The sequence below is a fragment of the Hylobates moloch genome, unplaced genomic scaffold, assembly GCF_009828535.3.
Source record: "Hylobates moloch isolate HMO894 unplaced genomic scaffold, HMol_V3 SCAFFOLD_5, whole genome shotgun sequence".
In the NCBI taxonomy this organism is placed as follows: domain Eukaryota; kingdom Metazoa; phylum Chordata; class Mammalia; order Primates; family Hylobatidae; genus Hylobates; species Hylobates moloch.
The window spans coordinates 143,571,172-143,643,260 of NW_026652280.1; the positions used below are offsets into that span (position 1 = coordinate 143,571,172).

Here is a 72,089-nt window from a genome sequence, read left to right on the forward strand (position 1 = left end):
AGCTAAGTGCCAGTCACTGCATTTTACATACACTATTTGATTGAATCATCACATGAAGATGTATTTTATATCTGTAAATGTGTTTTTTTGGTTTTGTTTTGAGACAAGGTCTTGCTCTGTCACCCAGGCTGGAGTGCAGTAGCATGAATATGGCTCACTGAAGCTTCAACCTCCTGGGCTCAAGCAATCCTCCTGCCTCAGCCTCCCAAAGTGTTGGGATTACAGGTGTCAGCCACTATACCCAACCTCTGTGTTTTTAATTTTCTTGTCCTAGGCCCCACGGCTTTCCTCATTCTGTTTGATAATATTGATACTCAGAATTGTCTATCTTATCAATAATGGATTAGAAAAATATGTATCTATACAAACTCCTGCCACACAAGCTTTTTTTAATTGCTAAGTTTTAACAATCCTTAAAGCCTCTGCACTAACTGCTATCTTGCTGCCTGGACTCTTACCCCTGTGTATGGCCGGCTTCCTCATATTTATGTCTTGGCTTCATGGAGACCTTCTTGGGGTTCCAAGGAACAATCCATGGAGGCTCTATTTCTGGTCCTTTTCAAGTTCCTCCAAAGCACTTGCTGAGATTTCCTTGTTTGGTTATTGTCCTAGAATTATACTTAGTCATGTAAGTTTAGTTCACTGAAGTATCCCCAGGACCTGTTTCTTGAAGGAAAAACGTACATATACCCAGAATACTAATAGAGGTTTAACTCATTGTGGTGGCATTAAGGATAATCAGTACTTTAATATTTAAAACTCTTGCAGTATTACTGTTTAATTATATTTAATGCTGTTCATTAAGTTGAATGTTTTCTTGAAATATTGCAATACAGCTTTCTAACTTCTCCTTTCATTTCATTTATGACCTGTTCCTCAGCCCATTGTCTAAAAATGGTCACCTTTAGAAATCTTTTCCCAACATTCCCTCTTCATCAAATAATTCATGATTTTATTTACCAGGGGTCCAAAACTGCCTGCAAGAATGAACATTTCCAGTGACACAGCATTTGGACATTGCCTTATACCATGGTCAATTCACAATGTGTCTGGCCACTGAGCTGCATGCCCATGAGTCCCAGGAGCCTCTCTTGAGCTCCTGGCTGATATTCAGCTGCATCTTGGGTTCCATGGGTCCAAATTTGAATTGTTTTCACTAAGGTAGAAAAACAGAAACACTTGGGGATCTTGGGAAAAAGATAACAGGGTCTATTTTGACAAAATTAATGAAAATATTGATTATCATGGCCATGACTTATTTAAACATGGTCTTTGGAACAATTTTTGTAGCTCTTTAGGGAAAATGACAGCATTAGAGTAAATGTTATTGCTGTTTTCACTATATTTACTTGCCTAATATTTGACTAGTATTAATCCAGGTTTTATTTTATTCATGACCTTCTTTCCCCATAACCTTGGTGAATCAAAAGCTCCTTTTGCTTATTCTATTATGCTATACTCTCCTCCTTTCTCCAATATTTAGTATACTATTCTTCATTTCTAAACTTGAGAAAGTAAAATTTTTACAATTACATTTACACCAAGACTAAATATTCTTTGATTTGGTTTATCATCAGACATTCATTTTAATGCTTGACTTATTTTTTCCTACTAACTCTTGTTTATTCACCTTGCCCTTATTTCTATTACTCTAAAAATACTTTATTTTCTGTACAAACCCAAGGTGTTCCAGACCTCTTCTTCTTCTTTGTCATTAATTGCCAAGATGAGTCATGTCTCCAAAAAAACTTATTGAGGATTTTTCCACAAGTGTCAATATAAGGCCAAATAAGTTTAGAAATTTTCTAAGAGTAATCAGCTCTTATGTGGTAGAACTTGTTTTTCCATCAAAGTATCTGATTCTAAAGCACATGGTCTTCCAACTTTGTTACACTGCCACAGGGTAATTAAGAGACAAAAATTTGGCCACTTGCCTCTATGAGCCAATTTATAAGAGGTTTAAAATATTAATTTGGTGCTAAGATAACATTGGGAACATACTGAGATGGAGAAAATTCTATTTCACAAAGAAACTGTCAATGGTTGCAATTGTTGGAAGAAATATTTGAAAAGCCACTTTCAGTGCTTTCAAGAATAGGATATGCACATGCGGGACCATGGTTAAATCGTGTGGGTCAAGGGAGCAGGTTTCACCATTAGTCCTCCTTTGCTACATCCTTCACAAAGAATTCAGCCACTGCACTAAATTGGTGGTGAGTAAATATTTAAGAAATGTCAGTTTGAATGAGTAGAAAGTGATTAGCTTATTGGCAGTGCCGTCTCTCTCAGTCTGCCCTATACTGCACTGTACTTTGTAGATCATGAGAAATTCTCATGTGAGAAAAATGCATCCATGTCTATACTCCTGTTAAAGCATTTCCCCCACAAAGTACAGAACTATCTTCAATATGTTTAAAGTTTCAGTGGAATGGAAATCATGATATAAGCATGTATGTGTTAGCAAATACAGATGCAAAATTAAAGACCATATCTCAGTCACAAGAGGAACATGTAAAGCAAACAAAATGTGGAAACGTTTTGGCTAAATTGAAAGGTTAAAACAAAATTGATAACAAATAGATCACTGATAACATGGCATGTAATATATATTTAATGTTCTCCAGAAGATTTCTTGTAAGCTTTACTTGGAATGACAAAGTTGTAAAAATCACATTTCCAGGATTGGAGGGTGACACTGAGAATGCTCCACCTTTCTTCCAGGATGCTAAAACATTTATCCTGCAGCACAACCCACTTTCAGAGACTCATAAATACAATAAGAACATGATGAGACATTGGGAAAACCTGCATCCAAGACTTTTCTCTTCAATAAAAGTTTTCCAAAGCAAACCAGGTAGAAACCCTTCCCCAGCGAGTGACAAAGACAAAAATATTGCAATGTTCATTGTGGACAAAGCCAAGACTTATTTTTGGTATTACGGTAGAAATAGATCACTCTAAACATAAGTACATTTTTACATTCACTAACAGATATTCAAACGCAGAAATATTAAAGAAATCTCATTACAACATTTGTAAGATTTGGAGGGAGTTCTGAGCATATGTATAAATATATATACAAAGTCTCTTTAGTAGTATTGAATACTTAGTAAAAAAGTAAAAGAATATTTTTCAAATTTTAGCCTGAAGTCTTTCATAAGTAAAATATCAAACTTAGTTTTTTACTCCTAGAAGCTTGCAATGAAGACCACACAGCAATCATACCACTACCCTGTATTCCCATTTTCTATTTTAATAATAATATTTTCAATCATAAAAGGTTCTCAAGTGAAATCAAGGAGTAATATAAGTGCATGGATAATTTAGATTAAAAAGAGTTTTCTTTACCTGAGACTTCCATATCATTGAGACTTATTTTGATGAGAATCGTGTGAATGATATCCACCTTCTCAAACCATAAACATTATTTGCATATTTAGCGACTACCAATAGCATCTTAAAAAGTCTCTTCTGTGGATTCATTTATTTAATTTCCTTTTTTAAAAGGCATTTGAGAGAAAAAGAATTCTGGATTTCACGCCACATTTCTAAAAGCATATTATGACATGAAATGAAACGCTAACAATTTTGCTACACACCTTTGTCCGGTGGCATTTTACCTGATATAAGTGAAAACGTATTTATGATGAAGTCATCACAATAAATCATGAAAGAGATTCTGGTAAATATGGTAGTTCTAGTTGCCAAGGTGTGGTTTCACAATTTAACACGGGATGATAAGCATAAGCACTGTAAGTTGATTTACTCATTTTTATTGGAATTCACTTTGGATCAGTTTCTAATGGGAGATTTGGATTGCTTTGACTCCGATGTTGTAAAACCCTTCATTCTTAGTAACTTTTCCAATTTTGGTAATGAAAGTATTCAGGTACTCACACTTGCGCCATTCCTTGAAAGCTTGCCCATTAGTTTACTAGAACTCCATAAAATATTAACGTGTGTTGTGTGCAGTAAGGAGACCAATAAAACACCATATGTTTGGTGACTAAATCATTTAAAAATGTCCTAGCACCTCTTCCATAATATTCTGTGACATATAGGGATTTTGAATTTGACTATGTTTAATAAGTATGAAATATTCTTTGTTCTTAGCATACCTTCTTCATACTCTTTGAGAGAGAAATTTTCCACATGTGCAAGTAAAAGAAACACTGGATTCTGGCTTACCAATTTATTTTAAGAAATAAATTTGGAGAATATTTTGCTTATTTCATTGCCTTGCCATATTTATCTTCTTAGTCATCAACAGGTGATTGCTGTAACTGGAGAACAAAAACAGAGTTCTATTCATTTTTCAGTACCTAGAAAATAGATGACTCCATGAAAATGCATAAGCAGGGAATAAATACATGCTAAACCAACTTTCTGTAAGATATAATTTCTCTAAGAAACCAAATTTGGATAAGGGAAAATATGAGAATTATTTTTGGCCAATATTAAAAACTCTCAAATATGATAATTGAATGATTTCTATTTAAAACTCAGATAGGCTGTTCATAATGACAACATTACCAAACCAAACCAGAACCAATGAAGTAAAGAGAGGCATGTATTTATAACCAAAACAAAACAAAGAAATAAAAACAAAACTGTAAAAGGCGGGCAAAACCATGGTGATTTTCTACTTCTACTCAATATCGTTTGCTCCATATATTGATAGGGCTCCTCTTCTGAGTAAGCCAAAGCAAAAAAAGAAAAAGAAACAAACAAAAATACACCAAAATATGTGAATGTGAATTTGGGTGGTAAACAAGTCTTGGGGGAAATCCAGTCAATAGCTCATGTTTATTCAAACTTTCTCTATGAAAGTTCTCAACTAGTTTCATCCTGTGACTACAATTCAACAGCAGTTCAAAAACAGAAATATATCTGAGCATTTGTGTGTGTGTGTAATTGAGCAAATCTAAATGGTCAATGTCTCTATAAGGAGAAAGTTAAATACAGGGAACATAACCAAGACCACTGAACGTGCATGCTGTGGTTGAGTTATCTTGTATCCAAGTTTTAGACCTTAGATCATAAAAGATGTGAAGAATGCTACAGAGAGAGAGGAAGGAAAGTGACAGTTTTAATTTTAAAAAATGCAAAACAGGGCTCTTTCCAATTGCTTAGCACCCTGGCCAGCCTCCCTCTCATGGCTGACATCTCACCCATGTTAGAATGTCAGCCATGTTCCTCTTGCCCAGTTGACTTGGGTAGGTCAATGCTATTCTAGTGCCCACTCAGTCTTTGTACTATGCAGAGAGATCAAACAGGAAAACAATTTAAAAATTAGCAACCGAATCTTTAAAACTCATTTCTCTCCGTCAGAATACCAATGACATTCTTCACAGAAATAGAAAAACCAATCCTAAAATTCATATGGAACCACAAAAGACCCAATATGGCCAAAGCTATCCTAAGAAAAAGAACACAACTGGAGGAATCACATTAGGTGACTTCAAATTTTACTACAGAACTATAGCTAACAAAACAGCATGGTGCAGTCCTAAAGGCAGACGCATAGACAAATGGAACAGAGGAGAGAACCCAGAAACAAATCCACACACCTCTAGTAAACTCATTTTTGACAAAGATGACAAGAACATGCACTGGAGAAAACAAAGTCTCCTCAATAAATGGTGCTGGGCAAACTGCATATCCATATGCAAAAGAATGAAACTAGACTCCTACATCTTGCCATATACAAAATTCAAATAAAAATGATTAAAGACTTAAATCTAAGATCTCAAACTATGAAACTGCTACAAGAAAACATTGAGGAAAATCTCTAGGACATTGGTCTGGGCAAAGATTTCTTGAGAAATACCTCATAAGCACAGGCAACGAAAGCAAACATGGACAAATGGGATCACATCAAGTTAAAAAGTTTCTGCACAGCAAAGGATACAGTCAACAAAGTGAAGAGACAATCCACAGAATGGGAGGAAATATTTGCAAACTACCCTTCTGACAAGGGTTTAATAACCAGAATATATAAGGAAGCTCAAACAACTCAATGGGGAAAAAATCTAATAATCTGATATTTAAAATGGGCAAAATATTTGAATAGACATATCTTGAAAGAAAACACACAAATGGCAAACAGGCATATGAAAAGGTGCTCAACGTCACTGATAATCAAAGAAATGCAAATCAAAACTACAATGAGTTATCATTTCACCCCACTTAAAAAGACGTGCAACAACAAATGCTGGTGAGGATGTGGAGAAAAGGGAACCCCTGTAAGTCATTGGTGAGAATGTAAATTAGTACAACCACTATGGAGAAGAGTTTGGAGGTTCATCAAAAAACTAAAAACTAAGCTATCATATGATCCAGGAATCCCACTGCTGGGCATATAGCCGAAAGAAAGGAAATCAGTATATCAAAGAGGTATCTGCACTTCTATGTTTGTTGTGGCACTGTTTACAATAGCTAAGATTTGGAAGCAACCATGTCCATCAGCAGATGAATGGATTAAAAAAGTGTGGTACATAAACACAGTGAAGTACTGTTCAGCCATAAAAAATAATAACATTCAGTAATTTGCTACGACATGGATAGAACTGGAAATCATTATGTGACGTGAAATAAGCCAGGAACAGAAAGATAAATATGGCATATTCTCACTTACTGTGGTATCTAAAAACCAAAACAGTTGAACTCCTGAAAATGAGTGTAGAAGGATGGTTACTAGAAGCTGGGAAGGGTAGTAGGGGGTTGGGAGGGAGGTGGGGATGATTAATGAGTGCCAAGAAAATAGAAAAAATGAGTAAGATCTACTATTTGATAGTGCATTCTCTGTGATGTGCTTATTTCACATTGCATGCCTGTATCAAAACATATCATGTATTTCATAAATATATACATCTACCATGCACCCACAAAAATTTAAAAAAAAATTAAAAAACACTTTTCTCTGTGACAAAGTATCAATACTTTAGATGAAAGTATTGAGACATGTTATATTTTAGCCCAGTCCACCAACTCACTATGGAATCTTAATGTTAAAATAATGTCTCAATTTCATCAGTTGTTTACAAATTTTAAAGTCACTGGACAGGCAGTGAGATATGGAAATAAATATTTATAAAAAGCTCTGAGATCTCTTGGTGAAAAATGACCTGAATGTGTAAAGTATTATTGTAGATATTAGAAAAAAAGCAGTGCAAACAGTCCCATTTCTGTAATAATTGGCAGGTTGATAGGCTAAATCATAACTTTTTAGCTGCATTCACATTTGCAGTGAAAATGGATTTCAATCTGAATATTACTAAATAGAACATATACGGCTGGCGGTAATGAAACTCTGAGATTTTCTCCTTTTTATATAGTATTTGAGAGATCACATAGCATACTCAATGGCATTGATTTTGGGATGAACTCAATTTCCACACATCATTCAACTGTTCGTAAAGGTTACAAAAGAGGTGAAAAAATAGATCAAAAGAGACTGAAGAAGGCCAGTAGCTTGGCATAAAGTGCCACACAGCTATCCACTTAGGGCATGAGTCATATAGTTGTGTTCATTCCTCTTGTTAAACAAGAAGAGAGAGAGAAACCTCAAGTTAGAACATTTTGGAACATCCACATCTTTCATAACTTCACTCTGTACGTCTTCATGGAAAGAAATATGAATTTTCATTAAAATATGAGCATTTTAATTTCAAATGCACAAATTAGCCCTTTAAACAAAGTGACCCTTATACTCAAACATTTCAAAATGTCACCTCTTAAAGGTTAGGAATGTTGCTGTGACCCTGCTCACCTGTAAAACACACTCTGAATCAGGAGTTCAGAGCAAGACATGTGCACATCTCTTGACTTTAACTGTCTACTGAGAATGTGGTCAAGGGCATGCCACAGTCCTCACTGCAAGCCAAGAATTATTTCTTCAAGCTTTCACTGTTTCAGTCCTGGCTTATTGGAACGTTCTATAAAAGCCTGAAATAGAGTAAAAAGGTGAAAGTTTACATTTCTTCATGTTGTCTGAGCCTTCATGATTACTTAGTTCTATTATGACCTCAAACTGTACATATTATTTTTTATTTGTTTGTCTTAGTTCCATATAAGCTAACAGATTTGTAAATTACACCTGTCCCAACGGTAACCACACTGCTTTTTCTTCCTGCATTATTCTGAAATTTGGTTTCAAATAAAATATTTCTTATTTGATGAATAGAATTAAATCTGGAATAAATGTAATGTAATCAGTCAGTGTACCTGCCATGTTGATGGAATGAGGATTTGTGGTATATATTAGTTTTTTATTGCTACTGTAAGAAATCATCACAAACTTATGGCTAAAACAGCAGAAATGTGTTATCTTACAGCTGCGTAGGGCAGAAATTCAACACAGCTCTTAATGCACTAAGATATAGGTATCAACAGAACTTAGTTCCTCTCTGGAGGCTCTCTGGGAGAATCCCTAACCTTGCCTTTGCTGCCTTCTAGAAGGCACCTGCCTTGGTCTGTGGCCTCTTCTTCCATCTTCAAAACCAACAACATCAGGTCAAGTTCTTCCTTTGCCACACCATGTCTCGAGTTCTCTGCCAGAAAAGCTTCTCACATTTAAGGACTGGGCCCACCACCTGGATAATCTAGAATAATCACCCTATCCCAAGCTTCTTAATTTTAATCATATCTGAAAATTCTTTTTTGTTATGTAAGGGAACATATACATAGGGCCTGGGGATTAACTTGTCAATACCTTTAGGGGTTCATTATCCTCCTACCACATAGTAAAAGTCAAAGTTGTCTAAACAGCATTTCAATCTTTTAAATTCTCTACAGTGTCATACAATCTAATGAATATGAAACCCACTTTGTTCCTAATAATTAAAAAACTTATTTTATTACAATTTTACTAAGAGCTTTCCACTATTTCCATTATAATTCCAGCCCTCTTTAAGGACCTAAACAACTATTATTTAAATGTTTAGCTTTCAGCCTTCTCAATTTCAATAATAATAAATAAATATTATTACTCTGAAAAACAAGTATATTATTAGGATGCAGTTGAGAGAGAGGAATTGGTTTTAGCCTGGAAATTTTATGCACTATATACCCTTGGGCAGATCTCTTAAGCTCTCCAGGCAGCAGTATCTCATAGAAGAAATGAGTAAATTAGATTACGTGATCTCTACAAACTCTTGAATTATAAAATTCTATAATTTTGAATAATTGAATTCTATAATTATATAAAATTCATGTCACTTCATTGACATGATTAGCTCTTAAAAGCTATAAAAATTAAAAGCTACTGCCAGATGTTTTCAAGATCATAAATGACTTGTGATATAAAGAAAATAAATTCAAACCAAAGAATCAATACGTGCCTAAACTTAGCAAAACTGGTGTTTAAGTTACCCACATAAGATAAAGGCCAGTCATTTGTTAGCATCATTTTTGATTAGTTGCAAATAAGGGACCATTTGAAACAAAATTTTGAATCTATATTAGGCCTTTAATTCTTTGAAAAATATGAATTTAGACAAGTTTTTATCTGCCAATTTGCTAAGAAAGCTAAAATATAGCATTATGTTTAGAAAATAATTGCTTAAAAAATTAGTGTTGGATGGAAGAGAAGTTTGTAATAAACAGAGTACTGGTGACTCCAGGAATACAGCACATTAGTCTGTAACAAGAATAATATTAGCAGAAATGTTGTTCAAATTATTTTAAAATGATTAATAGTAGTGTCTTCATTACTTCTCATAGCAGAATATTCCAATGTTCTATCTACGAATAATAGTATTGAAACAGAATTCTAGCCTAATTGGCAAAACTACACCTTGTGTTCTGAAACAAAATTCCTTTGTGATTTCTATTAAAAATTGCTTCTTCTGTGGGCTGCCCAGTAACTGTTGTGTTACAAACTGGAAATAGGGAACTGTGTGAGGTGAAATTGTATGACTTACTATATAAACTCAGGAATAATTCAGAATGCCTGTATTGGGGCAGAAAGAGGGTAATTCCTTTTGTCCCTATGATTAAGGTTATGGCTATAACAAAAGACAGGTTAACAAGAGAAAAGCATAACAAATTTATTTGATCACAGTTTTACATGACAGAGGAGACTTCAGAATAGAGACTCTAAAGATACAGGGGAAACTATCAATTTTTATGTTTAGGTTCTATAAAGCAGGGACAGCTGTTGTAGAAATGTGACTGGACAAAGTGTATGAACTAATGGAAATAGAGTGGGGAACCCAGCAAGCCCTGTCTGTTCAGATTCTTCTTGGCTTCTCTGTATAACATTCCTCCCTCTTGTGTATGGGTCAGGACCCCTCTGGAAGGACAGTCCTAATTTCTTTATGGCCAGCTGTTACAAAGAAAGGTGAGGGAAAGTCAGAGTAATAATTTTAGGCTTTATGGTTGGCTTTGGGGAAAAGGGGTTCTGGTTTCCATGACTTGCCTTGGGAAAGAGGAATTCTAGTTTCTACAGCTTGCTTCAAGGGAGAATGAGGGGCAAGAGACAGGAGGGCAGGAGAATGTCAGACACTTTGCTTCTGAAGCTTTCATTTTGGAGGATTATTTTCTGAGCCCCAGTACCCATAGTCACAAGTTCCACACATGGCCATATTTACATTAACACTGTAGTGCTTCAGTGCTAACCAAGTGATAACCTCCCTCAGGTGTTCTGTGACCTTTATTTTCTTCTAAATTTATCTTCGACCTTGATTGGTTTTTTACTGTAGAGAGCTAGTACAATCTGAACTCTAATATTCATGTTAGTCCAGCTTAAATTTACAAGACGTGTGTGTGTGTGTGTGTGTGGACTTGGCATATGTCTCTTATTTTCATATTTAACTATTTATATTTAGGCCATACTTATATCCATAGAACATTGTTTGCTAAAAGCTATTACTAAGCTTTTATACTTCTTTGCATTATTAGTCTCTGAACAAATGCTTTTAAATGTAGTTCATTCCAAATACAGATGATAGAGTTAAACAAAATCTTTAGTGCTGTTAAAACTCTGAGATGGGAAAATAGGACTTCTGGAATGGTGGAGTGAGGTCTTCCACAAACCCATCCCTCCAAAAAAGTAACAGAAACATTGACAAAACATTGCCAAAAATAACTTTTTCAAATTCTAGAAATTAGCCAAAGACTTGAAAAAGATCTGAGAAATGTTTATTCAAGAAAAACTGCTAATTCTTAGTAAGAACAATAGAATTTGTAACATTTTAACTTTACATATTCCCTTCTTCCTCTTCCTACTTCTATAGAACTCTTGAAAACTAGCAGGCTTGTAATCATAGTATCCGTGAAAACCAGAAGCTGTTCAATTATCAGAGCGAGTAAACCAGGTTTGGACCTCAAAAAAAAGGTTCATCAATAGAGAATTGTCACTATTTGACTTGTCCGGCAGCCCCCTGGAAAAGCCCCATTCATAGCAGTTTGTCATTATTTGATCTGTCTGGGAACTACCTCTATAGGAAAAGACCTATCTCCAGAGTCTTTGTGGAAAATCTTAAGCAAAAATTGTTTAACATTGTAGCTGCCTAAGGCTGCAGTTTTCAGTTTAGATAAATAAGAGCTTGACTAAAAATTTTAAAAGATCTGGGGAACAAGATGTCCGTAGGGGCTTTGCAAAGTTCTGATACCTGCCTGGAGTTCCAGAAGTCTATGCAGAGATGCAGGTCTGGATGTTTGCTCAGGAAAGGAGAGAGTCCCCATCTCTCACCACTGGCTGATTTTGAGGCCCTTCCCAAGCAAAAAGTAAAGAATAAAGAGGTTATAAAACCCTTGAGCATTGATGACAGGGCTCAACAAACAGAATTCCTCAACAAAAGGTGAAAGACTATTGGTTCAAGGCAACTAAGAAAATCTGACCAATAATTACTTGATCGCTAAGATGACTGAGTAGAGACTTCAGTGAATGCACACTACAGGGAACCCAAACTATATAGAGTTAGTCCAAGAATGTCAATAACTAAAAACTAGCAGCAATAACAACAACAAAACAGCCACAGCATCAAACCCTGGTTGGCAGGGAAGGTTATGGTTTCTAGAGTTATCACATTATAATATCTCAAATATTTAAAATGTACAGTTTTAAGCAAAAAATACAAAACTTATTAAGAAATAAGAATGTATGGCCCATACAATGGGAAAAAAAGAAATACATATATACTATCTCAGAATAGGTTTATATGTTCAACTTACTACACAAAGACTTCACATAAGCTATCATAAATGTGACCAAAGAACTAAAATAAACTGTGTCTAAAGAATTAAAAGAAATTATGTCAGTGATAGTAAAACAATAAAGGGACAGAAATTATAAAAGAAGAAACAAATAAAAGTCCTGGAGTTAAAAAGTATAATAAATAATTTAAAAAAATTCATTGATGTTCAACTTTACAAATTTGAATTTTTTAAAAATTATTCTACATTTCTAAGAAGCTCAATAAACTCCAAATAGGCTAAACTCAAGGACATCCACACCTTGGTACATCATAGTCAAACTGTCAGTGCCAAAGATGGAAAAGCTTGAAAGCAGAAAGGAAAAAAAAGATACATTACATAAAAATGATCTTCAATAAGATTAATAGCTGACCTCTCATCAGAAAATATAAAGGTCATAAGTCAAGAAAATGGCATATTCAATATTCTAAACATTAAGAAAAAAACACTTGCAACCAAGAATTCTACATCCAGCAAAAACTCTTTAAAATGAGAAAAATACAGGTAATTTGTCCTAACTAGAACTGTTTAAAGAGAAATTCTAAAAGAAACTTTTTAGGCTAAATTGTAACTCAAATCCACACACAAAAATAAGGAACATCATAAAGTTAACTACGTTGGTAATGTGAAAAAGACTATAACTACATTTTTGTTTGTAATTATTTTCTTCTCCTAATTTAAAATGCAAGTATAATACAAGTAATAGTTATAAAACTGTGTTGATGGTCTCCTAATGTATAAAGATGCAATTTATATGGCAATAATAGCAGAAAGGAAGGAGACGGGATCAGAGTTTCTGTATACTCTTGAAAATACATTAGTACTAGTAGTTTACTTTAAGATGCTAACTTAATCCCCCGGCAACCACGAAGACAATAAATAAAAATATATAGTGAAAAAACAATAAAGTAATTTAAATGGCATAATAGAAAACATCTACTGAACACAAAATAAAGAAGTAATGGAGAAATAAAGATATATCAAATGTTGAAAGCAAAGAGCAAAATAATAGATGTGAATCTAAACTTATCAGTAACTATATTAAATTTAAATGTATTAAACACTACAATTAAAACAACATTGGCAGAATGAACAAAACACATGATCCATTACTGTCTACAATAAACATACTTTAGACTGAAAAAATTAAAAAGTTGAAAATAAAAAATTCAAAAATATATACCATGCAAACACTAACCAAAGAGAGCTGGAATGGCTAAACAAATAAAAAACAAAATAGACGAAAATATTTAATAATCACAAAGAGGGACATTTATAATAATAAAAGGATTAATTTATCATATACATCTCAATAGAGCCCCAAAATATTTGAAGCAAATAACTGACTAGATAGAAAAGAATGAATAATACAACTTAGACAGAAAATCAACAAAGATATTATACACAAGGTCACCTAACAGACATCTACAGAATAATCCACCCAGCAAAAACAGAATATACATTATTCTAAGTGCACGTTAAATATTTTCCAGGAATGAGCATACATTTGACCATAAAACAAGCCTCAATAAATTTAAAAGAACTGAAGTCATGTAGAGTATATTCATTGAACACCATGGAATTAAACTAGAAATCACTAATAGAAGGAAATCTGGGAAATTTACAAAGGGGGTGAAAATTAAACAATACCCTCCTACATCAGAAAGTGGGTTTGTAGTTACTTGGGGCCTAGGGATTGGGAAGATGGGGAATGACTGCCAATAGGTATAGAGTTTCTTTTTTGGGGTGGTAAATGTTCTAAAGTTAGATTTCACAATGATTGCACAACTCTGGATATATTCTTAAAAAACCCATTAAATTAATTTTATGTTAGATGAATTATCTCAATAAAGCGGTTAAACACACAAACACACACACACACACACACACACACACACAGACGGTGTAGTTGCTCTGAACAAGTGGTCCCTATGTGAGCTGAGTTCTTTCTCCTATTAGCAAAGAGTAAAAATATACCCAATAATCAACACTCCATAAAAATGAATAGGAAATTTAGTGAAATACAAATAAAGGGCTAATGGAAGGGCATTATGGGGTAATTCTATGAGAATGCAATATTTTCCTTAAGGGAGTAGTATTTCATAGGATTTTGTAAGATCGATAAATTTTGACAGGCAGATAAGGAAGGCAAAACCATTCCAAGGGGTGAGGAACTTAGGATTTTAAGATTTTGGAGACTGCTAAACACAGGAATTATTTGTAGAAAAGTAAGTAGCCCAATTTGACAGATATGTTAAATGTAATAAAGGTACTAATTACAGAGTTAAATACTGAAAAATGGGTTGAAAGGCATAAGATGGAAAGACTAGTCTGATAGAAAAAGGAATAAACTTTTAAGTTCAGTAAATTTACAAGAATGCTCTACAGATAAAGCAAGAGCTACAGGCACCCATTTTCTTTTAATCTGTATATCCTTTTGAATAAGAAGATTTTAAAAAGGAGATAATATGAAGAAATTTGAAGTCTCTTTAATATCATAAATTATCTTTAGTTGAACTTTTGAGAGAGTATGATTTATCTACTACTGATCTGCAGAAGAGATTGGGTGAAAGACCATGAAACAAAAGTGATTGCCCAGTTTTGGGAGACAAGGATGACCCTTTAATTACTTACAACTATGTAGCAAAGAGAAAGTCACTTATGTGGCAGGCATATTTGTGGTACAAAGTATAGTTCTGGCCTCTGTTGTAGCAGGGTTTGAGTTGAGAACGGGGTTCTGAGTTTGTCTCAAAATTTGAACATGCCCACAGCCAAGTCACTTAAGCTTGTAAGCATTCACCATTACCCACCTTAAATTTTATTTTAATATCCACTTCTCTAAATTTTTAGAGGCTTGACAGCTTAACACAATTCCGGTTTTTAATATAATTGAAAATAATCACACAGATTTGCAATTGCCCTTGGTAAGACCACCATTTCCAGTCACCCTACACCAAAGATGTCACCACACAAACTTCATGAGAACAATTCCAAGGAGGCTATTATCAGAAATGATTATCCAGCTTTCTAAAGACTCAGGTCTCCAAAATTTTATTTTAATACTATAAATGTGAAACTCAAAAGCAACCACATAAAAACCTGGAGCAAGATAAGGAAATTACTGTCACCATTTCTAGTGAACACTGCTTCTAGGTCCTAGCCCTTGAAATGATAAATGAAGAGAAAGAAAAAAATTGTGATAATTAGAAAAGAAGACAAAAATCCTTTTTCAGTTGATATGATTTTTTACCAAGAAAATATAAGAGAACAGACAACTTAGTAAGTGTAATAAGTGAGTCTGGCAAGTTTTGCAAAACAAATCAAAAAGATTCCTGTACTGTTTAAAAATATATAGGTAATGTGAGAGAAAAAATAACATTGACAATAGCAATGAAACTTAAATGGCATTCAAAAATAATTCTAAAAATACATTTCTCCTTTATAAAATAAAGCACTATAGAGAGACATAAAAGAAAATCTAAATGTGTAAAGAGATATGCCAAGTTAGTGGATGGAAGAACAAAATATTCTAATTATATCAAATTTGTTGATGCTAGACCATAAATTCAATGCAATCCCAATCAAAATTTCTATAGCTATTTTGTGATATTTATGTCAATCCTAAAATTCATACCAAAAGAAAAAATGAACAATAGCAAGAAAGATTTTCAATAATAATTATAATAATAATAATGATAAAGTGAAGGGAGTTACTTAAAAGTAGCTAAGAAATTTAAGGTCTAGTAATTAAAACACTATGTTATTTCTTCTGGGATAGAGGACTGGAGAAGTAGAACTTGAAAAAGAACCTAGAATCACACACATATAAAATCTTGAGCACATAAAAATCTTGAGCAAAATAAGGAAATTACTGTCAACCGAGTTTCAGATCAGTAGAACTTTAAAAAGAACCTAGAATCACACACATATGAAATTTGGGTATATGATGGAGGGAACAGAGGAGAAAGCACTGATGATTAAATAAATGCTCTGGAGCGATTGATTTTCTATACTACATACCATACAAGAAAAATAAATTTATTTGTAAATGCAAAAAGCAAAATTTTAGACTTTTAGAATAACTTAGGAGAGTGTTTTAAAAACTGGTAATGGAGAAGGATTTTGCAACAGGACTCAGAAACCACAAGCCAAAAAGCGAGAATATATTTGACTACATTCACAAGCTATAAAGGAAAAGATTGATATATATGCATACAAGAGGAAATGTTGTATTTATTAATGCACCAGAAACAAAGCTTTAGCCTGGGAGAAAATATTTGCAAATTATATAAACAACCAAGGGATAACATCCAGAATATATAAAGTAATTCTCCAAGTCAAAATCAAAAGACGAATCCAATCAAGAAATGATCAAAGGATGAAAGGAAGGGCATTTCACAGATACGGTCAACTTCTCCTGTAATTAGAATAATGCAAACTTAGAAAAGACAATGTTATATTCACCAGCTTGGAAAATAACAAAGATAAGATGGTGTGGATGTTAAGAAACACAAACTTACATAGCCAGAAAACAAACATATAAATGGACAGAGACGTATTAGTGAGGGATTTGACAATCTACTGGAGAGCCAAGGTGTATACTTCAACCCAATAACCCCACTCCTAGAAAAACTTTACTGTTGTATTTCTACAGTCAAAAACATTTTTTATAACCCTGTATACAAAGGTCAAAATTGTAATGAATTATCTCACAACAGGAAAATGAATATGTAAACTGTGGTAAATGCATGTAATTGAATATCAGAAAGCTATTAAAATGAACAAATTAGAGCTACACATATCCAAATGGATGTTTCACAAATCAAATGTTGAATAATAAAAATCAATTTGTGAAATAACACATTTATGTAATTATGATACAATTTATCTTAACTTGAGCACATGCAAATCAATAATATACCTTATGATGGCTACACAAATGTATGGTAAGAGTCCAAACATACACATGGGAATGGTGTACAACAAATTCAGGATGATGAGAATGTTGGAGGAAGGAAGAAAGGGAAATGGATTGTAGAGAGACACATAATAGATTCCAAATATATCTGTAATGTTTTATCTCCTATAAAGATCTGGAGAGGCTGGGCGCGGTGGCTAATGCCTGTAATCCCAGCACTCTGCGGGGCTGAGGCCAAGGCGGGTGGATCAACTGAGGTCAGGAGTTCCAGATCAGCCTGGCCAACATGGTGGACCCTGTCTCTACTAAAAATGCAAAAATTAGCCGGGTGTGATGGCACAGGCCTGTGATCCCAGCTACTCAGGAGGTTAAGGCAGGAGAATCACCTGAACCCAGGAGGCAGAAGTTGCAGTGAGCCAAGATCGCACCACTAAACTCTAACCTGTGCGACAAGAGTGAGATTCTGTCTCAAAGAAAAAAGAAAAAAATCTGAAGAAAATATGACAAACATTACAATTTTATAAAGCTTGGTGTTGGTATCCCAGCATTTATTAAATTATTCTTTAAACTTTTTGATATTTTGACATTTTTCTATAATGAAAGTAGAAATCAGGTGAACTTAGAGACTTTGTGGTGAGGAGTAAAAGCAGAAATATGGATATAAAAGGAATTTGAAAGTGCCAGGAAAGGAAGTTACAAGGTTTATACCACCCCCCTAAAGAAGCTTAAAGTGATGAAAAATTTAAAAATCTTTGTACTGTCCTTCTTTGACCTCTAGTTCTAATAACAAATGACTCAGTTTGATTATATGCCTTTTTCAAACAAGATTCCAACTCTAGCATCTTTATTAGATTCTAGTGTTCCCAATCTAGCTTTCTAATCATTAAATGTACCATCCTGAAACAACTGAAATATGATAATAATATGTCCCTTTTATAGTTTACTAGGGTTCATTACATGTTTTAAAATTTTTCAATGTAGATACAAATGTGTAATACATATGAGGTGAATTTTTAAAAGCCAAGGATTCTGTTTTGAAAAACATTGACCCAGACAATTGGCGGGGAGAGGAAATTTCAGTCTCTCTAAATGAAGACATGCTAAACAAATTGGCTCAGTCGAAAAGCATCACTATAAGCGATAAGAAAAATGGGCTCTGGCACATCGAACTGGATGAAGAGAGCCCATATTTATGCACCTGCCATGAGTCATTTGTGTGAAACCGCTCTGTGAATGCCATTTGAGATCAACTTTAACTCCGAAGTTCTCCAGATTAAAAAAAAAAATACCTGAAACCTTCTATGATTTAGGAAGGACAACTATTGATTTTGATTATCCTTTTTTTTTTTTTCCCGAGACGGAGTCTCGCTCTGTCGCCCAGGCTGGAGTGCAGTGGCGCGATCTCGGCTCACCGCAAGCTTCACCTCCCCGGTTCACGCCATTCTCCTGCCCCAGCCCCCCGAGCAGCCGGGGCCACAGGTTCCCGCCACCCCGCCCAGCTAATTTTTTAGTAGAGACGGGGTTTCACCTTGGTCTCGATCTCCTGACCTCGTGATCTGCCCTCCTCGGCCCCCCAAAGTGCTGGGATTACAGGCATGAGCCACCTCGCCCGGCCGATTTTGATGATGTAAGCACAGTGAATATAATGTTGCTTAAAGTGACTTATTACTTGGGAAGTCAATGAATGGAGTGAATGAGGCAGAAGCCAAATATAATAAGAAGTAAATTAAGTTCAAAGAATACAATAAAATTGTAGGAAATAGTTGTGCTGTGTTGTTCTCCAAAGGATTACATTCAAGAGAAAAAGAACAGACAGTCCCAATAATGCCAAAACCAGAAAGCTAAAAAGACAAGAAGCATATGCCAGGTACAATTAGCTGCCTCTCAGAGTTCATACAATACAGTGTTTAACCCCAAAGCCCTTTTGAGCTCTGTACTCAAATAGGACATTGGGTGAATCCAGATTCATACACAATAAACACACTAAGATACATAAACACAGGCTTATCAAACTTAACTGCTTGTTTTGATGTAAAAGAATGGATAAAACTACGAAGAAAAGATGATTTGCTGCATATTCTCAAAAACATAGTGTTTTAGTTGTGCAGTAAGAGTACTGGAGTGGAGGAACAACAGAGAGAAATCGGAAATTTTTCTAAGTCTTTTCTTAGATTTATGCTTTGTCACTTACTATGAAATAAACATAAAGCAATATTATTGTGTACTGGTATTATAAAGCTTAGATTATAAGTGCATAGAAGGCTTTGAATAAATTCTCGATAAAAAGTTAACATTACTTATTCATTTAGCAAACACTTCTATTGCACTTACAATGTGTCAGATTCTGATGTAAATGTTTTAAAAATATTAGCTTGCTTAATTCTAATTACAATCCTAGTAGGTGGGTATTACAATCCTTACTTTAGGAAGGAAACTGAGCAAAATAAGGCTAAATAACTTACTCAAATTCACACAGCTAAATAGGCAGTCTGATTCAAGTCCATGATCTTAACCGCTACTATAATATATATATTATACATATATATTATATATCTATTATAATATATTATATATAATACATATATTATGTATCTATTATAATATATAATATATAATACTATATATAAAATACTATATATACTATATATTATACTATAATATATAATATATATTATATGTAGCTATATATCAATATATGTATATATATATAGAGAGAGAGATATTGCTAATAGGAAATCCACTACTTATATTCAAATCTGGCAAGGAAGTGTTATAAAAAAGGGTTTTAGAGAAAACTGAAATGAAGAATGAAATGAGAAATGAGTATAGATGTAATAGAAGAAAAACAAAAGACGGTCACCCTGGAGAAAAAAGAAATGATTGTCTTTCCTTTTGAATATCTGCAAGAGTTTTACTTGTGGTCTAGAATAAGTAAAGCAGGGAAACAAGATATGCAACTGTCATCCCTAAAATATTTGAATATGAGACTTAAAAATGTATGCCATGCCTAGAAAGGAGGGGAAAAGAGGGAAAAGCTTAGCTAATCTTCAGTCACAATGAACAATATCAAACACTCATCATAACAGAAATCTAGTGATGTGGGTAGAGTGCTTCATTAACTCCCATTCTCAACCACTGAATTAATATTGTTAAAATCATTTTATTTAGTAACTCATTAATATAACTCTGGTCTAGAAATGCTTGAAAAGCCTGGCATATAGAGTAAAAAACACTAAGTATTCTAGAAATCACATACTCTAAAACCAAACTACTTATTCAAGGCCTTTCATAGCAGCAATAGGAAATACAAATGTCACATAAATTCGTTTTAATCATAAATGTAATGAATTGCTTTCTTTCAGGTGCTGCAGGGCTACTGAGGAAGTTAAATGTGGTTCTTGCCTAAAAAGAATGTACAGTGTATGTTGGGATTCATGCATGAATAAACTAGGGAACAATTCAAGAGCAAATAAGATGTAGTTGGGCATATATCACATCTGTAAGGACCTAAGGAAATTGGATGAATCTAGAACGAGTGGGATCATGTCTTAAGGAAATAGTCTGGGCATTGGAGGAAGTATTAGGTTTGCATTGGAAAGGATGGGAGGGAAGACTTTTCTAAGCAGATACACAGAGTGGATATGCAAAAACAATGATTTAGAGTGCTGGTTCTGGAATTTGACTTTCTGGATTCTATTGCTACATACATGAACTTGAGCAAGTAAGTAAATCTCTGTTTCTCATCTTTTAAGTGGAGTTTCACTCTGTCGCCCAGGCTGGAGTCAGTGGCATGATCTCGGCTCACTGCAAGCTCCACCTCCCGGGTTTCGCCCTTCTGCCTCAGCCTCCCAAGTAGCTGGGATTACAGGCACCCGCCACCACGCCCGGATAATTTTTTGTATTTTTAGTAGAGACGGGGTTTCACCGTGTTAGCCAGGATGGTCTCAATCCCCTGACCTCGTGATCCACCCGCCTCGGCCTTCCAAAGTGCTGGGATTACAGGCGTGAGCCACCACGCCTGGCGTATTTCAAAAGATTTTAATGAGAATTTTAAAAAATGAATTTAGTTTTGAAAGCCAATAGTGATTGGCAAGAAGGGTACTAATAAATGTTAGCTGTTGTTATTATTTGCAGAGAAATAAAGTTAAATAAAAAATTATAAGATGGATTTACAAGTTATTACCACTTGATTCATGTCAGTAATTTCACTGGTAGGAAACTGTATGTAGCTAGAAGAAATATAATGATTTTAGCAAAAGTTTCAGTTAAAGAAAATCAAACTGGCAACTGAAAACCTATTTATGCTCTTTCCTTCTGCTCCACTTCAGTTTTTTTTTTCCCCTTTGCATGAGATGAGAGTCTCAGCTCAGAGGTATAGAGGAAGGAAGGAAGGGGGAGGAAAGATAGTAAGTCTACATAGCTAGTAAACTTGAACAGCACTGAAATGGAATATCCAAACAACTGTCAAAAGTATAAGAAGCCCTTTTTACTAACCAGATGCTACCAGGCCTGAACTAACACAGAAGAGCATACCCAGCACGAGGAGCTGTTTTGCTTTGACAGGTCTGATTTATGAAACAGATGATTTGTTATTTATTGATCAGAGACTGATTCTACTCACTGAGTTAAGAAGAAGCTTGATAAAAGGCAATCATGCATCTCATTTGGTTATGAGCAAAAATAGTGTCTTTTGGCTTGCTGTGTCAACTGACTTTGATGCTATAACATCCAGATGTTCAACATGTGCAAACTGCAGAAATAAAACAAAACAAAACAAAATGGGCCTTTTCTGCCACAAAAGAGAGCAAAACATTCAAAATATGTCCCATGGGGAAAAAAAAACTTATCAGAACCATATAACATAGTCTGAAATGTAATTTTAGTAGAAAATAAGAAAAGTTCACTGTATTCGTGTTTTTATCCTTTTATTTATTTAAAAATTATGTGTTGAGGGCACTCTATGTTTAATGCCTTGTGTGAAGCACTGTATTGACATTTAAAATGTTCTATATGCAAATGCCATCTATGTTAGCAGAATGCCAGGAAATTACTAATTCAAATGAAGTTTCACAAACACGCTCAAAGCAAGTCTGCTACTTTTTCATTTTCCACAATATCACAGTTTCTATTAAGATAATTATTTTTCACTCTTGGTATCATAACACAGTTGCCATTTGTTCTTCTTATTCAGGAAATTCCTTCAGCTTTGTTGTCCTCCCCAATCAGTACAGCGGAAAGCTGCATATAACTGGGTTTTGAGATAAGACACATGACTACTTAGTTTGGGAGCATGGAAGTGTTCATATTTTAGTTCTGTGCTTTTTAAGTGTGATTTTGAGGTTTGCACATCAACTGCGCTACACGGTGATGTCATATTTTTCTAGTTGCTATTAATATTTGAAAACACTAACCTCTATTTGGTCCCTTGAGGATTTATAAACTTTTTTCCCCTTCCCTAAGTATGCTCTAAAAACAGGAAAAAATAATTAGCATATCATCTGAAGTTAGATATTAAATTGTTTCTTTTTCAACAATTTCTCTGGGAATGACCTCATCCAAGATGGGGTAGTAAATATATTTAATTTAGTCTCTTCTAATTCATTTAGATTTGTATTTGAAACAGATTTTCTTTTTCTTCTCACAGTTGTCTTAGAAATAGACAGCATTAAATTATAATCCTTGGCCTTTCAGTTTTAACAAAACTAGTTAAACAAACACCCCATCATGGATAATAGTCATTATCACTGTGAGAGCACTAAGTTATAAAGTTCATAGCAAGAACCTTGTGCAGTTATAATGAGCCACCATACTTGCAGTACTATCACAGAGAGGGTTGCCTTCTAAAGCAAACGTTTCTGGAAACCAGAAATCCACCAGCTTGTTGGTCTTGATTGTAAAATACAGTGGAGTGTGGTGCTAAATATATGGACTATGGAAGTGGACAAATGAAGTTGATTCTCATTTCTGCCTCCTAAAGTAGCACAGATTGACCTCTCTGAATCTTTTCCCTCTATGTGTCAATTTGGGATTGCGATTCTTACCCTTAAAGTTTGTAGGCCTGATGTTAGGTTTAGACCATGTAATCTAACAAGATAATCTTATAAGATGACTAGCAATTTACTGCCCTCTGGTAAGTACTTAGAAAAAAAAATCCTGATTTTTCTTACTGGTTTTTATAAGGTGGTGAAGATTAAGTGGATGATTGGATGCTCCAAAGAAAAGTCAAAGCAATGAGACTATTTTTAGTATCATATTAAACAGTATGAGCTTTTCTAGAGGAGAATACTGCGCTTCACTAGATCACAATTTGATTGGATACAAACTCACCCAAACTTAAGAATTTGATGGTTGCATTTGGAAGGATAACATATATCCAATTTATCTCCAAACTTTGTGAGGTTCTGTACAATACTATTTGTTATTTTTGTAGTTTGAAGGAAAATAACGTGATGGTTAATACTGAACACAAAGGTCACTTTGTTGAGAGTTTTCTTTTTTTTCTTTTTCTTTTTGGGGGGCGGACAGAGTCTTCCTCTGTCACCCAGGCTGGAGTGCAGTGGCACGATCTCGGCTCACTGCAACCTCCACCTCCTGGGTTAAAGCGATTCTCCTGCCTCAGCCTCCGAGTAGCTGGGATTATGCGTCCGCACCACCATGCCCAGGTAATTTTTGTATGTTTTCATAGAGGCGGGGTTTCACCATGTTGGCCAGGCTTGTCTCTTAACTCCTGGCCTCAAGTGATCCGCCCACCTCAGCCTCCTAAATTGCTGGGATTACAGGTGTAATCTGAAGATTTTTCTTTAGTAGTCCACACTCATTTATTCATTTGTTCATTCAAAACAATTTATTGAGCACCTACCTTGTGTCAAAGGAAAACAACAACATGACTTTTGAACATTGTGAGATAGAGTTTAAACTGGATAACACACCTAAACTTCTTAACTTGAGTACATTCATCTGAATATCACTATAGCCTGAGCACCAGGAAAAAATTACCACCCATTATGGGCTGGCAGTCTGCTGCTTGCTTTTCACGTTCTCTCACAGAATCTTCAAAACAACCCTGTAAGATCTGTGTTGCCGTCTATATTTTTCAGATAAGAAGATGAATTTCAGGAAGTTTTAAGTTTCACATGTCCAAGATCACAGAGTTAACTAATGGCAAAGCTGGGTTTGAATTCAGGTAATGAATCTGTTTTTACCAGGCCTGAGAATAGCAGGGTGTCTGGTACTCTGAGAGCGTAGGGCAGGAGGTGTAAGTAATGTTTTTAGATGTAGGGCCTAGTATCTCAGGGAATTTAATAGTGAAATAAATTGGAGAAAAATGTTTAAACTAGTCAGAAATGCTAATCCAGTGAAATACATCACTCTGTGCTTCATACTTTCAATTATACTTTTCTCGTAATTATGGAAATCATTCCTGAACATGTGGCCTTTTGTGGAGTACCTCCGTTTATTTACCAAATGTTCACTGACCATCTCCTATCTGTACCTTCAATAATATAACATTCAAGTTTTGACTATCATAAATGAGAAGAAAGATATTTGGTGTATAAAATGTGAATTTTTTTCTGTGTTGTGGATTTTTTTTTTTATCTAATCTGGGAGACCAGCATATGAATGACAGTGAGTCACTGGCTAGAAAACATGTGGCATTGTTATAACTAACTTCTAGTGGAAAATGTGTCCTCTAGAGAGTACAGTATTTTCAAGTTTGGAATTGTTGAAGTTATTTGGAACCATCCATTGCAGATGTCAAGGACAGCTACATACGCTATGACGCTTTTATAGATCCTATGGAAGATGCGAAAGCATTGTGAGGTATAGCCCCGGCCATCAGTAAACTTATCATCTAGATAAAATAGCATTTTGATGTAATATGGACAATATGCTATTTTCACAGTTTTTTTTTAACTTTTCGTCTTGTTAAACATAGTTTCTCTTATCTCTTATCTGTTTCTTTAAGTATAACTTTTATCATACTTTTATCTTTAAGTATAATTTTTTATCACATGACTGTCTCTTAAACTAGACTTTTCTGTCTTTGAGGGTAAGAGTCATACCATGTCTCACCCATCTTCACATCCTCAGTTTCAGCACAGTGTCTAGCATCCTATGAATCTTTAGTTTATGGTTCTTAAATGGAAAAACATATCTTCCTTTACTGATCAGCTTAAAATCTTATTAAAAATAGAGTCCATGACTAAAATCTATTGTATTTCATTCTAAATTCCAAGTGCTGGGATAATTTACTATAGATATTAAGTGTTTAACAAGTGTAATCCATCAATCATAGTTGTTAAGAAGGCTCATTAAGATGAGTAGAGCATTAAGAACACACAATTCCCATTCTTGCTTCCCTTTGTGACCTTGAATTAATCATCTGAGATCAGTCTCTGCATTCCAGTTTACTTTCCTCTCAAGAGTTAAGGATTGCAAAACTGAGAACCATTCCAATTATTATTAATATTTAAACTTTTTATAACTAAAAATGCTTTTAACCCTAACCTGTATGCTTCTGGCATCTCAAAGGCCCAGAATTTTTGCCGACGGAAAAAAAGTACCAAAAAAGACAAGCTTAGTTTTAAATCCAATCTTGAACAATAGAAAGCAAATGAGTATAAAGGGGTCAAAAAGCCCAGAAAGTTCCATTTGCCATGCCACAACGTCCCACTCCCAAAGAAAATGTCACAAAAGAAAGCATCACATTTATATTCCAGAGAATAACATTACCATACAAAAAGTGATCCATTTTTTTAAAGTATTTGTGAATTTGATCAAAGGTAAAATTTGAAAATAGCTTTTCACTAAGGAAAAGGACAGATTCTGCCTCCAGTCAAAATATTCATTTTTTTTAAAGAACAAATTAGCAGATACTGAAGGAATAAATAGCTTTTTTGTGTGGCATAAATTGGCATCTCTAGTAACTATTCTGCATTATGAGTGGTGGAAAAACTTTCAAATTCTCAGACTCTTATTAAATGTTACCTTAAATGAGAATCAAACTAATCTAAAACATACATTAGATGTCAATTAAACCAAAACAATGTCATCACAAATTTAAAACATGGCCAGAAAAGCATATGGCTTAGAAAGCACAATAACCCGTCACGGGGGGAATTCTGTACATAAAGCAGATCACCAAATCTAAAGGAATAATACAAACTACAGAGACAGCTCTCTGACAGGTTTCTCCCATTTTAATGAAACAAGTTTCAGTGGGAAACTTAAAAGATTAAAAACTCACAACGAAATAACTCCCATCCATTTTTCTTGGGGGCTGTGTCCATCACTGGAAATGAAGTCGAGATTTGGCAATTCTCCCAAAATAGGATCAGCGGAGACAGTCAAGTGAAATAGGACACTAAAGACCTTTCATTTTCTAGATTAGCTGTCTAACTTGATCAAATAAACCATATATTGGCTAAATTTCCAGTTCATATTATACTGGGTAGACATATACAAATATCAAATCTATTTGGCTGCAGAGTAATAATCCATTTCCAGAAACAATACATTCAGCTTCAGCAACCCTGTGGTAATAAGTTTCACCTCATCATATTGGATTTATGCTATTTTTCATGGTTTTGGAAAATCTATGAAGGATTAAAACAGTTCTTTTATACTGAAAATTATACTTTTTATTATACTCAAATTATTGATGTGTTCATTATCAAACAGTACAAACAGTACACTAAAACATCTCTACGATATACATATAGAGACTTATTTTGCTATATGAAATTGTCAGTGGTTGAAAAAAGACAATGCCATCTTTATTACTTATTTACTCAGGTGAAATGTGAATTTTTCGTATCTGACAACATTAAAAATATAATTTTAAAATTTATATTTGCAATGAGTTAATTCTGCTTGTTTAGCAAATAATTTTGCTACTAAAATAATGATTAAAATACTTTAAAAACTTCACTTTTAAAAACATAACTGACACTGAATTATTGTTTTAAAAACATTTCAAGGATCACATTTTATATTTGTATTAGTAAATATTAAATTACATATAGTCTAAAGGAGTCAGTTATTTTGTCTATAAGGCAAAGGAGAAAATGCAGAAAAAAAAGTCAATTTGTCAACTACTGATGCTAGATAGAGTCACATGTGTACAACTGATCATGGACAGTAGCAGGCATTTTGGTGTCTTGGTAGCAGTGAACTGAATCCCAATTTGTTAATTCCACTCCAGAACATTATTTTTTCCCGATTGTTTTCTTTCATTCGTTGTATGATCTTTATTTCATCTAAAAGTGGCCATTAGAGATCTATCTCTGTTAACAATTTGGGTAGATGTGAGCTCTATTAATGAGCAGAAGACCCCAAACAGACTGTTTGTGACTTTTTGACAGTAGTTGACTAATTGGATGGCAGCTAACTCATTTAATTGAATTAGGAAGGGTTAGAAAATATATTTAGCAACATGGAACACTAAAAAGAAGAGGTGGTTAAATATGAACGATGTTGCAGCTATGTCATAGCGTCATCTGCTCCCTTAAATAAAACTAACTTAGTCTTAAATCATTTATAGCATCCTCATTATGTACAATAGACTACGACTGTTAAGAGCAAGCCATGGAAAATGTTGTAGCTTCCAACTTAGATCCATTTTGTGAGGGTAGGAAATATTGATGCCACCATACGGTGGGTGTGCATGTGAGAAATGCCAAACACATGTGTACAACATCCCCAGAGTGTTGATGAATCTTTCCTAAAATATTCAGGAAAATAAAGCAAATTATGCAGTACAAAATGAGGCAGGCTGAGGGGTTCTGTGTAATCTTTATATGCAGACCATGTCTCACTCATTAAGACATAGAGTGTGAGTGAGTAAGGGTATTGTAGAGATAAACATGTCTCTCATAATTTATTTAAAAAGATAGCAAATTATTTAAGAACATTGGTATTTAAACTCACTATTGATAAGTTTTTTTGTGGTCCATATTGTAATTTACGTTAACCAATTTGCACATGGCAATTCCTTGACAACTCAAGAAAATAAAAATATTCTAGAAAAACACTACCCATACTTCAAAAACAGAGTAGAATTTGAAGGAATTGTGATGTCACTGAGACCACTTAGGGAAGACAATTCCTTTGCCTAAGGGATTGATGGAGTTGACAATCATGGCTATTATAAAAAAGAGGTGGGAGATAAGAGTAATTAAGTGACTTGGGAGTCAAAATGGAGAAATATTTCAAGAAATAGGAAGGAAGAGAAAGTCAACACACCAAATCATGCAAGAAGTTCCATTGGAATGAAAATTGATAGAAATAGATTAGATTTATTATCTGGATGGTTTTAAAGATGCCTACTTTAATCAATATCACTACTCTCTTGACATTCATACTTAATTCCAGCAGTTTCTCCAATACATTAACTTTTTTCTTCCTCATCCTTCCAATCAGAATTAAGCTCTTGTCTTTGGCACTCATTTCCTTTACAGTTGCTACACTATTTCTGAAAGTCTGCTTTGACTTAAACAAAATTCTATTTTGTACATGTCTGTCTCTTCCAGTAAATAGCTCAGAGCACAAACTATGCCTTTGCCTATCTACTGTGCTATATCTGACACATGGTAGAGCTAAAAAAATGTTGTCTAGATCAATTTCAATTTCTTCACATTCTTCTTCAAATTTACATGCATTCAGTTTTTCCAACGGATGAGAGTGGCTGGCAATGAATGGAAATATAGAGAAAACCTGTCGAGTGCACAGTCATGGCGACGGGATAGTGCAGGAAGCGAGTCTCACCTCGAGTACATAAATAGCTCACTCTGCCTCTGTAGTGGTTACAGAAAGGCAACATAGACAGATCAGAAATAGGCAGTAATGATTTTTATGGATTCGGGATAGTCAATTTGTGCTTGGAGGTTATGCTCGTGACGGTTTTATCTACTCAGGATTGCACATCTGAAAAAAACAGGGACTTAAAATTTAGGCATTAGGAAACAGGCGGGATACATTTTCGGCATAAGAAAGATCAGTTTATCAAGTGGAATGAGCTGCTTCATGAGGAGTGAGTTTCCCACTATTTAGTTTTCAACAGGAAAAAAGATGACATTTATAAGGGTTATTACAGGGAGTATTTCTTAATCAAGAAAACAGGTATCCTTTAAACTCCTTCTTACACTTGAAATACTACTAGGGTATACTATTTTGAAGTTGACAATAGTATTTATATTTAGAAAATTTTAGGACAAAGTTTCAGAAATTAACAGATATAGAGATTTGAGGATTTTTTTTATTAATTTACCAATTTTTTACTCATTCATTTAACAAACATGCTGTTAGCACCTATACTGTGTGAGGCATTATTTTGAATACAAACATACAACATAGACAAAGTTTCTGTCCTTCAAGAGCTCGTGGTTAAAATAGAAAATGTTACGTTACATTTTATTGATAGTTTTTATAAGAAGTAATGCTTTGGCTTTCGATAAAGTATAATTGGGCCTTGTGCCAGACCCTTAAGGGCCATACCACTGTCTGTCCAAGTATTTACTGGCCAGTTGGAAAACACACACACACACACACACACACACACACACACGAAACAAAGATGCAAAGGGCAAACCTAGCTAAGAAATTACAAAATGATTATTACATTTGAAAAGGACCACAAAAATAATATGAATCAATGAAATTGTCCATTATTATCTGTTTAAAAATCCTACCAAGAATGATGTGAGGTATGCAGTCACTGAGATTAACTGGCTTTTCTGAGGTCATATTCCTAACAATTTTGGAGACAGAACTATAACTCTGAGGTTTTTTTTTTTTTGAGACATAATCCCCTTTATCAACTTTAAATGGGTATATGTATGTGCATGCCTATATATGTATTTTGCTTCTCACGGCTAAATCCACAGATTATAAAAACCATGAGGGTTAAAAAAAAACAACCAAAGTTACTCATCTCTGTATTTAATTTTATTTTTAGAAAATAATCAGATAATTATGTATCATTGTGGTTTAGGAACTGAAAGTAGGAAGGTGATTTGCTTTGAATAGAATCAGATACCTTAAAAGACCTTTTAGATTTTTTAAAGTGCATTGTTTCTCAGGACCCTTTAAGGTCACATTGATCTTTTCAGGGACAAAACTATTTTTTACAATAATAGTAGGATGTTATTTGCTCTTTAACTTTCATTTCTTTGTAAGTGAGCTGTGGACTTTTCCAGAGACTGCATACATGTAATAGTGCAATTGGCAGACTGCAGAAATAGGTATGATAATCCAGCTTTGTTCTGTTACACTAGACATTAAAGTGATTTGCAAAAATGTGAAGAACTGCCATTCTTCTCCCTAATTTTTTAAAAACTTTAGATACACTTCCAAAAATGTTTATATTTACTATTGTTTTGTTTAAATAAATAGGTAATATAGTTTAAATTTTTTCCATTTTATTTTATAATATGGTAAATATCAATAGATGTAACACACAAAAAACAAAATTTGGGGGTTGTCGTCTATAATATTTAAGACTGACTTAAGTGGTTCTAATATTTAAAAAACAAAAAGTTTGAATACAATATTTTGCCTTAACTGATGAATTCTGAGATTATACCTCAAGCAGTTTTTTTCTTCCAATGAATGGACGTCTCCCTTCCCAAGCTAGGCCTATCCTTTCTCAGGCACAGTAATTGGTATCTTCTCATATTGAATCAAAATTTGTTCCCTATAGTATTCATCCCCAGATTCAGGCCCCTTCACTTAAGTGAGGGAAGAGTTTACTGGATGAATTAATCAATAACAATTAATTGAATATTTCTTTTATGGGCAGGCACGTTATATTGTTGGTTGCTGCTAAACTATTGCCTCTCTTTCCTTCACTCCATTAACACTTTTATATAACTGGAGTTTTGAAATTATGTATAGAATTCTACACTTTATTGCCTCAAATCACTTGGTTGGATGAAGTCTTTTATTCTAGGATGAAGCTATTATATATCTAAATTTATAATAACTATGGTTGGAATGCTTCTTAAATTTTCTTTCAATGTCACTAAAAAAAAACTTATAACACGATTTTTATCTGGAAATAAATTTAAAGTAGTTTGACAGTCTTGATGGGGGGTTCGATTATGACTGGCCAAAGGCCAAGCAGTTGTCAAATGGATATTGGCAGTAGATAAAAACATTAAATCTCTTGCAATTTCTGTTCCTGTCTCTGAACATAAATATTATTCTTCTTTTCTCAGCTTAAATGCACAAATTTTAAGAACAAAGTACTGTTTTGTAGGGAGGAAATAATGAGTCATCAAATCATTACAACAATTCTTTATGAACAAATACAACTATCTTGCAACTTAAATTTCAGTCTTATTAATTATTCATGGATTATTAACTAATTTTTTCTGTGCCAACTAAAAAATGTTTTTTTTGTTAAAGGCAGGAGTTTTCTTAAACTACACTGTTTTATTTTTCTGATGTTAGATGTCTGTACATGTTATTGTGAGCTTAAAAAATATTTGACTTTCAAGACTAAGTATTAGAAAAAGGACGTACAACATGACATTACTTTCCTATTTCAGTGTGAGTTCCCTGGCAATTCAAAGTGGAAACCCACAGGGTAACCACAGGAGGTAACACCTTCCTGGATCAATATTTGTGCATCAGATGTTATAAGAACGTTTTGTAAGGTTCATAAATAAAAAGCTTTCTTTTTTCCCCCGACTCAGAAAATGAAATTAAAAGGAATTTGGCTGTCAAGGGACTTGCCTTTTCTGGAGCAAATAACTAACTAAAAGAAGGCTTTACATTAGTCAATTAAAGACAAATGTTCACTGAAAGGAATGCCAGAAATATTCCTTATTTGAGGGGAGTTTTTTTTTTTTTTTCCAGTCAATTGGCGGTTTCATAAAAGCCATCATATCAAATAAAATCATATCCACCAAACTTTACTAAGTGTCAAGTTTGATTCAATTTCATTCAGGAAACATTTATTAAATACCTACTTTTTATGTACCAGGATTATGCTGGCATCTGGGTTTGAAACCATCAATAAAACACAAGCCTGGCCCTCTAGGATCTTACAGTCTGATAAGGGAAACAGACAACTGCAAAACTGTGTTTAGAGTTTAATAATTTGTAGATTTCCCAGAGGCAACAATGACTGAACTATGTGTTGCAGAATGAGGAGGGGCAAGTGTGGTAAAGCGAGGAGGGAAGAGGATTCTAGAGAGAAGAAATCACCCAAGAAAAATATATTGTTGACTGGCATGAGGTTTTTGGAAGATTGTGAGATTCTAAAGCTGGTAAAGATGAGAGAAGAGACTGAGAAGGTAATATAGGATCACTTTTAGATAGCCTGGGATGGCACTGATGGCCAGCCAAGTTCAGTAAGGACCCTTATGAGCCACAGAAGAGTTTTTTGCAGGGAGTGATATGATTAAGTTAAATGTCCTTAATAGTAAACATGAAGGTTGTCCCATCCTACTCATCTGGTCCTTAGATCAGATGTCAGGTGTGCCACATCACATAACTTGAGAGAAGAGAGAGCGTTCTACAATAATGAGGAATTGACAGTGGAACTGGGCTTATTCATGTGTTTGCAGCTTGTTCTACAAAAGCAGTGTTTTTTTAAAGTGGGTTGCTAGAATATATTACTTTAAATAATGATAATCCCACCTCGTGAGATAAAATTGACCTTAAAAACATATTGTACTAAAAAAAAAAGATTTTCTAGTTGTCTTATGGCAAAGTACTTAAAAAGAGCTATTGAAGGCTGACTGTGGTGGCTGATGCCTATAATCCCAGCACCTTGGGAGGCCGAGGCGGGTGGATCACCTGAGGTCAGGAGTTTGAGACCAGCCTGGCCAACATGGTGAAACCCCGTCTTTACTAAAAATACAAAAATTAGCTGGGCATGGTGTCAGGTGCCTGTAATTTCAGCTACTTGAGAGGCTGAGGCAGGAGAATCACTTGAACCCAGGAGGTGGATGTTGCAGTGAACCAAGATCACGCCACTGCACTCCAGCCTGGCGACAGAGTGAGCCTCTGTCTCCAAAAGACAAAAAAAAAAAAAAAAAAGACAAGCTAAGGAAATGTATTCTTTAAACAGATAGAGTACAGAGAATTACTATCCATGAGTCATTAAGAAAAAGACAAACAACCCTATAAATAATTGGGCAAAGAATGAACAGGCATTTCACAGAAGAAGAAACACTGTAGATTCTTAATCATATGGAAAAAAGTGTTCCACCTGGTTAGTAATCAGAATTTAAAACTGTATCTATATATTTTTTACACATACAAATTTCCTACTCATTGGAAAAATTAAAAGTTGAACAATTCTGACATTGGCTTGAATATGGGTTAACAGGAATTCTCATCTATCCTTGCGATGTGTATAACTACTCTACTTGGAAACAATTTGTCATCAACTACTAAAGTAGGATATTTATATATTCTCTTGTCAGCAAATACACTGTTATGTGCTATTGCATCATGACCCTGTGAAGTTTATTCCTAGTGTAAAGGTAATTCAATATCAGGAAATCCATTAATATAAATTATCATTTAATAGAGCAAAAGGAAAAGATATCATCTCCAAAGATGCCAAAAACACATTTAATAACATTTATCATAGTTAACTTTACAGTAGAAAAATCTGGCAAATACCACCTTATACAAGTGATTAAGATTATCAGTAATAAAACTTACCAACATCATGCACACCCTAATACAATGCATCAAGAATGGCATAGGACCACTGTGGCTCTGTGGTATTTTTCATTCAAATCCCAAACCTTAATCTAATCATGAGAAAACATCACAAAAAGCCAGATTGAGAAACATTCTCAATTGAACAGTTGACGTGTTCTCTTTGAAAGTGTCAAGGTTATGAAAGACAAGGAAAGATAGAATAGTGTTCTTTATTCTATATTCTCTATTTCTGTGAAAGTTTAGCATTTTCCACAATAGAAAGTTTTTAAATAGTGTCATTTAATGTTTTTATTTTTTTAAAAAGCTTCAAATTGATGACTTTTATAAGTAGTTGTCAAGAGCATTTTCACATATTATTAAAAAATAATAGATACTCCCTTCAAGGTAAACATGATACTTAAACAATGAGTATGAAACTTGTACTATGGAAAGTGCATTGAGAAAGTTTGGAAATATTTTCTTTATTATAGGATTTGTAAATAAAAATGTTCATACATGAATGCTTTAAAAAATTGAAAGCAGAATTTTTAAGCTCCTTTTAGAAAATATTCCAAAAGAATAGTTTTACTAAGTATTACCAAAGGCTTTGCAAGAAGAACTGTTTTATATCAAACAAGACAGACATTTACAATGAAACTTAAAAAATAATATCCAGAATAATTTTTGAGAAGAAATGGAGGATAATTTACTAAACATGTCTTTCTCCCACTTGTATCTATAGAGTTTTAGAAGGATCCTTTCCAGCTATGACAGCCATTTTGAAACAAACTGGATTAGGTCGTTGTTTCAGAAAGATTTAAACCAGAATTTTTTAAAATAAGCATATTCATCTATGCTACTAACAATAAAACACAATTTTAAAAAAGCCAAAATACTATGGGCATGTTATTTTTTAAGTTTAGGAATCCTTTTGAAATTTCTCATCTTGTGTGTGGTTTACAAGATACATAATCTATTAGCACCACAGTGCCTACATATAGTTTTTAAACATGGATTTCTGGTTTTGCACATATGGTGGACAAAATAACATGAAAAGATTTTTTCTATAGGAAGTCTGGAAAAGCTAGATGTTATGAGACAAATATCCAGTTACATGTATAGCTCTATTCCCCTGGAAACTAAAAAACACTTCAAGTTAAAAAAAAAAAGTGAGGCAAGTTCTTAAAAGCAGAGAAGATAGCAGGTGGGCAGGTGCTAGACCAACTATTTGTAAGTTTGGAGCAGGTGATTGAATGCCTGTGTAGGGACAGGAATCTAGGCCACCACCTATGAAATTAAGACTTTGTGGAGAATGAACTGAAAAAAATACGACCAGCATTCCAGAAAGATAATAAGGGAACTTGTCTGTCTTAAAACCTGTGTATTAGAAGAAAATAGAAATTCGTCCCTGAGAATTTCTAACCACAGACCACCCAATACAAAAGGTCTATGATCTGACATTGTCTGGACTTTTTACTACCTAGCAATCATGGAATCTCCCAAGACAAGAAAGCAGCATAAAAAGTTTGTCTCAGGCCGGCTATATGTTTGGAACTCTGGTAGAAGCAAAGGCCAGGCTTTGGAGAGACGTGTTGTCCACTTAAGTTTTACAAGATTTTATAGAAAATGTCTCACTGGAGATATACATAAAAATCAAAGTCATATATCTCATGAAAACATATTCAGTCATGACAGACAGTCAGCAGATATAAACAGAAGGATTAGATTGTCCAAGAACGTCAGATAATAAAACAATTGAAGAAAGTATGTAAGAAATTATCAAAAACATTAAAGAAACATAAAAATAATAGAAGAAAATAAGTGAAAATCTCAAGACAGTGAAAATAGAAGATATGTGAAAGAATAGAACTTCTAGAAATTAAAAATGTATTGGAATATAACTTATATGTAAAATTGTACATATATGGAAATCAATGCTGAAACATTTTTACTGCAGGGCTGTGTATCAAAATGTTTAGAGTTCTCTGATTTATAAGATAAGGCAAGTGATATAAAGGAGTGGAGTAGGCTGGTTGCAAGTTAAAATTAATGAGAAGTAGTGCATGGCTTGTGTATTGAGGCAGTGTTTACACAGTTCTACCAATTTTGCATGAGGTATGTGTACAACGTGTTATTAAAAAATATTCTGATTTCTTAAGAGGAATTGTAAAGTCCAATTTTGTATGTAAAATCGAACAATTTTTAAATATTTAGAATTATTTTGAGTCCCTTTTAAATACTACATAGACCTAAAGAAACAGCAATGGCTAACATATTGCACTTCGTATTTGACAGATTGGTCAAGGAGAAAGGACTTACAAAAAAATGAAAAAGAATGGTTAGGAGTTCAAGAACAACAGAAGCTAAGAGAACAGAGTTTTTCAGGTAGGAGTGAGTGGTAAACAGTGTTCAGTATAGTAAGAGGAGAATAGGATAAAAAATGAATTGATTCAGTTCAATTTTAAATGTGTGCTTCAGTGATTTTTAGAAAAAGTTTTAGTGGAGTGTTGATAACTAAAACCATATGTCAGTAAATTTAGGAGTGATTATTAATCATGAAAATAGAATTGGCATGTTTCATCTACTTTGGTCCCAGAAAAGGGGGTTCTGACTCCAGGCCAGAAGAGGATTATTTGTTAATAATGTATTTATTTTTCTTTATGAAGGAAGAGACTTAAGCATGCTTATAGTACAAGGGCACAGATCCAGTGGGGAGAGAGAGAGAAAGGAGGTAATTTATGAGATAGATCAGATCCACAGCATTGGCCTTGAGCAGAGGAAGAGCCCCTTGTCTTCTAAGACTGGTGATATGGTTTGGCTGTGCCCCCACCCAAATCTCAACTGGAATTATATCTCCCAGAATTCTCACGTGTTGTGGGAGGGACCCAGGGGAAGGTAATTGAATCATGGGGGAAGGTCTTCCCTGAGGTATTCTCGTAATAGTGAATAAGTCTTATGAGATATAATGGGTTTATCAGGGGTTTCCACTTTTGCTTCCTCATCATTCTCTCTTGCTGCTGCCATGTAAGAAGTGCCTTTCACCCTCCACCATGTTTATGAGATCTCCCTAGCCATGTGGAACTGTAAGTCAAATTAAATCTCCTTTTCTTCCCAGTTCAGGTATGTTTTTATCAGCAATGTAAAAACAGACTAATACAACTGGGTTTAGGAGATAGGAGAAATATTTGGGGCAATTCCATTTGGACCCTGAGTTCCCTAATTTCTTGAGGAAATAGTAGGCAAAATCAACAGCCGATGAAGAGGTTAGGGATCAGTTTTGAAGAGAGTAGTGAAGCTGAGAAATATTTCCTTCAGTGAATGCAAGTTCTAAAAGCCAAAGAAAATATTGGAGGAAATGTTTACAGATGCAGATACACATCTGTTGTAAAAGCTAAGATAATGAAAACAAACAATTGAGAAGTCTAAAAAAAAAATAGTGGAGAGTAGTATAACATAAAAAAGATGATGTAAATTACTCATAATGATAGCAGCAGCAGACAGACAAATTCCTAGGCAGACAGAAGCTGGTCCTGGCTAAAACCTGACCTTCAAACCAAAGACAATTTAAAGCCTGAAAACCGAGCTGCCAGTCCACAGTCAGAGTGAGAACTTCCTCAATTCTTTTAGCCAATCAAATGGTGCTTTTTCCAGGTCCTCCCATGGACCAATCAGCATGCACTCCCCCATTCTGAGCCCATAAATACCCAGCACTCAGCCACACATGGGCTACATGCTTTCAGGCCTTGTCTCACACAGAGGGGTACTCACTTTGGGTCTCCTCTCATTGTTGAGAGCTTTTCTGTCACTCGATACAATTCTTCCCTGACTTGCTCACTCTCAGGCATCCACGTAACCTCATTCTTCTTGGTTGTGGGACAAGAACCCAGAACCCACTGAACGGTGGGTGCAAAAGGAGCTGTAACACTGTAACCCTCCTGCCCTTTTCCAGCACCAGGTGGTTATCACATGTGACAGGAAGCAGCGGTTATGGGGCTGGGCCAGGCGAGGAGCCATGGGCCAGAGTGAGGCTGTGAGACTGAATGAGCTGTGACACGCCCCCATTTCCTGAAGCATGTGGTTGGTCAGAACAAACGAGCTGTAACATGAACAAGCTGTAACACACTGTAATTCTTCCTGGGACTCAGACCTCGAGATTCCCTGAGCAAAATCTGGGGCTCCGTGGTTGCTGGCATTTCCAAAATTTTGTGTGCCACTGCATCCCCCTCATCCAGACATCAGCGCCCAAGGTGGAAGCTGGTCACATGACTGGACAGGCTGTGAGCCTAGCACAGAGCTGCAGTTGGTGCATGGGTGTGAGATCTGGCAGGTAGTGCAAGCTGAGTGCAGTCAGCTGGACCAAATAGGAGGAGCAAGCCCAGAGGGCCCAAGCAAAGTCCAGTCAGAGGTGCCGCAGCCACAGAGGTTTCTGGCTGGCAAAGCTGCACTGAAAGCATGGTCATAGTGAGTCTCAGCAATTATTAAAAAGTACCATCTTTTTAATTCGTAGTCTGTTACTTTAAAAGATTACCACCAAAAATTATTTAATCTCGTTTCATTAAAAATACATTTTTTTTTGCTGGTATAAATAATACATACATAAAGTTGACCCTTGAACAACACAGGGATTAGGGGACCAACACCCCCACACAGTTGAAAAATCTACATATGACTTTGGACTCACCCAAAACTTTACTATTAACAGTCTACTGTTGGCCAGGCACAGTAGCTCACCACTGTAATCCTAGCACTTTGGGAGGCTGCGTCGGGTGGATCACTTGAGGTCAGGAGTTCTGAATCAGCCTGGCCAACATGGTGAAACCACGTCTCTACTAAAAATACAAAATATATTAGCTGGGCTTGGTGGCAGGCACCTGTAATCCCAGCTACTTGGGAGACTGAGGCAGGAGAATCACTTGAACCCAGGAGGCAGAGGTTGCAGTGAGCTGAGATCCCACCACTGCACTTCAGCCTAGGCAAAAGAGCGAGACTCCCTCTCAAAAAAAAAAAAAAAAGGAAAAAGAAAAAAATGGCCTACTGTTTGCTGGAAGCCTTACTGATAACATAAACAGCTGATTCACACATATTTTGTATGTTATATGTATTATATACTATACTTTTACAATAAAGCAACCTAGAAGAAATGTTAAGAAAATCATAAAGAAGAAAAAATATATTCTTCATTAAATGGAAGTTGATCATCAAAGTAGTCTTACTCCTTGTCTTCATGTTGAGTAGGCTGAGGAAGAACAAGAGGAGTTGATTTTGCTGTATTGGGGGTGACAGGTGGAAGAGTTGAAGGAGGTGGAAGGGGAGGCAGGAGAGGCAGGGATGATCTGTGAAACTTTACAGAAATACATGGTAATTTCTGTCTGACTTTTTAATTGTTTTAGTATCTTTGAAAATGTTTCTACATTGAGACAAATTTTTCTTCCATCATTTGCTTTAGTTTCAGAAAAGGGCCTATGCCCTAAAAGAAGTCAAAAGCAGTCCTGAATAATCGGAATTCCTCTGCAGATTGTCTAATGTCAGTTTGTTTTCTGGCACTGCTTCTTCTATGTTTTCTTTCTCATTGTCTGGCACTGATTAGAAGCACTCATCTACATCATGTCATCTTCTGTTAATTTCCCTGCTGTGGTGTCTAATAGCTTTTTAATTTCTCCAAGATCCAACTCTTAAAACCCCTCATCCTTCCCCACCCCATCTTTTTTTTTTTTTTTTTGCCATATCCACCAAGTCTTTCATTATTTCCTTTATCAGCACTTTCATAAATCCTCTGAAGACACACATAACTTCTGGACACAGTTTACACCAGCATGAACTTATTGTTTCAGGCTTGATAGCTTTTCTGTAACAATGATGGCATCTTCAAAAGTGTAATCCTTCCAGAGTTTCTTGACGTTCTTTCTATCAGGTTCTCCACCAAAGCACTGGCAATATTTTCCATAGAGTACAATGTGTAATGAGTCATAAATGTCCTTATGACCCCGTGACCTAGAGACTGAATTAGAGACATTGTGTTTCGGGCTAAGTAGACCACTTTGACACCTTCAGTGTTAACTCATGGAGTTCTGGGTACCCAGTGAGCATTGTCCAATATCAAAAAAACTTTAAAAGGGAGTGCCTTATTGGCAAGGTGCTTTCTGACTTCAGGAACAAAGCATCATTGGAGCCAATCCAGATAAAGGGTTCTTGTTGTCCAGACCTTGTTGTACAAACAAAAGTCTGGAAGTTGGTGTGTATCTTTTTCCTTTTAAGTTCATGGGTTGGAAGCTGTTTAGATAAGGGCAGTACTGATGATAAATCCAACTGCATTTGACAAAACAGCTGAGTCAGCCTGTCCCTACTTGCCTTAAATCCTGGCTCTTGCTTCTCTTCTTTTCTTTCTTTCTGTTTTTTGTTTTTATTTTTTTTTTTCTTTTTGAGATGGAGTCTTGCCCTGTCACCCAGGCTGGAGTGCAGTGGCACAATCTCAGCTCACTGCAAGCTCCACCTCCCGGGTTCACGCCATTCTCCTGCTTCAGCCTCCCGAGTAGCTGGGACTACAGGCGCCTGCCACCACGCCCAGCTATTTTTTTTTTTTTCTATTTTTAGTAGAGACGGGGTTTCACCGTGTTAGCCAGGATGGTCTCCATCTCCTGACCTTGTAATCCACCCACCTCGGCCTCCCAAAGTGCTGGGATTACAGGTGTGAGCCACCGCACCCGGCTGCTTCTCTTCTTTTCTAATAAATGTCCTTTGTTTCTTTTCTTTCCCCCAGAACAGGGTACTTTTGTCTATATTAAAAACCAGTTCAGAAAGATAACCTTTCTCCTCATCGACTTTCTTAATGGCATCTGGGAACTCATCTACCGCCCCTTGGTTGGCAGAACCTGCTTCTACTGCTATGTTGACTTTTGTTTAATCAAACCTCTTTCTACAATTATCAAACCATCCTTTGCTGGCATTACATTCTCCAGCTTTAGATTCTTTACCTTCTTTTTGCTTTAAGTTGTCATATAATGACTTCACTTTTTCTCAAATAATATTACAGTCTATAGGTATGCCTTTCTTATAGCAACCCAACACCCACATAAAAGCTTCATTTTCAGTACTAGATAAAAAAACTATTTTACAAAAAACGCAAGGTTTTCCCACCTGCTGGCATAGCTGCTGCAACAGCTTTAGAAATATCCTATTCTTTTACGATTGTCCTTAGGCAGGATTCATTTATCTTCAAATGATGAGCAACAGCAGCTGTAGTCTTCAATCTTTGGTACATATCAAGCAATTCAACTTTTTCTTGTAATGTCATGACTTTTCTCCATGGTTTTATTCAAAGTTTATGGTATTGCTCTAAACGCAATGTAAAATACATGAGAACTGCTAGAGATCATTTTTTACTGTGATAATTTACTGGAGAGTGAACTGCTCAAGCAGAGATGATTTAGTGTCACATGGTGTTTTGGGCAAATACCCACAACACTTGAGCTCTCTATAATAGCAACCAGAGGAGGCTATGAAATTATTACAGTAGTACAGTATGTACTGAAGTTAATTTTATGTGACTATGATTTAATGCTTCATTTTTACATTTGCTTATATTTCTCCTGCCTGTGTTTAGTGGCATGTATAGTCTGTGTTTATGTGCTTAAGTTTTGATACATTTTAACTCTTAATAATAGATTTTTGTATATTTTATGGTGAATGATAAAATAGACTAGTTTTTACATATATGTTTTATTCATCAATGGCATACTTAACTTTTTCTTAATTTTTTGATATTTCTAGGCTATGTAGTTCTTCTGCAAGTTGTTTCAAACTGTTACAAATCTCCAAAAATTTTTCCAATATATTTAGTGAAAAAGTCTGCACATAAGTAGACCCACATAGTTCAAACCTTTGTTTTTCAAAAGTAAACTGTACTATTAAAAATGACACAAATAGCAGCACAATATGCATACTCCAATATCTCCATAACTTTACATAGAAAAATATTGATATCTATTACATTCTATTTAATGTTGACATGGAATACCATTATATGGATGCATCACAGTGATTATATATCCAGTTATTTATTGATGGCCATTTAAGTGGTTTTCATTGTTTTTTACAGTCAAACAAAGCTTGCAAATCTTTCACTCTTGTTTTAATTATGTACATACATTTGAAGGACAAATTTTCCAACTGAAATTTAGCATCAAACAGTATTTCTATGTTAAATTTTGATTGGTGCTAACTTATCCTCTACAAATACGCACTAATCTACATTCACATCTACAATGTTTGTGAATTTGTTACTGAGTTTCCTCATAAAGACTGGACAATACATAAGATTAAATTGTTTCACTAGCAGGAAAGAAGAAAATAGTAAGTTATTTCTTTCTTTTATAATGAGAGGAAAAATGATGATGAATAAGACACTCTCTTTGATCCGCTGAAATTTCAGTCTATTGAAAGAGGCAGAAAATTAAAAAGAAGTTACACTGAAGCAAGTTGAATAAGTCTGAGAATAGAAGAAGTCCAGGGTGCTATGAAAATTCAAAGAAAAGATATATAACTAAAGCATGGTGATATAAGAAAGACTTACTATATGAACTGATGACTAAGCTGAGACCCAAATGATTATATGATTTAACAAGATAAAGTTTGAACACTTTTTTTTTTTTTTTTCCCTAGCCAGAGGACAAAGATCCTGCAAAATCCTATTGGTAAGAGAAAGCATGTTTTAACATGGCCAGACCTGGATACTGCTCCAACAAATTTTTATTGAGTGTCAACTCTCTACTAGGCACTGTGTTGGAACTAGGGATATTACAGTGAGTAAGACAAGCATGGTATTTCTCTTCACAAAATTTAAGAGAAAGGTAAATAAACAATAATAATCATGCATCTTAACTTCATAGTTTATTTTCTGAACTGCAACGACCATGTTTTTTACTCTACTTTAGCCACTCAAACTCCTGACCATACGCTTAGATTCCCAAGTTGTTCTCTGCCAGAAATTTTAACTGTTATTCTCCAGTTCATTGACATTCATTTATTTTTCTCATTCCTTCATGCTCTCTCGTATTCTCTTAAATCTGTGGAGACATTCAGCCTATAGATTGCCTTATTCCCTCCCAGCTGTGCTTGGTCTTGGCCTCTCCTACTTCTCTATCCATCTTAGACTGCATGGTTTATCATTTCAGTCACTCAATAACCACACGTGTTCATCCTTAAGCCTAATTATCTAGAAAAGACCTGATTCCTAACTCATCCAAAACTATACCATCCCTATGCAGGATCTTGAGTGCTGCAAGAAGAGTTCTCAAAACCCTAAAGATTTTTGTTACATCAAATTCATGTCCTTCAACCTTAGCTGGAGTTATGGTACAATGCATCAAATATAGTGTAGTGACACCATATTTAAAAATATATTGATGTTCTTTCTTTCTGAGAATTTCTTTGTGATGACAGTCTTCCTAATGAGCAGACACCTACAAGTGATGATAAGTAGGTTGTAAAGAGAAAAAAAGAAAGAGTCAATATTTAGCCTTTTAACCTAAAATTAGGCTCTTGAAGCTCATTTCAAAAATAAATAGATAGTTCTGAAAATGAAGACAAATTTCGTATAATAAAAGCAGGGCTTTTAAGTAAGAGGACAACCGCCAAAGCCATTTTGCAAATGGAAAACCATAATTCAGTAAGAGCCTGTCATGTTACCAAAACTTATTAGCAGAATAAGAAGAAAACCTATAAAGTATTGGGTTATGCAAACGCAAGCAAGCACAGTATGAGGATAGCTGTGCCTTGCTGAGGGGCTATGGCAGGACCCTATAGGCTCTCTGGCAAAGGCACCATATGAGCTGTCAGCTGCATCTCACCTCTGTAGTGTCTCACAGGTATGAGTGTTCAAGGCTTTCTCAACTCATCTAAATACCATATAAATTGACCCTCTACTCAAACCCCAGCAACTTCCAACACTTCTAATGCCTTAAGCATCAAGAATCAGTCAGAGGAATTTTACATGACCAGAGAAGACAGTACTGGTGTGGAAGGAAATGTCCTCAGCACTTTTCCTTGTTTGGATTAAAAGGAAACAGCTCCAGATTTTCTCTGGGATTCAGGAAAATAGGAAAATCTAGGCCCTCATTACTCTATCGCAAGGCCTGGCACATCATAAGCCCTGAAGAAATATCTGTTGAATAAATGCATGTGTAAATGAACATAGGAAAGCATGATGAAAGTCTAACTCCAGAAACTGATACTGGGGAGCAGACAGATGATCAGGAAATAAATGGGATGAGGAGAGGTAGAGGATTATAGCTGGAGAGCATGATGTTGAAGGAGGAAGGCTTTTACATAGGGTGTAGAAGAAGCTGCTCTAAAAATCACCAGGTTCGGGCCGGGTGCAGTGGCTCACGCCTGTAATCCCAGCACTTTGGGAGGCTGAGGCGGACGGATCACGAGGTCAGGAGATCGAGACCATCTTGGCTAACACGGTGAAACCCCGTCTCTACTGAAAAATAGAAAAAATTAGCCGGGCGTGGTGGCGGGCACCTATAGTCCCAGCTACTCGGGAGGCTGAGGCAGGAGAATGGCGTGAAGCAAGGAGGCGGAGCTTGCAGTGACGATTGTGCCACTGCACTCCAGCCTGGGCGACAGAGCAAGACTCCGTCTCAAAAAAAAAAAAAAATCACCAGCTTCCAGGTGCTATGCTTAATGGAACAGTTATTGGCACAGAATGAATATACATAACAAATGCCTTGAGGAATATCAATGGATGCATCTACTAGACCAACAGTAAAGGGTAGAGAGAGGATAATGATGAAAGGAAAGAGTATGAATAGACTTTCAATAAACTTTCATTCAAAACTTACATTGGACACCTAATACATTCTAGGCATTGAGTTAGGCTCTGGGTGATGGCGACAAGCAAAACAGGTGTGTTTCCTGTCTTTTTGTGACTTACCATCTTTTGGGGAAAATTGATATTAAATAAATTCAGTTTATGTTTATGCACAATATAAATTTTGAAAACTTCTGTGAAGTAAAGGAACAAATTTCATTTGAAAGAATTTTAAGGAGTTTGGGAAAGACTTCTCAAGGAAAGGGACCAATGAGCTCAGGCTGAACGAAGGCAAGGGAGTTAGCCAGGCACAGAGAGCACAGCTGTAATCTTTTAATTATCTGGACCAAGGTTAAAAAGATAAAGTGTTGGCAATTAGAACACAATCTGAGGAACTTGTATCAGCCAAACTATATATACATATGTGTATGTGTGTGCATGAGTGTGTATATGTGTGTGTGTATATGTGTGTGTCTTCTGTGTAAAACAAGTCTTTTGGAAGAGAAGATAGATATGAAATAAGTAACAGCAAAGACAAACTGCAACTCACAAAAGTGAGATAGAACCCGAGATTTTAGAATGTAAACTTTGTTCCTCTAAGCTTCTCAAAGCCTCCACCTTAGATGATATTGGTGACCTACCGAAAGAGTTGGCCCACTTCCTCACAGCGATAAACACACACCTTGCCTAGGATTCAGAGAAACTAATGGATGATCAGGTGAGAGCTGGAGAATCTGCGGGCATGGCTGTTGTCCTGCATCAACAGGGTAAGCCAGGAGGCCTGGGAGAATGTGCTTTCAGTTGCAACACAGTTTCATGTCCTGTCCAACCTTCCAAATGTACAATGAATATGGCTGCTGCTTCACACTCCTTTTCCAAATCCCACACATACCCACAATACACAGGGTAAGTAATTCTGAAAAATATAGTTCCAGCTTAGTTTAAGTTGCACAATGCAATTCCATCACAGTAGCAATTCTTAATATATATATTTTTTAATCCTTTCTTGAGGTGTTTAAGGGTAGAAGAGAAAATTGAATGGCTTTTAGTGTTAGAAACTAACAGTAAGAAGATGAGACTTGGCCACATGCCCCAGTGTTGTGATGAGAGCAGGCTCAGGTATAAGGCAAACAGAGTGAAAACCTTACAGCGTAAGGAATAGACTGGAATGGACAGGCCTGTGATCCAGGTCTCTTATTGGGATAGAGTATTCAGCCAATATAGTTGTGACCAGGTTGTCCTCTACAGGAAATGGGGGAAGAAGGGAAATAAAGACAACTATAATCACATCAGCTTAATAGAATATTCATCTGGGGAATGCTACAAAGAAATAAAAGTTTATGCAACCAGATAATGTTTCCCATAACTAAGCCAAAAAAGTGTATTCCTTCTGGAAGCTATCTCCAAACTAACCCCACTTGACTTCTTTTAGTTTCGGTCATTTAAACTTCTTCCCGTCCACTTTCCTGAATACTGAACACTTACGTAAACGTCTCTTTACAGCTTCCATCTGGCAGATGTTTCTGTCACTCAAGTTTCTGATTTTATTGGTCTACCTTGTCTCCTTCATGGGGCCATAAGCTCCTCAAGAGCAGCACTGGGCTCTTGCTCTTCATATGTGGGTCATTTAGTAACCGCTGTTGACTTATATGGGGACAGATTAAAGGACTGTCCTGTTTTGAGGAACTGTGGGTCCAACCTGAGCAATCTGAAAAGCTCTTGCTTACAAACAGCTGAAACAATGTAAGAAAGGGTAGATCTTTTAATAAAAGGTAGACCATTTAAATAAAAGGTATTTCAGGAGTTGTTGCCCTGAAAAAGTCTACCACTTCCAAGTGATAAATCCTTTATATCCAAACTGGGTTTTGTCTGTTTATTTTTATTTATCCTTATTATCATGTTCTGTACCTTAAAAGTTGCCCATCCCTGCACCCCAAAGTTTCTGAAAACTTAGCGAGAAGAAAACTCTGCCCTATATACTCTGCTTAAGGTATAGCTGAGTCTAGCTTCTGGATTATTACTGGATTTTAAAATCACTGTCATTTCTTTGTAATGTCTCTCCTCCTTCTTCTCCATCAGAAGTCATTTAATCTTTCTCATAGAATATTACATATGTGTATGTGTATTGAACTTATTGTCCTCTATTCTGCATTTGAGATACGTGCACATATTTTTTCTACATGGTGAACAGGGCCACCATGGCTGGGTTCCTGCTTCTTGAATAAAGGGATATAATAAAGCACCCATAATCACAGGTTATATATACTTTATCACAGTGTATAGAGCCATGCCTTGCACTAAGTGCACTGCTGATGAGTCTTTCTTCCTTCTCTTTTCTTTTTCGCTCTCTTTTTCTTTTTCTGACTGAATAATAAGAATGAGGATAACAAAGTAAACTGGATCCTAGGAAAACAAATGTCTTCAAACAGACCTGATAATAAATGATACAGCCCCCAATACCTGGGGAGCTTGGGATAGGTGAGAGACGTGTGCTATTACTGGCCCCAGTTATACTTCTTCATTGTTTAATAGGTCTATTACCTTGGACATGTTAAATTAGCTCTCTTATTTTATTTTTGATTTAAAATGGAGATATTATGACCATTCTCATACTGGTGTTATAACAGGTACATAAATTATCATATGAAATACCTAGAACTTCACAAAGCACTTAGGGGCTCAAACTTTATCCATGTTACTTCCACATGTGATGTCTCTTTATCTTTTCTATTCCCGGACAAGTGCTAATTATTTCTAAGGGCCCAGATCAAATCTCATTGTCTCCTGAAAATCGTCCTCATATACACTCATGATTTCTCCTTCCTTTGTATTTCTAATCTGCTTGTAGTGTTTCCCAATGTATTTTAACTTTTTGAAGAAAATCTCTTTTTAATTTCAAAGGGTTATTTTTTTCCCATATGATAGTTGTTCTAAGAATCCATTAATTGAGGTTATGCTTACGGGCAAAGAATCCTACCATTGTTGGTTCATATCATCATTAGTTATAACCTCATTGTCCATAAAGGACAAAGCTCTTTGTATATGTATCCAATTGTGTATTCAGTCTACAGGCATGCCTAGAGCAATGAGGATGTATTGACTCTGTAAAAAGCTGAGCAGGCATCACCTGGTTCTATCTCCCCCGCTTCTATCTTCCTACCTCTCCTCACTCTTCTGCCCACCTGAACTCATTCATGCTAATATTGTTGGACCCACAGTTCGCTAGTAACTGGACTATATTTTTCTACCGTTTTATACATACACACTGTATCTACACATACACTGCATTTGTTCTAACAATATTTAAATAACATCTGATATAGATTTTATGGTAGTAGTGAATTTATATCATTTACATCTTCATCTACTCACTATCAACTACATGCTGTAGTGCTGTTCTATAAATATTTAATGAATGAATGAATCTCTAATATGCATTTTCCTAAATACAGAAAATATACAATTTTATTAGTGATTCTTATTGACATCAAGAAGGTTGTGTTCTAGTTTAGATGAGATGAGTTGGGAGCTTGCGGAGATACGCTCATTCATATCCTTCAAAAAGCAAATGCCAAGATGGGATTAATTGTGTAAGGATTTTATTAGGGAAAATGTCTATGAGGTGAACTGGGGAAGGAGCCTTAAAAGGCTGGGAGAACCATCAGACTGGGGTGTAGTTTTAACCTTAATGAAGTATCAAGGAAAGGAATGATGGGTGGAACCATATTGCCAGGTGTATAAGGAAGGTTCAACAAGGCTATCAGGTGCTCCCCAAGCCAGTCAGAGGAAAAAGGAGTCCCTGGTCTCCTGTCCCTGCCACATGCAGCCACTGGCTGTTGGCAGCCTGAAGGAAGCATGATCTCAGAGGAAATGGTACAGTAGGTTTCTGAGTGCAGCCTCTGAGTCCCACCTGCAACGTGTAGTCTCACGTATATCACACCTGTTTCATAGAAGAACACACATTCAATAAAATAAATATAATTCATGTACCATCAGGTGGTTTACAAACATTTTTTGTACCTGCCACTGTGTATAGAATGCAAGTAATGATTTGTTTTTTGTTTGTATGTGTAATCCTCTTTCCACACATTTTCATTTCACTTTGACTCAACATAACTTACCTTACACATATGATAGATTTTTGTTGTTGTTGTTGAACCCTCTTTCCAAACACACTTTTTAATTTTACTTTTGATTCAATACAACTAATCTCAACCATAATTTATGAGTGACAGACTAATCTGTTGATACTTTTAGCAACCAACTTTCCTCTGAGTCTCAGTTTCTCCATGTGCAAAGTTAAGGATAAGTCTGGCTGATTTTTAAAATCCTCTCTCACTTTTAATGAAGTAAGGAGACTAACATTCCCTAAGTGCCTACTATTTATCAGGCTTTGTACCATGAAGTTTCACATGCATTATTCCTTTTAATTCTTACAAAACTCACTCTAGTAGATGTTGCCAGTGTTGTCATCTTCATCTGGACACACAGGAATTCAAACAAGCTTGCCTAAGGCCATATAGTTAGTGGTGGATCTGTTATTCAAAGCAAATCTGAATGAGTTCTCATGTTTTCTGAGTTAAAAAGAGACCAAAATAATAATGAGAAGAAGAATCAAGCTCCAGATTTCTCCCATTAATCAAGAAGCAGTTCTCAAATTCTACATCACATGAGAACATCCAGGGTGCTTGTGAAAAACCATATATTAATGAAACTATGGCACTCTCACATTTGTTGACTGGACCTTCAAATCTGTGTTTGAAGAAGTGCCAAAGGTGATGCTGACATAGGTGGTTGGATGGATGCTGCCTTAGGAAATACTGGCACAGAATGCATTGTTGCTAAGTAATGAGAAAACAGAAGAAAGTCAGTGCTTCAGGCTGACCAAGAACACAACTGATAGAGTAGGAAGACACTGCAAGGCTGCACTACCTACTTTACCCCTCTCTACATGCATGCATTTCCAACTGCCCCCGCCCCCCAGAATTGCTTCTAGATATCTATCCTAGGGAAATAGAAACTGATTTATGCTAAAAAATTTACATAGAAATTTTTTATCATAATTGTGATTTTTATCTGGTCACAGTGCTAGATAGTATGGTAATTCAATTTATCGTGATATTTCATATATAGAAGAAATACTGGAAGAAAATTTAACCTACTAAGGATGGATACTCATGAGTGGTGGTAATATGGGACTTTTATTTTCTTATTTGCAGTTTCCTGTGATTTCCAAATTCCCAATAATGTACACATTACCTTTGTATTTTTTAAAAAAGTTATTTAAGACATTTCTAAACTTAAATTTGACAATTTCTCTAAGTATTAGAAATGTGCAGTCTTAAAACATCTATTATACCTGATTGAAAGTTTAACTGTCACACATATATTCAGACAAAAGAATTATTCCAATCTATGGAGACAATAAAACATTGACATTGAGTTGTACAATGTTTCTGAAAATAAATTTATTTTTCTTCCACAATACGTTCTGATTTAATGAATATTTAACTATGTATAATGAATACAACTAATTACAGTAGTTTTCCTATAAGGTTATTACAATACTAACCGGAGTGTCTTGGGAGTGTTCTCAATACCCATTTCTACGTCAAATACCTTTTCTTCTATCATTGTTTTCCAAAGAGCCTGGCCTGTTTTTGAGATGTGGTAAAGAATTTTCTCAGTGGAGAAAAAAAATGGCAGATTTCATTATTTTGATGATTCCTTTTTAATTTGCATTCTTAAAGAAGTGTTACTTCATTCCAATTCATGAGTTTACTCGTTTGCATTAAGTTCGATGTGTCTAGAATTTCATGACTGTGCATTTAAACTATTCAGTCACATCTACCTCTTCTGGGAAATTTTGACACTTTCTGTAGTGTGCTTGTAAATTTTTTGTGTTTTTCCCTTTCAAATTCAGTAGTAGATCATCAAGCCTTTGAGTATGGTAGCTCTGGCAGTTGTCAAAGCAAAAAGCCATATATGTTTCCAAATATAACTGATGTTCTTCCAGGGTAGTGAAAGCTTCTATTTAATGAAGAGTTAATTAATCAAATTATTTTTCTGTATTCCGGAGGAGTAAATTACTACAATTAAATTATTCATGTAGATTAGGTTTAAACAGCAACAGCTATCATATTCAGAAATATATTAAGAAAACTACTTGAAAATCTTAAATCCTAGCAATATAATTGAGAAGCATCTTCCCAGGAGAAAACACATGAACACTAAATGAGATTAGAGTATTTCTAAATAATGGAGTTTCTGAAAATTATTTCTCCCACTTGAATATTTTTAAAATGAATAGCAATGCACTGAAATTGAGAGACTTTTAGAAGTTTCTGATCTGATACATGCATGAGTATCTTCCTTCATTATTTAATATTTATTAAGTATGTACACTAAGTTAGCCCTCTATCAATTATACATATAATATACCCATATTGGAATACCTAAGAGTTAGTAAAAATAACCTATACATTATATAAATACAAACTGGTAATATTGTAGAGCTTTTAATTAACCATGTCACCTTTATTCCTCCTGTCTGCTTTTGTTTTGCTTTATTCTCCAGTGAAAAGAGCTTTCCCTCCTTGAATAAAATAGACGTGGGCCCACCTACAACATTTATCTTTTATGAAGTATGTGTATGTGGACAAATTCCTTAACTTAATTGCGTCTCAATTTCTTGATCTACAGAGGAAGATAATAATGTCTACATTTTTACTGAGTTTGAGAAGGTTAAATGTGAAATTAGGTAAAGAATACGTGCAAAATGCATATGCACAATAATTTTTAGTGTATCATTTTTTGAATTAGCAGAGATTATACACAACCCAAATGTCCATCGGTAGGAAATTAGTAAAATAAATACAATAAATATTATGCATCCATGAAAAGGAAAGAATACATTATTTGTGCACTGATATAAAAAGATCTTCAATATAGAATATCATATGAAAAGTATGTGTTAGAAGAGTGTGTATGGTATGCTAAAAGGGATCATTTATGCAAGATTTTTGTCCTTAATCTATTTTTCGTACCTAAAACTTGTATTACATTAAAAGTTATTCATTTCTCTAAGGCCTTCTTAATAGATTTTAAACTTTGGAAATGATTATCACAAGTCCATGTTGCATTAGAATATTTATTTACCATAAACACTGCTGATGCTTTTTCCAAATCATTGCAGTTTAATATCTGTATATTGTTCTGCAAATATATATCTAGGGACTTATCAAAATTAGCATGACCATATAATTGCAAATTTGGGATTGTATAAAATATAATTCCACATAAATGCTTATTCAAAGACTTCTACAGATGAAATTGTTTACTTGACGTAGTGAAGCCATTCTCACCTGTCGTGTAAATGCATGCTTTCATTGAAAGCGTGTGTTATGAAGCATGGCTATTTCTGAGGTACTAGTGGGAATTATTTATGCAGATCAATTGTGCACACTAGGTAAGGATATATCCTTAAACTATTTAAATTAATTAGTTAATTAGGACAACCTAGATACATCTCTGATTTTCCAGATACCTACCTAGGCTACATATGGATTCAATTTTAGGGGATCATTTCATGACAAGAAAAGAGTGTGAACAGGGCAAGAGAGACTAGAGAGATTAGGAATTGCTCCTAATTTGGGGGTAGAGAGGTATACGAAGGCTGTTTATCAAAAGTAGTATAATATTTTACATTAAATTATTAACTAAAACTTGCCAACTTTCAGGCATATATTCACTTCCTCATTCTTAAAAAATTTGAAGATATCATATTTGAAACAAAACTAAAATTTTCAACTCCTGTGCCACATTAAATAAAAAGAGAATTGTTTTTTCTAAGTGTTTTTTTTTTCCTTTTTCCCATATATAGGCTTTTCAGAAAGCTCAGTATATTAAACTTCTTTTGGAAAATTTTTTAGAGATATTCTGAATATTTTCAAGATCAAGAAGCATTTTTACTAAGTGAAATTATTTCTACCATTGTTTTCAGACAGAAATGCTTCACTTTAAGAATAAGAATGTAATAGACATGAAATGTCAAAGATACAAAAGACATAATTCACAATATGAATTATTCAAGACACAATAGGACTTAGTGTCATACAAGTATGTTCACCATAAGATGACTTTAAATACTGAATGGTGTAGTACATTTAAAGTAAATTTATTATGCAAAATTTTGATTTACATACTTGACTTTATTAAATACATAAATAAGTGACCATGCTATTTACTTTAAGAAGAAAAATTTGTGACCCAAGAATTAATCAACTATCTACATTAATATTATATATGTACACATTTGTAGACATACAAGAAAACGAGGTACAGTGTGCAATAATTAGTTATAAAAGCAAGTACTTACTATTATGCCCAAATGAAAAAAAGTCAGACATATCAAATCAATTAATGGCCTAATGAGCCACTTAATACAATTCACTTTTTCCTTTTGTTTAATCTGAGATGTGTGTGTCTTTCCTGAAATGTATGAATAAAGGAGAAAGTCTAAGCAGACTCCATTTTCATACATAGATTGAAATGGGAAAGGGTATAAAAGTTGCAGGCAGATGTACAGGATGAATAATTCTGTAGATTCAACATAAGAACTATAATTATTATAATAATAATTATTATTATATAACTATAATATTGTATTGTATGTTGAAATTTTGCTGAGAAAGTAGATTTTAGGTGCTCTTATCAAAAGTAAAAGGGTAACTATGACAAGTATGTTAATTTGCTTGTCTATAGTAACAGTTTCACTATGTGTATCAAAACATTACGTTGTACACCTTAAATATATTCAATTTAAAACAGAAATTTTTTAGGTAATTCATCTGGAAAATGTCTAGCTTTTACAAACAAACCATAGTTTTATTTTAATATCTCAGCAGCATTCTCAATTGTTTTGTTTGGTAGTGAATGAACTTTGGAGAAAGATGTGCACCCTTTATGAAATCCAGTTATACCAGAATGTCTAAATGTGTTCGTTGAGCTTACAAATAAAACTACAAAACAATTTTTAAAACTCTTCAAAAAGTGGGCTGGTAATTGAGGATTGAAATCTGCATAAGTATTGAGGAACAAGTAAAAAGGTTGGAGGCCAAATGGCATGTTGAGACACCCTTTGAAAACCTAATAAATACCTGCATCACAGATTTTAAATATACAATTTATATAGAGAGATGCACTATTATTTAGTTCACTTCTGGTTACCTCCTTCAAAACTGTAGGAAAATTGGTTAGTAATGCAAGTTCAACGTAGTACTAGTCTAAGCAAACCATGATGGAAATAATACCTTAGATTTTGAAGTATCTACAACTTAAAAGCAGACAATTGAAACTTTATGCCACAGAATATTAACACCATATTAAGTTGTCTCAGAGTTACAGAACCATCACAGGCTCTTCTAATTGAGGTAAGCAGGTGATTCCCTGGAGGGATTTTTAATTGTGGAGGATCAATAGACAGGAGGGTATATTTTACAAACACATCCTTAGAGACAATCTATGGTGTCTTACAATATAATTGATTGTAATAAACTATATTTCAAACATGTTGCAAAATCCAAGGGAATGCTTTACTAGTCATAACAGAAACATTATTCCAAGAAAAACAAATCTTCAAACATGTCTCATATGAAGGCACTACAAAATATATCCTTCTAATTTCTCAAATCTCTAGAAATTCAAAATCCCATCAGGTTTCTTAGAGTTGCAAAGAAAAGCTATTAATTTTCATTTCTTTTCAAGACTGCATATTTGTGTAGGTCACTTTTTAATTTAAACTGCTTACCTAACCTATAAAATGCAGTTAAACCAAGCAATTGTTATCAATCATGACTCTAGAAATGTAACCTTTAATTTTAATTTTATTACTTGCTCAAAATGCAAAACTTTATTCAAATGTCACATGTTCCCTACCCTCCTTTTCACAAAAAGAAAAGCTGTTTTACTAAATAGTATCCATCAATGCTCATTATTGCTGAAACCGTGGGAAATTTTACCCTAAATTTCACAATGCACAGTAGGTTTCTCTTCTCTGTTTATCCACACCATGTGGTCTATGCATGTTTTTGTTTTTTCCTGCAGTGGAAACCACTGTCATCATAACTTACAACTGAATTCTTTTTTTTTTTTCGACAGTCTCACTCTGTCACCCAGGCTGGGGTGCCGTGGCAAGATCGTGGCTCACTGCAACCCTCGCCTCCCGGGTTCAACCGATTCTTCTGCCTCGGCCTCCTGAGTAGCTGGGATTACAGGCATGCATCACCACGCACAGCTAATTTTTGTATTTTTAGTAGATACGGGGTTTCACCACGTTGGTCAGGATGGTCTCAATCCCCTGACCTCGTGATCTCCCTGCCTCATCCTCCCAAAGTGCTGGGATTATAGGCGTGAGCCATCGCGCCCAGCTAACTGAATTCTAAAATAGTAATGAATAACGTATTTATGCATAAGATTTTAATGCCTTAATACTGCAATTATGTGAGCCATACACATAAATGTATTACAATAGAGATATATTTTCATCTTCTGAGGTCAGCTTTTCAAATACCATGACTTTAAAACACTTTGATTGCCTGATATTTTAAAAATAACAATGGCTCACACCTGTAATCCCAGCAATTTGGGAGGCCGAGACCTGTGGATTGCCTGAGCTCAGGAGTTCGCCACCAGCCTGGGCAACACGGTGAAACCCCATCTCTACTGAAATACAAAAAATTAGCCAGGCGTGGCAGCACGCGCCTGTAGTCCCAGCCACTCGGGAGGCTGAGGCAGGAGAATTGCTTGAACCCAGGAGGTGGAGGTTACAGTGAGCTGAGATTGTGCCACTGCACTCCAGCCTGGGAGACAAAGCGAGACTCTGTCTCAAAAATAAATAAATAATAATAATACATTGTTATAAAGAAAATATAATTATACTTGTAAATCCAGAATCATTTTTTTGCTTAGTCTGATAAAATTCCTCAACGTTGAAAAAAACATTCACATATAGTAGTGCAAATATTGACTTCAGGTTGGAAATAAACACAAACAATACCTTCTAAGAGGCTAAAAAAAAATAACTAGAAAAATTATTTTTTATGGTCCAAAACCAAAAAGAGAAAACTGAATTTTCGGAAAAAATACAGCGTTCTAAGCTAAGGAATTCTAACAATCATTAAATTTGTTGAATATACCTAAAAATAACAAGAAGATGGTGCCCTAGGACACAGAAGTTAAAAGTTTCTGGTCAAGAATGACAACCTTACTATAATACATGTTGTATAATTTAGTCAAAGAGGCGTTGACCATTTCTCCTTACTTTCTTTTCCTTAGGAAAACCATGTATGTTTTAATAGATTAAATACATTTAATCTCAAGGTTTGCTATAAGGCAAAGTGGTCATTACATTAAAAGGATGATTTTCATACCGGAAACGAACTAAACTGAGTCATAAAAACTCACCTGACAAATGTTTCGTTTTCCTTTCCCATGTCTACCAAATACTTTTATAAAAATTCACTTGAGAATCAAAGGACTCATAGCTCTATCGTGGAGACTCTGTCAACACTAAATAAAAAAAGTTCGTTATTTAGAATAAGTACAAGGAAATCTGTCAACTATTAGCAGTTGTTTTGGGATTGTTTGTTTCTCAGTTTGTAGATTAGTAAGTAAACTTTCTTCTTCTAAACTCATTTTCATTTCACACATTTTCATTTAAAGCCTGCTACTGTCAGGTATTCTCTTGGCACTTGGAAGCTGGCAGTGAACAAAACAGACTAAAATTCCTACCTGGAGGTTTTATTTTCGTGGGGTAAATGTAGTAGGAAATGTTGGGGGTGAGGTATTTGAAACTGTAAATTGGATCTCTGGGATTGACTTCACTAAGAAAGTCAATTTTGAATAATGATTTGAAGGAAGTAGAGAACCAACCATGTGGATATCTGGAGGATACCTGACCAGAGGGAACAGCAAGTGCAAAGTCCCTGTGCCAGAAACCTGGCTGTGTTGTTGAAGGAAGAGCAGAGAGACCACTGTGGCCAGAGTGTGTGGGTATGAGGAAGTATAGCAGGAGGCAAAGTCAAGGGCACCAGATTGCACAGTGCTTTGTAGGCTCCTATAAGTCCATGCTTTCACTTTGAGACAAACAGCTATTGAAGAGTGTTGTCAGAGAAGTAAGATGACCTGACTTCATATTTAAGGGATTGCTTGGGCTGCTAGGAGGACAACAGGCTATATGGGTACAAGTGTTGAGAAAGAAAAATGATATAAGAGACAATTGAACTAATCCAGGCGAGAATCAACAGAAACTTGGACAAAGATGATACTAATGGAGTGTTGTGAAGTAGTTGAATTTGTAACACATTTTGAAGATGGAACCAATAGGATTTCCTGATGGTCCAGTTGTTGCATGTGAGACGAAGAGTTCACGGGGGTCCAAACAAGTATTTGGACTTGGGTAACAGAAATAATGGTGTCACTATTTACTAAGATGGGAAAGTTCGTACGAGACACTGGTTTAGGGGATATATCATTTGATAAATTTACGATATGTTAAGTTTAAAATGCGTATAACGTATCCAAGTGGGATGTCAATCAGGCAGTACAATACATGGGGCTAGGATAGAAAAGAGAGGTTTTGGGGGAAGCCATTAACATACAGATTATATTTTAAAGCATGAGAATTGATAAAATCAACAAATGAGTTTGTGTGATTAAAAATAAAACAGAATTGTCCAGGGTCTAAGCCTTGATTACTTATTCGCAGGTTCAAGAAGGTAAGAGGAGAAAGAGGGGCTAGAAGTACTTGATCGATCATTTCAGCTCCTGATAATATATGTCATAATTATATTATCTAAGAAATAATTAATGAACTACTATTTGGTTACATTGATTAATTACTCAAATAGGTTTACCAAATGCAAGCCTGTATTTTAAAATAAAAAGCAGTGTCAGTTTATTGGGGGGATAGACAAGCAAACTAATGATAATAGGAGTAGAGCATGGTTTGAAAAGACAAGAACTTTGAACAATGCATGGTATAGAGAGTTTACTTTAATCAGACTGAAAGTTTTTAGTGAGCCATATTTGATGAAGTTGACTAGGACTGTTTAAAAAGTTATTAGTTGCTGAATGGGCACCTGATATTTCAGGAGATAGCAACACCATGTATGAAAGTTCAGAAGCATGAAATAGCAAACTATGTGTTTGATGTAACACATATATGAAAGAAGATGATGGAAATGAGAATAGTAATGTAAGCAGAGATTACATTTACTGAAAAAACGTTATCCTTAAAGTTATGGTGATCACAGATATGTATTTTATAATATCACCCTCTATAGAATGGCACAGGGATATCAGAGATTAGGCTTGCTTTAGTAAGAACAATTGGACAATTTTACCGCATTTCAGGCATGAAATGAAGGGCGTGTGAACTAAGGAAATTGAAACCAAGTTGGAGAGAACTGTGTACATTCAGGAGATATTCGGAAGATAGAATATACACACTGGAGAAATCATATGGAGTGGTAGGAAAGGAATACGAGGAGTTCAGAGGAATAACTAGGTTTCTATTTGTATAAATAAAATATACAACAATGGAGGAGATATTTTGGGAGAAGGAAAGATGAGTTGAATTTTAAACATACTGAGAGTTGTCTGTTGCCTTGATGACATGTAAGTTAAGATGGTGATAAGTAGTAGACCCCAATACATATGGGGTCTAGAGTTCAGCAGAGTCCAAGGTTATATATATATATAAGGTTACATATATATATATATATATATATATATATATGTATAGCAACTAATATACATGTATTATATATAATACATTTATGTGTGTGTATATAGCAACTAATATATATGTATTTTATATGTATTGTGTGTGTGTGTGTGTGTGTGTGTGTGTGTGGTGTTTTCAAATAGATGGAGTTAAAACTGAATTTAGATGGGGTTGTCGAGGCGGAAACAAGGTGAAAAGAGAACAAAGGACAGAATCCTGAAAATGCACCAATATGAAAGAGGCTTTTCAACCAATAATGTTTCTATTCTCAGTCATTAAAGAAGTAGCAAATCCCTCACAAATGAAAATGAAAGTTGTTTCAAGTTCTCCATCCATTCTCCTGCCCTCCAGTACCTCCACATTATCCCTAAAAATAGTTTATTTTCTTTTATGTGCATAAAAAATGATTTTTTATTACACAGCAACAATTTCTAAGCTCCTGCCTTTCCACACTTCCCCTTTTATTATAGATGTGGCAAAGTTGCATAGGTGTCAACCAAATGCAGACCTAGTAGTGCCTAGGAATGTTAAGAAGGTCTACCTTGTCGTATGAGTTCATGGGAAAGACTTTTATAATACCTCCTCTACCCAAAAACACACGTTTAGTGGGAAACCTGAAATAACACCAATTATGTCTTAGTCTTTCAGTTATATGGAATAAGTTACCACTTTTATAAAACCTGTGTATAACCTATATAGAGATTTTGTACTTTTTTCCACATGCGAATTTTTGCAAAATTCAATAAAGCAACCAAGCCTAATCTATATGGAATCAAATAAAACAAATAGAAGACAATTTCCGTGCTAAATCAATCATGGACAACACCTTCAGTATTTCATAGATAGACTCTGCTGACCAGTGGTTCATGGAATATAAATGGCTTACTTCATACCTCCTTAATCTTGCTGTAGTGCTTTTCTGCAATTAGGTAGGGCTATTCTGGGCAATTCCCTGTGACAATTTTATTTGAAAGCCTAGACTGACAGAATACCTCATCCCTGCTCCCACATTTACTTTGGGGTTTAGGATACAGTGATTCCATTCACACTAAATATTCAGATCTGTCACTTTAAAGTATCGTTGCGGCGTCTCTGCTCTTCTCCTGCTCTGGAAGGGAAGCCTTTCAAAGACCCATCAGAGTGGAAGCAGTCAAGCAAGCACATTTTAGAGTGACAGGTCTATATCCAAACTCTATGGTCTTAATAAAATCATTATTCTAAGAACTGAACATTTTAACTCCACTAGAGCCACTGTGGTCTCCAGCCTCTCTCCGTTAATCATTTCTAAATCATGTCCATGGGCAGGAGAAATATCTCCAGGGTAGTTCTGAAACATGGCTGAACTCAGCAGTCTGTGGAAGCAGGCACTCCGAGCACACTGAAGAACTTTTTCCAATATCTTAGGTTTGCAATTTTGAAGAGTGTCACTCAGTTGCAGTTATTAAGGGGAAGAAAGAGAGAGAGCTGGTTTGCCAATAGCAGTTTTCAAAGGCCCTTGCCATTACTAAACTATAAAAAAATGATCAACATGGAGCCCATTGGATATTTGTGCAATTCCTACATTTTGGCATGGTGCACTTACTTTGGCAGCCTCTGGTAGTGACAGACCATGGTCACTGACAGCAGAAGGATTGCAGGTTGACATTGTGATTCACTGCCAGACTTGTCTGGAAACTGCTTGCCTGATGCTTGGAGCCAGTCCAGGAAGTTTGTCTCTGAAGTTTACAAAAATGATGCTCATGCTCAAATTAACCTCAACAATTTAAAAATTGTTAATCCCAGCCTTTTCCTGCTAGAAAATGGTTAATCCCAGCCTTTTCCTGTTGTCTGAACTTCAGCCAGTTGCTGACTACAATGTTATCTATTGGCTTGCTTACAATTGATCACCGGCATGTGCTTTATCAGTGCATAAATGTCCAGGTACCAATGGGAGTGCCAACCTAACACTTCTTTAGAAGCTATAAAATGAACTCAAGTGCAGAAACATTTGGGGTCACCAAGGATAGTCATTATAAAACAGTCAATTCACCATTGTAGTAGATCTTCTGAGTTTACTGTCCAACACAGTCTGGAGAATAGTGGCTAGACTGTTGTTGATGCTCAATAGCTAGAAAAAGAGACAAGTTGAATTGCTAATACACTGTAAAAGTCTCTAGACACTTTTAATTATCATTGCTGTTTTGTATAATATCAGTGTAATAATATCTTTTTCATTAAAAGTTAGAAGGCTTCTCTTGGTTAGAGAGATTCTGTAGAGTAGGGGCTAAGGATGTGAGCAGTAAGAACCAGACTGCCATGAGTTGAATTTTAGTTCTCCCAATTTCTAATTTTATGATTATGATCAAGCTACTTTCTGTGCCTCAGTTTCTTCATCTATAAAATGAATTTGTTTTTGGCACCAATAGTAAAGCACTTAGAATAGTGCCTAGCACTACAGTAAGTAGCATATAAGTGTCAGCTACTGTTGCTTAAGAATCATGTTTTGTTTGTTTGATTCTCACAAACCCGTAGGAGGAAAAACAAACCTACATGGCCTAAAGGTAATGCCTGGCCACAGACAAATTTACCCAGATATTTAACTCACTAAAACTGGATGTTTCATCTGGCTTATTTCATAAGGCTGCTGTGAGATTTAGCTAATGAAAAAAGTACAGTGTCTGGAACATGCAAATGATGAATAGATTTTATCATTAATGCTATTATTGTTAACATTTTATGCATTACTAAGACTGCATTCTAATTATTGATGAGAAATACATTTCATTATAATAAAATGACCACACCACAACAATCACAGAACATTAGAGTCAGAAGAAATCCTAGAGACTATCAACTCCACCCTATAACCCAAGAAATGCCTCCCTTCATCACTCCCTGCTACATAGCTAAAATAAACAGACAAAAACACCCTAAAATGACCTTTGACCATCTCCGTTGAAGGTACAATAACTCTTTCATTAAGTAGCCCAGTACAGTATACATATTTTAAAATACTTACAATTTATTCCTTTTATTTACCCTAAATTACTGGCCATTTTTCAACCTAGTTGTTTAAGCTTCTATCCTAATGGTTCTTTCAGAATCCCCTAATTCTTCTATATCATATCTTATGGTCTCCCTTATATTCCATTAAACTTTTTCTTTTCCCTCCAGGCTTAAAATTTCTAGTTTCTTTTGCTATTTCTCAGATAACCGTGTTTTGAGTTTCTTCATTCTAACTGCCCTCTCTGAGTGTGTTCTATGTTGACTATTTTTCTCCTCAAATGTAGTACCTAATGGAATATAATACATCCCTTTCAGTACATGGTAAAGGGGAAATATTACTTTTCATCTTGGACATTATATGTAGCCTAAGATCAAATTCATATTCTTGGTAGCTGAATCACAGTCTTGACTACTTGAAAAGCTTATAGTCAAGATGCTTCTAAATATCTTTCTTACAAATTGTTCTTATTTTTCCCCATATTGCTTTTTTGTAGCTAGGTCTTAGAAACTAAAAATAGGGCTGCACATTTATCCCTAATACTTCTCAATCTGTTCAATTTAGCCCATTATTCCATCCTGACTTAACGTTTTTTAAAACTTAGTTAAACCTCCCCGCTTTTTACTATTCATATATTGTGAGAAGTTTGCTATCAGTGATGTCCTTGAAATCCCTAGAGTGTTGAAGGTCACAGCATCAGTGGTTAACCTCTCTTCTTAGTATAGTATTTTTTGATATGCTCATTCACCAGTTACAAATTTCTTAAGTATTTTAACACCCAGCTCAGTTCTACTCAAAGTTGCCATGAGAAGACAAGTCAATGCTTATGGCTATAGCTCTCCTCTAATTTACTTGCAAGAGCTGTATTATTAAAACAAACATAAAACAAAAAATCACAGTATACTGGCAGGACCTGTACCATAAGGTCTCCATTTAGAAATGTGGAGGAATGACTTATGACATGGTTCAGTGTGCTCCGCTCATGCTACTCATCTCACTTGTCTGGCCTCAGTATGGGAAAAATAAAGGTATCTCCCTTATTCTGTATGAACGTAGGCAAACTCAAGGAGAGACTCCCTGTGAATTTTCACAAAATGACACATTCTCCTACTTATAGAATCACCTTTTTCTTGTGACCTACAAGGAGGGACACTGGAACCTCTCCTATGTTCTGGTGAGGTGACAGACAGCTGACCCTCATTTGGTGTATTCTAAATTTTCGAAAAAGAAGTTAGGTATCCCTTCCCTAAGACCATTTAGCTTTTTTATTTTGTTTTATTTTATTTTATTTTTGTGGAATGGAAAGTCACTTCAGGATGGGTGTGGTGGTTCATGCCTGTAATCCCGGCACTCTGAGAGGCCGAGGCAGGTGGATTACTTGACTTCAGAAGTTTGACACCAGCCTGGGCAACATAGTGAGTCCCTATCTCTACAAAAAAATGCAAAAATTAGCTGAGTTTGGTGGCATGTGCCTGTAGTCCCAGCTCCTCGGAAGGCTGAGGTAAGAGGATCACTTGAACCCAGCAGGTTGAGGCTGCAGTGAGCCATGATCTTATCACTGCACTCCAGCCTGGGTGGCAGAGTGAGATCTTGTCTAAAAAAAAAAAAAAAAAAAAAAAGAAGGAAGAAAGTCACTTCAAGTGTTTTCTGTTTTACAGTTGGAGGTATTTACTCATTTGACAAGCACTTATGGGGTCCTCAATGCATACCTATATTTTGTGCTACGTATAAGGGATATAAATTTTTTTAAAACAACACAGTATTTTTGTTGAACTCATGATCTAATTAGGAAGACATTAACAAATAAGTACAAGCCAATGTTGTAAAAACTGCACAATAGACCGTGCATAAAGAACTAATCAAGCAGAGTAGAATTTGTATCACCTACCTAGCATATCAGAAAGGACCACATAGGAGAGACAACATTAGATCCCAGTATTGAAGGATGAATGCATCTTTATCAGGATTTAAGGGAAGGAGAAATTCGTGGTTAAAAAAATAATGTTTCAGGCCAAAGATGTACAAAAAAGTTCAATAGCACACACAATTTTCTACCGACCTGGCTCTTTGGTCTACCAACAACTCCATGACAGGCCTTTGCAATAGACTATTCTCCCAGCTTTTGTCCTCATCTTCTACAGCTTATTCCATAGTTGACAAATAGATTTTTTTTTTTTTTTTTTTGAAACAGAGTCTCACTCTGTTGCCCAGGCTAGAGTGCAGTGGTGTGATCTCAGCTCATTGCAACCTCCGCCTCCCGGGTTCATGCCATTCTCCTTCCTCAGCCTGCCGAGTAGCTGGGACTACAGGCGCCCACCACCATGCCCAGCTAATGACAAATAGATTTTTATAAAATCAAAATAAGATCATTTCACTAAGTACTCGAACTGTTCCAACGACTCCCATAATAAAATCAAATAATAGGTATTCCATAATAAAATTAAGTAAAAAAAATGATATCCCAGAGAAAAATCAAAGTCCTGAAAATGTCCTCTCAGGCTTTACAGAATCTCCAGTCCCTTACTTGACTAACATTCTGACCACATAGCTTTGGACTGCTCTGCCCTAGACCTACTGGTTACTTTGCTAGTACTCAAACACTCCAAATAGCCTTCTACCTCAGGACCTATGCATTTGCACTGCCTCTGCCTAGAACACTCTTTCTACAGATAGCCACATGTTTCATTTGTTCTCTTCTGCTATATCTTTGCTAAGTTGTCATCTAATCTAAAAAGCCATCCCTGACCATGTCATATAACACCCTACGACCCACACTGGCATTTTCCATCCTTTTCTTCCTGCATTAATTTTTGCCACAGCACTTATCACTAGGGATTTTTCTGTATATTTACTTGTCCTTTGTGCCTTATCCACCCCCCCTCACTATAATATAAGCTCCGTGAGGGCATGGATTTTTTTTTTGTTATGTTTCTATACTATATTTCCAAGTATTTCCACAGGATTGAAATTTAGAATGCAGAATCAGAGGAGGCAAAGTTGTATTGGTACTGTTTTATGAAGAAATTTGTATGATGTGTTAGGAAGAATGGACTTTTACTTTTCAACAAAGGGAAAGTGTTGAATAACATTGAATCCTTTGGAAGCCAAGAGTGAAATCTTTGGACTTTGTGTGCCAGGAAGGTCAAACACCTTTCTTTTCATGTTAAGCTGTACCTTAATATTGTTTCCAGCTATGCAAGCCCCCAAAAGGGAGCTGTTTTGCAGCTAACTAGAGTTACAAAGACTTTTATTTTCTATAATGATAACCAACATAGACTTATTGAACCTACCAGCTTCTTTTAATGGCTACTAAGAAACCACTGAAGCATGTGAAATTGGAATCATTGCTATTTGCATATTTGAATCAAGAATGAGAAATTAAAAGAGTCACAAGTTAACATAATTTTATAATGAAGTAAGCCTGCTTCTGTCAGTGCTGAATAACATGAAAAAAGAATTTACATATTACAAGGATAACAGACAAGTTATACAGTAAACTTCTGATATCAACAGAGATTTTCAAGCAAAGAATAATGAACACATAATTTTAGTTACAATGTTGACTTTGTTGTGCATGTTACATAAAGTATATGAAAACAAAGTCTGCAAACAAGGACTCTGTGGGTTTTTTTGTAGCAACCAAAGAACATGTCAAGTAGACTTTGAATAAATGGCAGTTGTAACCCAGCAAGCAACCAAAATTCAAGGTGAGATTCTAGGAAGAGATGAAACATTTGTCCTCTCTATACGCTAATAGCCATTATTAAAAGAATTTTGAAAATGTTAAGTTGGTTTCAGAAAATGCCAAAATTGCAAGAAATACTCCTAAAGTATATAGATAAACTTCCTCAGCTATTTGGTTCATTATTTTGAAGGTCATGTAATCCTATCTCAGTAATTGCTGATTCATTTAGCAAATATTCAGCTAGACAGGTACATCTCTTAGATTCTAAAGGAAATGGTAAATGAGAGCTGTATTCATGGAGAGTTACATGATAACTTGAGTAACTAATTATTTTTCACACTTTTAGCCAACCAAAAGCTATAATAAACACGATCCACACATTTTCTCCCACCCTTGTCAAAACAGCAATACAATTCTATTATTTTCTGCTTAGTGATTTGAGTGATATAAAAGGAAAAGAAATTAACAAAATTCCAAATGAATTTCATGTAAAGAAAATTGTATTAAGGAAAAGTATCACAAATTTTTCTTTAGACAAATACAAACAAATGAAGATTTTTAAAAAATATATAGACTTTTCTTATTTATTTGTGATAGTTTGAATATGGTAAGGAGGTTAGAAAGAATCTCATGTTATCCTTTCAACAGCTCTAAAGATTAAGTAATAATATCTTTATTTTACAGATGAGAAAATGGTAATTCAGAAGGCTTAAGTGACTTATTCAAGGTTACAAAGCTAAGTAAGAAGCAAAATTGAGCTGTAAACCCAGGTCTAGCTGACGCTAACATCTTTGAGCTCCCTAATATTACAGGCAGTGTTACGCACTGTGCTCGTTTCTGAAGAATAGAATTTTTATCAAATTCTTAATGACATATATCATATTGAAAGATGTAATAGTCCTGGCTTTCTGTGGGATCACAGGCTAAACACAGTGCAGGTGGAAATCCACTGGACTGCCTTAATGTCATTGGCCAGGAGGCCCTCCAGCATCATGAAGTAGATAAAGTGAACTTTGAAGCTTCCTTCCTAAAAGCAGGCTGAGCATCTGTCCTACATACTGTTATGGCCAGCATGTGTCCTGACTGGTGAGTGTCCTTTCTAAGGGTTCAGATGTCTGGTCTGATTGATTAGTGCCTTCACCAGGCTCACTGAGAAATACTTTGAAAATATAATAAATATTCACAAATCTTAAACAATACAAACACCATTCTGTATTACAAACATGATTTCCAATTAGTTCCATGCTGCAGCTTCCTATCACCATTGGGAGACTTTTGTTTCTAACGTCTTGGGTGTCTCATCCAAGGGTGGCATAGCTTTCTTGTGAGATCACTTGTTACTTCAACATCCTTTTGAAAGGCATGGGTTATGGGCAATTCCTGTATCCATCCAAAGTGATAATTATCAAAAGAATCTGTGTACCCCAAAGTCATTTCTTTAATTACCAAGATTACATTTCAAATAGAAAAAAGAAAGGAAAACATTCTTTATTTATTACATATGTTTATTCTAAAAACATATTCTAACGTTTAAATAAGACTTAAAAATGTACGAGATAAAAGGGAATAAACGATATCACGTGGTGAAATAATTTTGAGATATTTATACACTGTAGATATGTGTACTCTCTGCCTGCTGAGGGCGCTATTCCAACAACACCATTCACTCCATTCCAGTTGGAACCATCCCCTTAAAAATCCTCCTCATTGCATAGTGGACATTTTCTTCATTTTCTCTCCTCCATTTTCCGTTGCTGTTTAAATCATTAAATTTACCCTTGCTAAGTGTTAAGCAGAGGAAAAGGAAAAAGAGCAATATAAAGGTAGAGCCCCTCTTAGACACAAATAGACTGCTCAGCAAGGCCCTCTATACTAGTAGCTTCTTATTAATGCCAGAAATTCCAATATTATTATCACGTCTGCCTTTTGTGTTGAGTTGTTTTCATCAGCTGATCTGGTTTTCCTTCCTGACTTGTTCCTCCCTCCCTTCTTTTCTTCACTTTCTGTTCCTTTCTCTCCTTCCCTCTAATACAATAGTTGTTTAATTCTCTAAACACCCCACAACTCTCCTATTGTCCTCATTTTACAGATGAGAAAAAAAAAAACACAGAAACCAACAGGTTATATAACTTGACCAAGATCATATACTTAATAAGTGGCAGAACTGGGATTCAAATGGGAAACAAGTTGTCTTCTTTTTTTGTGGAGAGAGAAAAATATATATATTTTTTATTAGCTCCCTAGCATGAACCTTTTTTTTAAAAAAAAAAAAAAAAAAGATGATAATAGCCTTGAAAAACGTAAGAGCAGATACTGGAAAGGAGAAAGGTCGGAGGCTTCACAGAATACAAGCTCACCTATTTCCCAGGGCCAAAACAATAAATGCTACTGTGTGAAGAGTGGCCTGATAAAAGATCATTAGCAAGTAACTTCCATCTTTGCTAAACAAGGTAGTATTAATATTAGGTTGGTGCAAAAGTAATGGCAAAAACCGCCATTACTTTTGCACCAACATAATAATGTAATTCTCTTAAGAAAATAAAACCAGGATATACCACTGAAAAAATAAATGTTGATTTTTGAAATATCTTTTCCTTAGAATTCTTGAAGCATTTATTCCTTTTAGATTATATAGTTTTTTTCTATACAAACAGAAATTTCAACATAACTATATTCTAAGGACACATCTATTATGACTTTTTAAAATTCCTGGCTGGGCTCGGTGGCTTACACCTGTAATCTCAGCACTTTGGAAGACTGAGGTGGACAGATCACCTGAGGTCAGGAGTTCGAGACCAGCCTGGCCAACATAGCGAAAACTACCCCTCTACTAAAAATAGAAAAAATTAGCCAGGTGTGGTGGCAGGTGCCTGTAATTCCAGCTACTTGGGAGACTGAGGCAGTAGAATTGCTTGAACCCGGCAGGCGGAGGTTGCAGTGAGCCAAGATCACGCCATTGCACTCCATCTTGGGCAAAAGAGCAAGGCTCCATCTCAAAAAAAATAAATAAATAAATATATGAAATACATAAAATTTCTTTTGTAAATAGTTGAATTAGTTTATAGATAAATAATATTAGCTCATAGATATCAAGTAACTCATATGCTAAATGTCTTCCATTTGTTATCACATTCAATATCCAAAATGATACAATGGTATTACAATTTTACAGATGGGTAAGCTGAGGCTTATTGGAGTAAAATAACTTCCTGAAAGTCAGTAAGCTAGGGAATAAAGAAATAAAGACCTGATCCCAAAACTTCATTCCTCACCACAGCACTATATTGCCAAAGACCAAAGAGCATGACTAATTTTTTTAATCAATGCACAATTCTTTTTATTTATTTTTATTTTTTATTTGTTTTGAGATTAAGTCTTGCTCTGTTGCCCAGGCTAGAGTGCAGTGGTGTGATCTCTGCTCACTGCAACCTCTGCCTCCCGGGTTCAAGCAATTCTCCTGCCTCAGCCTCCCTAGTAGCTGGGATTATAGGCGCCCGCCACCATGCCTGGCTAAAATTTTTGTATTTTTAGGAGAGACGGGGTTTCACCATCTTGGCTAGGATGGCCTCGAGCTCCTGACCTCGTGATCCACCCACCTTGGCCTCCCAAAGTGCCGGGATTACAGGCATGAGCCACTGCACCTGGCCTATACAATTATTATTTTAAAAATTAATAATGTTGTTTGTTTAAAATGTTTATAGTTTCTCTTTATATAGCTTATTAAATCTTCTCTTTGTCTTTGGACTAAAAAAATTTTTTGCTCTTATATTTCTGTGTAAGAATCTGATAATTTTTGAACCTAATAATTTTCAAAGTGCTAACTGTGTCTTTGATTGATAGAAAGATTATCAATTTTGTAATTTATTCCAAAGTTCAGTTGTTCTAAAATATAAAGAAAAGCTTTTAGCATTTTTTTCTTGATAAATCTTTTAAAATATATATTAGAATTGTTAGAAATGCTGGGAAAAAGAAAAGAGAAGAGGAGCTGCTGAAATTTAGAAAAGGCAAAGATAGAAAAGATGGAATCACTGAAGAAATATTTCATTTAATTCACAGAAGGCAGTCCCCTGTGTACTGGTATATGGGAATTACATGATAAAACTCCCTTACTTTAGTTTTCTGCAAATTATAAATATAAAAAGCATTATGAATTGCTAAAAAGTACTTCTTAATTTAGCATTTGAAAAGTTTGCATTGATATTAGACTATTAATATGTAACTGTGGTTTTATGGAAATAAATTAAAATCATTGTGGAGTCTCCTCTTCCTATCCATCCACCCTTAAGGTAAAACTTGATAATTATACTCAATAAAAGTATTATTCTTACCTTTCTTCTATTTAGAATATTTTCTTTGAGTATCAGGATTTGTCATTATCTTAATTCCTTACTTTTGTACTACAAATTAGAAGTTTTAAAAAAATGCCTTTGATTAAATGTGATTAAAAAGGTAAAACTCATCCTGAATACAGTGAGTTGAGTTATATAATCTCTGTTACTTTTCGTTTTCCAAATAACCACTTCCCTATTTTGTATGACCTAACTCACTCTGGCAAAGCATCTATCATCACCAATCAAATGACTAGTTCAGAACAATACACTCTATGTGAATGACATGAGACTGATTGAATGACAGAGATTTTAAAATATATGTATTATTTGTGATTGGGGAAGGATTGTACTAGTCAAATGCACAGAAAAGATTCATGAAGTAGAAAAACATCCAAAGTCATATGAGAAAGTTTTTTCCTATTTGAGTTCGGTTTCTAAGAGTATTATGAGTTTCATTTGGCGTTTTATCCCCAAGAACTAAAATTATATGATTTACCAAAGTCCTTTCTCTCTTTTTATTAAATAACACTTGCCTAAGAACAGTCTCAAATACTACAGTCAAGGTCATTTTCTGTAATTAATTGTAGTATAATAATAAAACATAAGTTATTTCTGTAGGTTAAGAGTACGCTTGTCTCATGAGTAATAAGAATATACAAAATGCATTTACTGATGAAAAAGAGCTTGTGTTTGCCGACGAGGACCTTCTTGGATTTTCTGGTGACTGTTTCAAAGTTCACTCTCCGTCTCCTGGCCCCTTTAAAGTGCTCTGTTGACCCTGAGCACCCTGGCTTCATTTGGCTTCACTGAGCAGAGCTGCCAATGTCTATACTCTTTAGCAAGACTTGGGTTGCTTTCTGCTTGTCTTTCTTTTCTGTTTTCTCTTCCTTTTACTTGCAAAGCTTTCAAGCTTGATATTTCCCGCAATAAGGATTCTTCTTCAGTTTATCATGGGTTCTTACTACCCTTTATGAGTCACCCATTTCTACAGAAATTCTGCATTTTCACTCCACAGATCAGTTTCCAAATGTCATTAGCTTTTCTTCATGGAGATACCTGTCTTTTTAATAGGCTACCATAGAGTCTTATTTAAAATCCCTACATTGTGTTTACTGGAATCTTTAAAATACTTAACATGTCACCATTAGCAATAATACATTAGCAATGCACCATTTCCCTACTTGGGTTTGTCTCATAGTATATTTTTGGGAGGTTTTTGTTGTTGCTGTTACTGTTTTTAATAATATATGTGTGAAAGTATTGCTACTCTCTCGAAACATTGCTACTATTTCTACTCCCTTAAAACATCTAGTTTATATTATATATATTATATTGATCAAATAAAAATATGGGTAACATTTTCTGATCTTTTTGTATGCCAGACACCATCCTAGGTAGTTACATGATATTCTTACAATAACCTTAAATAGTAGTCATTATTATCTTTATATTATTTCAGAGGAGGTAAACAACTTCCCTGAGGTCACCCAACTAATAAGTAGTAGAAACAAAGTTTATACCTAGATTTAACTGATCCCAAAGTAATGCGTTTTTCATCATTAACAATCTTTGCCTACAATCTTTGATTAAACATTACTGTCATGTCTGTAAAGTCTCTGATTTTGGATTTACACCAAATAAGGAATTTCCTCATCTGGTGAAGCTCTCATTAGCAGGCTTAGGAAAGATAGAAAGCCTGGGGGAAGCAACATACCTGACCTTCTCTCTCTGGTCTAAAGAGTGAGCCAAAATCTCCATCCCTAGGCTTAAAGACATGCTATTGATAGTTTTATTTGGTTTAAGATCTAATTGAAAAATGTCCTAAAGACTTGGAAGAAATTAGACTTGTTAGTTTATCTCACTGAGAAAAATCCTTCAAAGTATGTAACAGAAAGTATATTCCAGAATTTCTTTATTGGCATAGTTAGCTTGGTAAACCCACACTAGTCAAATAATATTTAAGGCAAAAATATCATCATATATAACCTCTCAAACAATAGGTTAATGTAACATAAATTCCAACTTGAAAGTATCATTCCACAGAGAATTAGCTTTATATTTGCTTGTCTTTTGATATATTGTTCCAATAACAAGACATGATGTTATTATTTCAGTTCCAGAAACCTGTGGAGAAAGCGCATGGAGATAATTAGTTCTACTTCCAGAGAAGATAAACATATCACAAATGTAAGTTTTCTTCTTACCAATGTAGTTATGGGATGGCTTCAGTTTTTATAAGACTGTTTTATTAAAGTATCTGATTGTGTTTGCATTAGGAATGTTTTCTGTTTGCTTTATTTTTGTCTCACTGTCTGACATTTAAGCTCCTTGAGAGCTTCTAAATCCACTCAAAATAATAAACGTTTGTCGAGAACTTACAACATTACTAGGTAGTTGTATTATTTGGATGCTTATGTTTAAAACAACATTATTCAGGTAGCAGATCTTTAATGTAAGGAAATGTTAAAGATACCCAATAATTAGATAAAACAAAATGCTCTAACTTGACTTACACCAACAATTAACTATGGTCATGGTTTTATAGAGAACTTAAAAAGAACCTAAAAGTTTGGGTCTTAGAGGCAACCTCAACTTCTGAAATTCATCAAACATCGTAATCAACCATATGCTTAGTGCAAGCAATAAAGAGTAGTTAAAATAAGAGCAGAACAATTATAACTGCAATTTTCCACTTTTCTAAACAATGGCAAACAAA

General features: G+C 35.1%; 1 long non-coding RNA gene across 1 annotated transcript; it reads right to left on the bottom strand.

The window, feature by feature from the left end:
- Window positions 1-11,663: 11,663 nt before the first annotated feature.
- LOC131383639 (uncharacterized) lies at window positions 11,664-49,398 on the bottom strand. The gene is made up of 3 exons (XR_009213804.1): window positions 49,318-49,398; window positions 49,035-49,123; window positions 11,664-11,715 (listed from the first exon to the last, which is right to left on the bottom strand). It is a non-coding gene; the product is annotated as an uncharacterized LOC131383639 (long non-coding RNA).
- Window positions 49,399-72,089: the final 22,691 nt, after the last annotated feature.